General features: G+C 47.6%; 4 protein-coding genes across 4 annotated transcripts; 2 read left to right on the forward strand and 2 right to left on the reverse strand.

Moving 5' to 3' along the window:
* Positions 1 to 1,172: 1,172 nt before the first annotated feature.
* LOC130493416 (zinc finger protein 501-like) lies at positions 1,173 to 32,847 on the forward strand. The gene is made up of 4 exons (XM_056867151.1): positions 1,173 to 1,276; positions 27,989 to 28,115; positions 31,217 to 31,306; positions 31,721 to 32,847. The coding sequence occupies exons 1-4, from the start codon at positions 1,178 to 1,180 to the stop codon at positions 32,845 to 32,847; spliced, it is 1,443 nt and encodes a 480-aa protein (XP_056723129.1). The 5' UTR covers positions 1,173 to 1,177.
* LOC130481170 (zinc finger protein 845-like) lies at positions 16,185 to 18,056 on the forward strand. The gene has a single exon (XM_056853883.1). The coding sequence runs from the start codon at positions 16,185 to 16,187 to the stop codon at positions 18,054 to 18,056; it is 1,872 nt and encodes a 623-aa protein (XP_056709861.1).
* A 10,906-nt stretch (positions 32,848 to 43,753) lies between the features above and the next one.
* On the reverse strand, positions 43,754 to 51,540 carry LOC130493417 (zinc finger protein 420-like). Its single transcript, XM_056867153.1, has 3 exons — positions 51,526 to 51,540; positions 50,958 to 51,080; positions 43,754 to 45,298 (listed from the first exon to the last, which is right to left on the reverse strand). The coding sequence occupies exons 1-3, from the start codon at positions 51,538 to 51,540 to the stop codon at positions 43,754 to 43,756; spliced, it is 1,683 nt and encodes a 560-aa protein (XP_056723131.1).
* A 471-nt stretch (positions 51,541 to 52,011) lies between these two features.
* Positions 52,012 to 59,958, reverse strand: LOC130493418 (zinc finger protein 501-like). The gene is made up of 3 exons (XM_056867154.1): positions 59,238 to 59,958; positions 57,984 to 58,310; positions 52,012 to 52,094 (listed from the first exon to the last, which is right to left on the reverse strand). The coding sequence occupies exons 1-3, from the start codon at positions 59,956 to 59,958 to the stop codon at positions 52,012 to 52,014; spliced, it is 1,131 nt and encodes a 376-aa protein (XP_056723132.1).
* Positions 59,959 to 66,532: the final 6,574 nt, after the last annotated feature.

Genomic DNA, 66,532 nt, shown 5'->3' on the forward strand with positions numbered 1-66,532 from the left:
CACAGTTAATGAGTCCATGGGTGGGGAAAATTTATTTTGCAGCGGCACATTACAATCACACCCCTGTTTTTTTCCCTTTTAAATGATTTATGCAATAGAACACTATGGCAATATTGCGATGCTGCGCTTCTTAAAGTAATACGCTTGCTTTGCCTGTAGTTTTTTGCCACTTCAAGGCGCAGAGTTGTGTTAATTTGCCACAGGCACCCCGCCATTTTGGGTGTTGGCACGGGGTGGCGCATGGATCTGTGTAATGGTCTGCTGACAGGCTGGAACTGGGGGGGTTCACGGACTCGGAAATTGAGAATGGCATCCCTTTGTCCTCCACCAAAGGGTAGGAAGACTGGGGAAGAGATGCCAGGGGATTAGGAAGAGCGAGAGACAGGCCACCTTAAAAGTATCGCAGCCAACAATGAACTTTTGTTTTCGTGAGGAAGTGGGAGTGGGGAGGTTGAGCGACACACACATGTCCTGAGGTCAGAGTTAGGGGCAGGGCTTTGCAGGTCTCGCCAAAGTGGACTAATGCTCGGGGCTACTATGGAGAATATATGAATGATTAAAATGACACTTCAGTCAGTGAACAAGCAGATTAGAAAATATTATAACATCAGGCAATCAGTGGATTACAAAATAGGGTAACAGTATTTCAGTTGATAGGGTCGCCATGAGTTGGAAGCAACTTGATGGCACTTAACACGCACATATTTCCATTGAACAACAAAGATTTCTAGTAAAACAAAATTGGGCTGGGATTTCAGAATAGGGGGGAAATCTAGAAGAAAGCATGCAAATCTAATAAAGTTAATATGTCAGTGTCATGTCTCAACATGTCACCTAATTAGGATGTCAAAAGGGTAACTGTTGGTACTTCCCCATTAGCAAGGCTGCCTTTTTCCATTTGTTCAGGTCTTGCTCACCTGCAAAGAGATTCTGGGATTTGGTTCGGGCAAAGGGTTTTGGACTGCCTGTTCCTTGCATTTCAGAGTTCTTCATTTGTATCTTTGTGAGTACTGCACAATCGGAAAGCCAGGCCATAGTTTTGTATCCAATAACCATGCCAATATTGGATTTGTCAAATATGTGGAAGCAAAAAATTTATCTGAAATAAGGATGCAAAGATAGTGGAGAACATGAGCCAATAATCTTATTTTCCCCTCCATGGAACTGAAAGTATGGAATGCCTTCCATCTACCTTTTCATCCTTCCAGGTGGCGTCATACATTCTTTGCCATCTCTTGGGGGCAGAGAGAAAGCAGCTTCCGTGCAGCCTGATCGGGTAAGTGTGGGGCTCTGGATCATGCCCCTGGGTGCGTCTTCCCACCTCCCTAGGCCGGGGAGAATCTTTCTGTCTTTCCCTTGGCTGCTAGCTGTGCTGCTCACTGGATAGAAAATGAAAACATCTAATTGAGGTCTGAATGCTGAATGTCTTATAGTCATTTTGGATTGTCCTTAGAAGGGGGATATTTCTTCCATTTGTCTGTGAAAACAGAGGAGTATTTGTTTGTTTCTCTTTTCAGGTTCTGGTGACCTTTGAGGAGGTGTCCGTTCATTTCACTGAGGAGGAGTGGGCTCTACTGGATCTGGACCAAAGAAGGCTTCACAAGGAAGTCATGGAGGACAATTGTCAGAATGTGGCCTCTCTGGGTAAGCCTCTCCTTTCCCTTGATTCACAGATGCTGAAGGCAGAAATCATTCCTTCTAAGAAGTACCACAGTTCTGATCTGGTTGGCCCAGGCTAGCCCGATCTTGTCAGCTCTCGGAAGCTAAACAGGATTAGTCCAGGTTGGTATTTGAATGAGAGACCACCAAGAAAGTCCTCCAAAGAAGACACTATGTAGAGGAAGGCAATGGGAAACCATCCCTGTCCATATCTTGGCTTGAAAACCCTACGGGGTCGCCATAAGTTGGCTGAGACTTGACAGCACTTCCCACCACCACGAGTAAGCACCCTGGTAGGGCTCTTCCAATGGAGACTGTCAGTAGGAGAATGTAGAAGGTCCAAACGCAGGCAAGGGAGAGAATTCTGCATACTTACTGGACTCAGTACTAGTGTGTAAATGAAAATATTTGTTTGTAACTGAAAAGGAACACGCCAGTGGAGGAAGGCTCACCCTCCCACTGCCTGTGGCAGATTGAGCAAGCAAAGTGGAGCAAAATCTTGATTATAAGTGAAGATCCTTTGAAAGGAGGGCGATTAGCCTCTGAAACAGTTTATGGAATGTAAATGAGGCCTCCTCTTTGGCCTTTCAAAGCTGCGGTGGAAACAAGCATTTTAAACCAGGACAGTAATAATTGTGTTTGTATAGAGGTCTCGATATGTATTTTACGAAGTTCAAAAACACATTTGCTTGCCCCAAGGACATTACAGCCTCCCATGAGACTTGAGGTAGATCAGTGTGGGTCAGAGAGGGCAGAAGGGATGAATTAGGGTCCTTCTGCTGTGTTCATTCTACTTAAGCCAATGTAGGCTTAGGCATGGCTCACAGATTCAGTAAAACTTGAGGGCAAAGGCCTAAAGAACAAATGAAGAAAAACAGGATTTTAAGCAGGGAAAATTTGGCTCTATTTCATTTTTTATTTTATTTATTTCTTGCATTTCTATCCCGCCCTAATTCCTGGCAAGCCGGGCTCGGAACGGATCACAAACATAGATAAAACAAAGATTAAAACATATATGAAAACATACTTTAAAATCATTCTTCATTATATATTAAAACTAGAACAAGATGGCATTCCCTTTCATTCACCGCCAGTTAACACTAAACAGGTCTGATGAACAGTGGACCCCCAGATCTAGTTTTGGGGGGGTGGGATGGGTCAGCAAAATGATGAAAGTGGAGAAACACTTGCGGCTGCCCTCAGATGTAGGCCTGGCAGAACAGTTCTGTTTTGCAGGCCCTGCGGAACTCCTTCAGATCCCGCAGGGCCCTGATGTTACTTGGAAGACTGTTCCACCAGGCCGGGGACTGTCATGATGAGCTTCACTAGCTGAATTCCTGCCTGTCAGGAGTTTCTTGAATTCAGTTGGTCAGGTGCTTTTTTCCTGTCCTGTCCTGGAGAGAAAGGGAAAACAATGTAGGCCGTTCTGAACTCTTTTGAGTTTGAGTTGTATAAAAAATGTTGCCCAATACAGAAGACAGATTTATAAGTCATAAAAATAATTTCCAGATTGTTAGTATGAGTTTTTGGGATCCAGCACCACCGTTTCCCATCTCATGATCACTTAAACAGTGACGAGCACTTAGACAGTGGTCCTTTGTCAGAGCCACAGTAGACTGGGATCCTGATTGCCTTGGGAGGGGACTTACTGAATGCTGGTGTGAGGGTCTCTGTCTATGTGTCTCTGCTTCCCATCACCTGCTTTGTTATCAGTGAACTCGTAAAAGCAGTTCACACCTTCTGGTCTCAGGCGCCAGGCCTGATTGCCCCAAGTATCTTCCCCCCCCCCGCTGCTCTTCCTGTCAGTACTCCCTCAGGCCGATGCGGCCTTGGAAGTGTGATAGCTTCACCAGACTTCCTGGGACTCGTCTGATGTTTTGTATTATGCCAAGCTTGTAACTTCCCATAACAATAAGTGTGAACCCCAGTGCCCCAGTGCCCTGGAGTCAATATATTCTGTAAACCCGAATAGCCCCTCACTTGCAACTTTCTACCTGTGCCTGTCTCATCTCCTGATGTCTTCAATAAATCCTTTGTTTCTTTACCAACGTCTGAACATTTGATTTGGAGAAGCAAACTCAGAGAGAGGGGATCTCTCATATTAAGTTGCAAGTCATTGCCTCTCGGACTGCTGCTGTACCTTTTGGGACAGAATGCAAGGCGACGAGGAAAACACCCCTACTACCCCTGAGGCACCGAAGGAACCGGTGGTGCCGGAGAAACCGGACCCCAAGGAGGAGGGTGCCAAGCCAAAGAAACCTAGGGATCCCATCCCCGACCAAGGCCGGGACGGACGTCCCCGAGGACTTTTCAACAATTGGCTGGACTCCCCCAAGGGTTGGTCTCTCTCCCGAACCGCGGCGAAGGATCGCCGATTAGCCTTCCCCAGCACGGGACTCGAAGGGGACCCGGCACGCAAGGAGGCCCTGATGGAGGAAGAACGCAAGCAGTGGCAGGAGGATCGCCAAGCTATGCAGGAGCAGATGGAGACCATGCAGCGTGTGATGGGTGAGATGGCAGCGGCCCTTGACGCACTGAAAGTGCAACCGCCCGCCGACAACCTCCCGGACGGGGCACCGGCAGCCCCTCCCGCGCCTCCTAGCCTCCCGTCCCGTCGGGACCTGAAAGTCACGTATGACGGTTCAGGGGACCAGTTGACCTTTTTCATGGTCCAAGTGGACATTTTTATGCGAGAACAAGGCCGAACCTTCACTTCCGAGGAGTCCCGGGTGCAGTACGTGGCTTCCTTACTGCAAGGGGAGGCGGCCGCCTGGATGGTGTTGCAGTATGAACTCCGCTCGCCGGTGCTGCGAACCCTGGACGAGTTTATGGTAGCACTCCGAAACCGCTTTGAGGACCCGACTCTGGGTGAGCGGGCTAAAGCCTCCCTGATGCAACTGCGCCAAGGGACCAAGTCGGTGGCGCAGTATGCAAGTGAGTTCCAGTCACTGGCCAGCCGAATCCTGGACTGGAGTGAGGCCACTTTGGTACAGTGTTTCAGGGAGGGCCTCAACCCAGACCTCCAACATTGGGCCTTTATGCAAGGGAACCCCCTGGACGTGGAAGGTTGGGTTCGCCACGCTGCCGACATCGAGAATCGCAAACAACTTCTGACCTTGTCCAAACAACGCGTCGGACGAGACCCGAGACCCCGGAGCGACCGGGGCCGAGACTTCCGACTGGGGGGCAGCGGGGGTCCCTCGGCCGCTGAACGCCGCAAGCGTTTTGAGACCGGTGTCTGCCTGACCTGCGGAGGTAAGGGACACTTTGCATCGCAATGCCCCTCTCGTTCGGGCCGTCCCAACCCCCCACGCCAAGCCCCGACCGAACCACAGAAGGCGGCTGCCGAGGACCAGCCCCGCCGCAGGAGCGGACCACCGGGCCGACGTTCCGGCGCACCCTCCGCTCTCCATGCGTGCCCCCAGGACGGGGTCTCCACTTCTACTGGCCCAACGGGGTCCCGGATTACAAGTACTACGTTTGATTCGGACGGGTCCCCGACCGCCACCACTCCTTCCCCCTCTTCCAGCGAGGAGGAGGAGTGGGAACAGCCGGCAAAAAACGCCGTCGGTCTGCTGTAGAAGGGGCTCCGCAGCAGACCGCCCCTGTCGTTGTGCAAGGAGCTCCACCGATGGTAAGCGCCCAAGAGGACAATGTATATGTGCGTGTTCACCTATCCCTACCAAAAGGGGGTCCCTGTTTAGAATATCCCGCTTTGGTTGACTCGGGGTGTGCCCGCACCATGATTAGTGAGGACACTGCCAAGAAACTGGGAGTCCGGCGCAAGCGGCTTCCGGGACCCCTCCGCTTTTCCCAAATGGACGGGAGTGATTTTAAACGGGGCCCGGTGACCCACAGAACTGCAGCCGTGATCATGTCCGTGGGGGAACATTGGGAACGCTTGTATTTTACCATCGCCCCTATTGTAACCCCTGTGGTGTTAGGGATGGACTGGCTACGGGGACACAACCCATCCATCGACTGGGTTGAACGGGTGCTCTCATTTCCCGAAAACCCCTGTAGGTTACATGACAAGGAACGGGTTGTCCGGTCTCCGGCCGCCGCAGTGGTAGGGTTCCCCCCCCCAGCCACCGTTCCTCCTCAACTGCCCACTGAATACTCGCAGTTTGCGGACGTTTTTGATGTTAGGGAATGTGACGAACTACCCCCCCACAGAGAGACGGACTGCGCCATCGAAATTGTGGGGGAAGGCAAACTGTCTAAGGGGAAGATCTACCCCATGAGCCCTAGTGAAAAGGCGGTGTTACGGGACTATCTGGATGCCAACTTGGCGAGGGGTTTCATACGCCCTTCCAAGGCTCCTTATTCGGCCCCAGCCTTCTTTGTGAAGAAAAAGACGGGAGATTTAAGACTGTGCATTGACTTTCGTAGGCTAAACGCCGTCACCCAGTCTAACGCTTACCCTCTCCCTCTTATTCCCGACCTTCTAGCACAATTAAAGGAGGGCCGAATCTTCACCAAACTGGACTTAGTGGAAGCATACCACCGCATTCGCATTAAAGAAGGAGACGAGTCCAAAACAGCCTTTTCCAGCTGTTTTGGAATGTTTGAGTACCTAGTCATGCCTTTCGGACTTTCGGGGGCTCCCAGTGTGTTTATGCAATTAATTAATGAGGTGTTACATGATTTGCTGTTTCGGGGGGTGGTGGTATTTCTCGATGACATCCTTATCTACTCTGAAACCATGGAAGAACATGTGCGCCTAGTGCGAGAAGTGCTCCAGCGGCTGCGGGAGCACAAACTGTATGCTAAGGTGTCCAAATGTGAGTTCCACCAACCTTCCATTACGTTTCTTGGGTACGTGATTTCCCACCAAGGGTTAGAAATGGACCCCGCAAAGGTCCAGGCGGTGCGGGATTGGGAACCCCCCACTACCCGCCGCCAGCTTCAGCAGTTTTTGGGATTCGCCAACTTTTACCGAAACTTCATTCCTAACTTTGCCCAAGTTGCGCTTCCCCTCACTGCCCTGTTGCGTACCAAGGACAAGGGGGCCAGCGCCGCGCTTCCCTCAGCCCGTTTGCAATGGTCCCCCCAGTGCCAGCAAGCTTTTGAACGTTTAAAGCTGCTTTTTTCATCCGAACCCGTTTTGGCTCACCCGGATTGCACCAAGCCTTTTGTGGTGCAAGTGGATGCCTCGGATGTGGCCATGGGCGGGGCCCTATTGCAGAGGGATGAAGGGGGGCGGTTGAGGCCATGCGCCTACTTCTCCAAGAAGTTTTCCCAGTCCGAAATCAACTGGGCTATTTGGGAGAAGGAGGCGGCGGCAGTCAAACATGCCCTCACCATATGGAGGCACTTTTTAGAAGGTGCCGAACTGCCGTTCGAAGTGTGTACCGATCACAAGAATCTCGAGGCTCTCAAGGGAGCTAGAAAGCTCAACGCCAAACAAATTCGGTGGGCCCAATTCTTCGCAAAATTCCGGTTCACCCTCAAGCATGTCCCTGGCAAAGAAAATGCCCTAGCCGACGCTTTGTCACGACTTCCCCAGTATCGCAACGATTTCGATCGCCCAATCGACTCCCTGTTCACTCCCGAGCAGCGAGGGGAGGTTCCAAGCTTAGCCGTCACTACCCGGTCCCAAGCCCAACAACCAGAGAACCCCCCTACGCTCAAAGGTATCCCGGAAGCCTTCCAACAGCGGCTCCGGGACGCCTCCTTACAGGAGGAGGAGCACCATCTCCTCCCCACTGGCTTGGAACGAACCAACACCTGGTGGGTGCAAGGGGGAAAACTATATGTCCCATCCTCCCTTCGTAAAGAGGTATTGGGACTTGTACATGGTGCCAGGTTGGCGGGTCATTTTGGTTTCATAAAAACTCTTCACCTGGTACGGAGGCAGTTCTGGTGGCCCGGTATGAGATCCGATGTAGAGCTGTATGTGCGCAGCTGCCCCACTTGCGCCACAGCTAAAAGACGGATGGGAAAACCCCCAGGGCTTCTCAAACCGCTTGAGAACCCCTCCCGTCCCTGGGAAGTCATCGCCATGGATTTTATCACCGACCTACCTCCAAGTCGGGGAAAGACGGTTCTCTGGGTAATCACGGACCTCTTTTCCAAACAGGTCCATTTCGTTCCATGTGCAGGTCTTCCTTCAGCCCAGGGCTTGGCTAAACTGTTCGTCACACACGTCCTCAGGCTACACTCGATCCCGAGGAAGGTCCTCTCCGACCGGGGGGTCCAGTTTGTTGCCAAATTTTGGCGAGCCTTCCTAAAGCTAATGGGGGTGGAGGAACAGGGTCTTTCTTCCGCCTATCACCCCCAGACGGATGGTCAAACTGAACGAGTAAACGCGGTGGTAGAATGTTATTTGCGTTGCTATGTAAACTTCCACCAGGACGACTGGGTCGACCTGCTGCCATTTGCCGAATATGCGTACAACAATGCGCCTCATTCCTCTACCGGCTTTAGTCCCTTCCAAGTAATATACGGGACGGAATTCGGTCCTTTCGGTTCCGCCCCCGTCACGCCAGATCTCCAGTCCACCCCTGATCTTCAGGAGTGGATTCAGGTAGTCAAATCTACCTGGCCATGGCTGCTCAAAAATCTTGAGAGGGCAAAAAGCAAGTACAAGGAACAGGCAGACAAACACCGGTCTCCGGGATGGGAACTTAAGGTGGGGGAGCAAGTTTATCTGTCCACTAAAAACCTCCGCTCTCTTCGTCCCTGCAAAAAACTGAGCGACCGTTATGTGGGACCTTTCCCCATTACTAGAGTAATCAACGAGGTTACCGTGGAACTGGAACTCCCAAAGACCCTCAAGGGGGTCCATCCAGTCTTTCATATAAGCCTCCTCAAACCTTATGTGGCAGCTCCCCAGTTCCACCCCCCTCCCGCACATGAGATTCCTACCGTGGTAGGGGGGGATACCCATTTGGAAATATCCAAGGTTTTAGATTCCAAATGGAAGAAAGGGAAACTGTTTTACTTTGTTCGTTGGAAAAACCTTGGGTCCGCTCACGACGAGTGGGTGGCCGCACCCCACATGGCGGCCCCTCGCTTGATCCGAGAATTCCACCTCGCTTATCCCGATAAGCCTCGCCCTCTCGAGGACCCTGGAGGGGGCCTTAAGGGGGGCAGAATGTGAGGATCTCTGTCTATGTGTCTCTGCTTCCCATCACCTGCTTTGTTATCAGTGAACTCGTAAAAGCAGTTCACACCTTCTGGTCTCAGGCGCCAGGCCTGATTGCCCCAAGTATCTTCCCCCCCGCTGCTCTTCCTGTCAGTACTCCCTCAGGCCGATGCGGCCTTGGAAGTGTGATAGCTTCACCAGACTTCCTGGGACTCGTCTGATGTTTTGTATTATGCCAAGCTTGTAACTTCCCATAACAATAAGTGTGAACCCCAGTGCCCCAGTGCCCTGGAGTCAATATATTCTGTAAACCCGAATAGCCCCTCACTTGCAACTTTCTACCTGTGCCTGTCTCATCTCCTGATGTCTTCAATAAATCCTTTGTTTCTTTACCAACGTCTGAACATTTGATTTGGAGAAGCAAACTCAGAGAGAGGGGATCTCTCATATTAAGTTGCAAGTCATTGCCTCTCGGACTGCTGCTGTACCTTTTGGGACAGAATGCAAGGCGACGAGGAAAACACCCCTACTACCCCTGAGGCACCGAAGGAACCGGTGGTGCCGGAGAAACCGGACCCCAAGGAGGAGGGTGCCAAGCCAAAGAAACCTAGGGATCCCATCCCCGACCAAGGCCGGGACGGACGTCCCCGAGGACTTTTCAACAATTGGCTGGACTCCCCCAAGGGTTGGTCTCTCTCCCGAACCGCGGCGAAGGATCGCCGATTAGCCTTCCCCAGCACGGGACTCGAAGGGGACCCGGCACGCAAGGAGGCCCTGATGGAGGAAGAACGCAAGCAGTGGCAGGAGGATCGCCAAGCTATGCAGGAGCAGATGGAGACCATGCAGCGTGTGATGGGTGAGATGGCAGCGGCCCTTGACGCACTGAAAGTGCAACCGCCCGCCGACAACCTCCCGGACGGGGCACCGGCAGCCCCTCCCGCGCCTCCTAGCCTCCCGTCCCGTCGGGACCTGAAAGTCACGTATGACGGTTCAGGGGACCAGTTGACCTTTTTCATGGTCCAAGTGGACATTTTTATGCGAGAACAAGGCCGAACCTTCACTTCCGAGGAGTCCCGGGTGCAGTACGTGGCTTCCTTACTGCAAGGGGAGGCGGCCGCCTGGATGGTGTTGCAGTATGAACTCCGCTCGCCGGTGCTGCGAACCCTGGACGAGTTTATGGTAGCACTCCGAAACCGCTTTGAGGACCCGACTCTGGGTGAGCGGGCTAAAGCCTCCCTGATGCAACTGCGCCAAGGGACCAAGTCGGTGGCGCAGTATGCAAGTGAGTTCCAGTCACTGGCCAGCCGAATCCTGGACTGGAGTGAGGCCACTTTGGTACAGTGTTTCAGGGAGGGCCTCAACCCAGACCTCCAACATTGGGCCTTTATGCAAGGGAACCCCCTGGACGTGGAAGGTTGGGTTCGCCACGCTGCCGACATCGAGAATCGCAAACAACTTCTGACCTTGTCCAAACAACGCGTCGGACGAGACCCGAGACCCCGGAGCGACCGGGGCCGAGACTTCCGACTGGGGGGCAGCGGGGGTCCCTCGGCCGCTGAACGCCGCAAGCGTTTTGAGACCGGTGTCTGCCTGACCTGCGGAGGTAAGGGACACTTTGCATCGCAATGCCCCTCTCGTTCGGGCCGTCCCAACCCCCCACGCCAAGCCCCGACCGAACCACAGAAGGCGGCTGCCGAGGACCAGCCCCGCCGCAGGAGCGGACCACCGGGCCGACGTTCCGGCGCACCCTCCGCTCTCCATGCGTGCCCCCAGGACGGGGTCTCCACTTCTACTGGCCCAACGGGGTCCCGGATTACAAGTACTACGTTTGATTCGGACGGGTCCCCGACCGCCACCACTCCTTCCCCCTCTTCCAGCGAGGAGGAGGAGTGGGAACAGCCGGCAAAAAACGCCGTCGGTCTGCTGTAGAAGGGGCTCCGCAGCAGACCGCCCCTGTCGTTGTGCAAGGAGCTCCACCGATGGTAAGCGCCCAAGAGGACAATGTATATGTGCGTGTTCACCTATCCCTACCAAAAGGGGGTCCCTGTTTAGAATATCCCGCTTTGGTTGACTCGGGGTGTGCCCGCACCATGATTAGTGAGGACACTGCCAAGAAACTGGGAGTCCGGCGCAAGCGGCTTCCGGGACCCCTCCGCTTTTCCCAAATGGACGGGAGTGATTTTAAACGGGGCCCGGTGACCCACAGAACTGCAGCCGTGATCATGTCCGTGGGGGAACATTGGGAACGCTTGTATTTTACCATCGCCCCTATTGTAACCCCTGTGGTGTTAGGGATGGACTGGCTACGGGGACACAACCCATCCATCGACTGGGTTGAACGGGTGCTCTCATTTCCCGAAAACCCCTGTAGGTTACATGACAAGGAACGGGTTGTCCGGTCTCCGGCCGCCGCAGTGGTAGGGTTCCCCCCCCCAGCCACCGTTCCTCCTCAACTGCCCACTGAATACTCGCAGTTTGCGGACGTTTTTGATGTTAGGGAATGTGACGAACTACCCCCCCACAGAGAGACGGACTGCGCCATCGAAATTGTGGGGGAAGGCAAACTGTCTAAGGGGAAGATCTACCCCATGAGCCCTAGTGAAAAGGCGGTGTTACGGGACTATCTGGATGCCAACTTGGCGAGGGGTTTCATACGCCCTTCCAAGGCTCCTTATTCGGCCCCAGCCTTCTTTGTGAAGAAAAAGACGGGAGATTTAAGACTGTGCATTGACTTTCGTAGGCTAAACGCCGTCACCCAGTCTAACGCTTACCCTCTCCCTCTTATTCCCGACCTTCTAGCACAATTAAAGGAGGGCCGAATCTTCACCAAACTGGACTTAGTGGAAGCATACCACCGCATTCGCATTAAAGAAGGAGACGAGTCCAAAACAGCCTTTTCCAGCTGTTTTGGAATGTTTGAGTACCTAGTCATGCCTTTCGGACTTTCGGGGGCTCCCAGTGTGTTTATGCAATTAATTAATGAGGTGTTACATGATTTGCTGTTTCGGGGGGTGGTGGTATTTCTCGATGACATCCTTATCTACTCTGAAACCATGGAAGAACATGTGCGCCTAGTGCGAGAAGTGCTCCAGCGGCTGCGGGAGCACAAACTGTATGCTAAGGTGTCCAAATGTGAGTTCCACCAACCTTCCATTACGTTTCTTGGGTACGTGATTTCCCACCAAGGGTTAGAAATGGACCCCGCAAAGGTCCAGGCGGTGCGGGATTGGGAACCCCCCACTACCCGCCGCCAGCTTCAGCAGTTTTTGGGATTCGCCAACTTTTACCGAAACTTCATTCCTAACTTTGCCCAAGTTGCGCTTCCCCTCACTGCCCTGTTGCGTACCAAGGACAAGGGGGCCAGCGCCGCGCTTCCCTCAGCCCGTTTGCAATGGTCCCCCCAGTGCCAGCAAGCTTTTGAACGTTTAAAGCTGCTTTTTTCATCCGAACCCGTTTTGGCTCACCCGGATTGCACCAAGCCTTTTGTGGTGCAAGTGGATGCCTCGGATGTGGCCATGGGCGGGGCCCTATTGCAGAGGGATGAAGGGGGGCGGTTGAGGCCATGCGCCTACTTCTCCAAGAAGTTTTCCCAGTCCGAAATCAACTGGGCTATTTGGGAGAAGGAGGCGGCGGCAGTCAAACATGCCCTCACCATATGGAGGCACTTTTTAGAAGGTGCCGAACTGCCGTTCGAAGTGTGTACCGATCACAAGAATCTCGAGGCTCTCAAGGGAGCTAGAAAGCTCAACGCCAAACAAATTCGGTGGGCCCAATTCTTCGCAAAATTCCGGTTCACCCTCAAGCATGTCCCTGGCAAAGAAAATGCCCTAGCCGACGCTTTGTCACGACTTCCCCAGTATCGCAACGATTTCGATCGCCCAATCGACTCCCTGTTCACTCCCGAGCAGCGAGGGGAGGTTCCAAGCTTAGCCGTCACTACCCGGTCCCAAGCCCAACAACCAGAGAACCCCCCTACGCTCAAAGGTATCCCGGAAGCCTTCCAACAGCGGCTCCGGGACGCCTCCTTACAGGAGGAGGAGCACCATCTCCTCCCCACTGGCTTGGAACGAACCAACACCTGGTGGGTGCAAGGGGGAAAACTATATGTCCCATCCTCCCTTCGTAAAGAGGTATTGGGACTTGTACATGGTGCCAGGTTGGCGGGTCATTTTGGTTTCATAAAAACTCTTCACCTGGTACGGAGGCAGTTCTGGTGGCCCGGTATGAGATCCGATGTAGAGCTGTATGTGCGCAGCTGCCCCACTTGCGCCACAGCTAAAAGACGGATGGGAAAACCCCCAGGGCTTCTCAAACCGCTTGAGAACCCCTCCCGTCCCTGGGAAGTCATCGCCATGGATTTTATCACCGACCTACCTCCAAGTCGGGGAAAGACGGTTCTCTGGGTAATCACGGACCTCTTTTCCAAACAGGTCCATTTCGTTCCATGTGCAGGTCTTCCTTCAGCCCAGGGCTTGGCTAAACTGTTCGTCACACACGTCCTCAGGCTACACTCGATCCCGAGGAAGGTCCTCTCCGACCGGGGGGTCCAGTTTGTTGCCAAATTTTGGCGAGCCTTCCTAAAGCTAATGGGGGTGGAGGAACAGGGTCTTTCTTCCGCCTATCACCCCCAGACGGATGGTCAAACTGAACGAGTAAACGCGGTGGTAGAATGTTATTTGCGTTGCTATGTAAACTTCCACCAGGACGACTGGGTCGACCTGCTGCCATTTGCCGAATATGCGTACAACAATGCGCCTCATTCCTCTACCGGCTTTAGTCCCTTCCAAGTAATATACGGGACGGAATTCGGTCCTTTCGGTTCCGCCCCCGTCACGCCAGATCTCCAGTCCACCCCTGATCTTCAGGAGTGGATTCAGGTAGTCAAATCTACCTGGCCATGGCTGCTCAAAAATCTTGAGAGGGCAAAAAGCAAGTACAAGGAACAGGCAGACAAACACCGGTCTCCGGGATGGGAACTTAAGGTGGGGGAGCAAGTTTATCTGTCCACTAAAAACCTCCGCTCTCTTCGTCCCTGCAAAAAACTGAGCGACCGTTATGTGGGACCTTTCCCCATTACTAGAGTAATCAACGAGGTTACCGTGGAACTGGAACTCCCAAAGACCCTCAAGGGGGTCCATCCAGTCTTTCATATAAGCCTCCTCAAACCTTATGTGGCAGCTCCCCAGTTCCACCCCCCTCCCGCACATGAGATTCCTACCGTGGTAGGGGGGGATACCCATTTGGAAATATCCAAGGTTTTAGATTCCAAATGGAAGAAAGGGAAACTGTTTTACTTTGTTCGTTGGAAAAACCTTGGGTCCGCTCACGACGAGTGGGTGGCCGCACCCCACATGGCGGCCCCTCGCTTGATCCGAGAATTCCACCTCGCTTATCCCGATAAGCCTCGCCCTCTCGAGGACCCTGGAGGGGGCCTTAAGGGGGGCAGAATGTGAGGATCTCTGTCTATGTGTCTCTGCTTCCCATCACCTGCTTTGTTATCAGTGAACTCGTAAAAGCAGTTCACACCTTCTGGTCTCAGGCGCCAGGCCTGATTGCCCCAAGTATCTTCCCCCCCGCTGCTCTTCCTGTCAGTACTCCCTCAGGCCGATGCGGCCTTGGAAGTGTGATAGCTTCACCAGACTTCCTGGGACTCGTCTGATGTTTTGTATTATGCCAAGCTTGTAACTTCCCATAACAATAAGTGTGAACCCCAGTGCCCCAGTGCCCTGGAGTCAATATATTCTGTAAACCCGAATAGCCCCTCACTTGCAACTTTCTACCTGTGCCTGTCTCATCTCCTGATGTCTTCAATAAATCCTTTGTTTCTTTACCAACGTCTGAACATTTGATTTGGAGAAGCAAACTCAGAGAGAGGGGATCTCTCATAGCTGGTGACTCTGTCTTGGCTCAGGCTTGGTTTAAAAATCTGAGTATTTCTTGGAGTTGGAATGTCTGGGAGACACTGGCCTGTTTCTTTCCCCAACAGAAGGACTTCTAGCTCCCAAACCTGATTGCATATCCTCAGTGGAAGAATTAGGAGATCTGCTTGTCCAAGACCAAGAAGAAACAGAGAGATCAGCAGGTATGTGTTTAGTTGTGTGATGGAAGCGGGTAGGATTCCTTTTGGGCTAAATTTCACCAGCTGGAGAACAGAGGGGTTTCTCAAGAGGCAACAGCCGAGAATGGCCAGGAAAGCTTTCTCAAGTGTGAAAGAGAAGTTAAAACAGTGATCAAAATGCTGGCTTATTTGTAACTAAGCTAGGCAGGAAAATTTTTTATTTATTTATCAAATTTATAACCCACCCTCCCTGGCTGAAGCCAGGTTTATAGAATGCTCTTCTTTAATACACATTAATTTATTTTTATTCTGCCTCTCCACAGGCCTCCTGAGGTTTGCTCAAAAAACCAAGGCATTAGCATAAAATCCTAAATACTGCCTAAATGGCCAATTTAAAAAGCCATGGGCGCAGGAAGAACATAAGACAGCCACTGAGTTACCTCAAAAATCTCCCAAGAACAATCCTCAGGTTAGAAAAAGCTCATAAAACAGCTAAAAACATAAACCCCAAAGGTAAAGCCAGGTTGGAAAGAAATGTTTTGGCCTGGCTCTGAAAAGATTAGGAAGGGAAGCTCTAGATGAGCTTTGGGGGGGGGGACATTCCCCAGATAAGGGGCCACCACTGAAAATGCTCAGTTTTTAACTTCTACCTGCTTCATCTTAAAAGCCAGGTCGACAGAACACAGGGCTTGGGAGGCTGAACAAATCTGGGGGCGGAAATTAAAGTGAGCTTTATATGTTTGGAGCTCAGATTGGGTCTCTGTAATTCAGGATAAAAGCTCAGCTCCAAACTCCAAAGTGAGCTTTATATGTTTGGAGCTCAGATTGGGTCTCTGTAATTCAGGATAAAAGCTCAGCTCCAAACTCAGTGTCCAGTGAATGTAGTCAGTCCTTCATTCACATAGAAGAAGAGTTTTGCCAGAGGTCCCTGTAGTCCAGCCTCCTGTTTCACACTGTTGTCAACTAGAGACTCTAGAAGGTTCACAAGAAGATCCAAAGCATCCCTCTTCAGAGAGATATTGCCTCAAAACATGGAGGTTCCACTGGGCCACCTTGTTTATGATGGAACTCTCCTCCAAGGAAACATCAACCGTTGATAAATGCAGGGCAGGAGGTATCTCCTAACGATTCCTGTTCTATCCTCAAGAGCATTTAATCACCTTCTTTACTTGATTCCACTTTCCATGAAGGTCTTACCAGTCTTTTCACTTTATTCCAGAAGCTGATGGTCACCAGAGCAAGTTTGAAGGCGAACCACAACACCTCATATTTGATGAAAAAGAGCAGAAAACAAACACTGGAAAAGAATGGAAGAGGGGGAATGAATGCTCTGCTTCTTGGGGTGCAGAATCCCAGGTGTTTGATACACAGCGAGGAATGAACACAGGGGAGAAATCTGATAAATGCTTGGAGCATGGAACAAGCTTCGGTTTGAAAGGAGACCTTCCTGGCCATCAACGATCCCACACTGGGGAGAAACCATACAAATGCTTGCAGTGTGCAAAGAGTTTTACTCGGCGTTCACAGGTTGCTATCCATCAACGTATCCACACTGGGGAGAAACCATACAAATGCTTGCAGTGTGCAAAGACCTTTACTTGGAGGCCAAACCTTATTATCCATCAACGTATCCACACTGGAGAGAAACCATACAAATGTTTGCAGTGTGGAAAGAGCTTTGTTGAGAATTCACAGCGTACCAGACATCTACGTATCCACAGTGGGGAGAAACCATATAAATGCTTAGAGTGTGGAAAGAACTTTGCTGTGGGTTCACAGCTTACTAACCATCAACGTATCCATACTGAGGAGAAACCACATAAATGCTTGCAGTGTGGAAAGAGCTTTGCTCATAGTTCAAAGCTTTCTAGACATCAACGTACCCATAGTGGTGAGAAGCCATATAAATGCTTAGATTGCGGAAAGAACTTTGGTGAGTCTTCACATCTTTCTAGACATCAACGTATCCACAGTGGAGAGAAACCATATACATGCTTAGAGTGTGGAAAGAACTTTGCTCAGTATTCACAGCTTTCTATACATCAACGTATCCACACAGGGGAGAAACCATATAAATGCTTGGTATGTGAAAAGAGCTTTGCTCAGTTTTCAACCCTTACAGCCCATCAACATATCCATACTGGGGAGAAACCATATAAATGTGTTGATTGTGAAAAATGCTTTGCTCAGTGTTCAAAGCTCAGGGCCCATCAACGTATCCATGCTGGGCAGAAACCATATAAATGCATGGAGTGCGGGAAGGGCTTTTCCTGGAGAACAGAGCTTAGGCTCCATCAACGTATCCACACTGGGGAGAAGCCATATAAATGTTTGGATTGTGAAAAGAGCTTTACTTGGAATGCAAGTCTTAAGGCCCATCAACGTATCCACACTGGGGAGAAACCATATAAATGTGTTGATTGTGAAAAGAGCTTTGCTCAGAATTCACAGCTTACTGCCCATCGACGTATTCACACTGGGGAGAAACCATACAAATGCTTGCAGTGTGCAAAGAGCTTTGCTCATAGTTCAGCCCTTAGGGCCCATCATATGATCCACACTGGTGAGAAACCATTTGAATGCCTGGAATGTGGAAAGAGCTTTGCTCGATGTGACAGCCTAACTGCTCATCAACGAATCCACACTGGAGAGAAACCATATAAATGCTTGGAGTGTGGAAAGAGCTTTTCTTCAAGAACAGAGCTTAGGAAACATCATCGTATCCACACTGGGGAAAAACCATATAAATGCTCAGATTGTGAAAAGAGCTTTGCTCGGAGTGATGATTTTAGGGCCCATCAACGTATCCACACTGGGGAGAAACCATGCAAATGCTTGCAGTGTGGAAAGAGCTTTGCTAAGTTTTCAACACTTAGGGTCCATCAACGTATCCACACTGGTGAGAAATCATATAAATGCTTACAGTGTGGCAAGACCTTTGCTCGGAGTGACAACCTAGCTTCACATCAACGAATCCACACTGGGGAGAAACCATATAAATGCTTGGAGTGTGGAAAGATCTTTGCTCGGAGGAACAGCTTATCTGCTCATCAACGAATCCACACTGGGGAGAAACCATATAAATGCTCTACTTGTGAAAAGAGCTTTACTCAGAGGTCAACGCTTATGGCCCATCAACGTATCCACACTGGAGAGAAACCACATAAATGCTCAGATTGTGGAAAGAGCTTTGCTCAGAGTTCACACCTTATTGCTCATAGACGAATACACACAGTGGAGAAACCATAGAAATATTTGGAGTGTGGAAAGTGCTTTGCCAGAGTAAAGCTCTTTGGGCCCATTAATTTATCCACACTAGAGAGAAACCACATAAATGCTTAGATTGTGGAACAATCTTTGCTTGGAGGGCAATGTAGCTGCTCATCAACAAATCCACACTGGGGAGAACTTATATAAATGCTTGGAATGTGGCAAGAGCTTTTCTTTGAAAACAGAGTTTAGGAAGTATCACCGTATCCACACTGGGGAGAAACCATATAAATGCTCAGATTGTGAAAAGAGCTTTGCTCAGATTTCAACATAGCCATACAAGTGAAACCACATAAATGCTTGGTTTGCAGAAAGATCTTTGCTTGGAGTGACAACCTAGCCAGGGTTCTTATAAGTAGTTCTTCGAGCTCTCAGACTGATTGTTGTTGTTTATCCAGTTCCTATCATTATTTAGTTCAACACCTTGTATCTTTGAGTCACAGTTCTCATGCTGAAGATTGAGATTATAGGCTTCCTCACAATGAGCTCCCAATTGTTCCATATTAGGCATCACTACTGAATTATGTTTTAATATCCCTGGAAGAAGTAAATTGAGAGATTCAGTCCTGGCACATAAATTATGTAGAGATTCCTGGATGCTATTTAAGACAGAATCAATTGTTTCTTTGGAAGTAAAGAGGAAACTTTCATTGAAATATAAGGTGAGGGCTGCTCTGAAATCCAGATTAGTCTCTTTCCTTTGCTTACTGAGTCAGAAGCAAATCATATTGTTGGTCTCTTAGCAGCTTCAGAAGTTATCATTGAAGATTTAGTGAGGCTCCTATTAAGGGCAGTTACTGAAGATCATGAACAGCTGTTGTTTTATCATAGAATCATAGAGTTGGAAGGTACCATCAGGGTCATCTAGTCCAACCCCATACACAATTCAGGAAATGCACAACTACCTCCCCATCAGGTCTGTATCTCAGTTAGTTTCGTTTTCCCACCAACTCGCCTTCAAGGATTGTTTTGCATACTTGGACTCTTTGAAGCCGACAGTAATCCGTGAGAACTACAGCGCCTTTGTGCTGTTTGTAAATCGTAATCTTTTGAAGCTGTACTGTGCTGTTGAGTGCTTTTTTCAATGCTTTTATATTATCAAGTGCAAGCCAGTTTGCCCCATTGCTGTCTTAGTTTCCCTGTGCGCTGCTAACCTTTGTGACCAGTAAAACCAGCTTCTTTGGACAACTTCGTCTCCTGTTGTGGTTTGTGGTTCTCGTTAGGCCAAGTGCTCACATTAAGACAGCAATCAGACTTTTCCTTCATCTGTCAGGCTGGAGCCCCGGAGGGTTCGCCTGCCACTCGGATGGGAGCAAAGGCAGTGCTCTCCGAGTGATCTAACCGTGGCTGGAGCTCCGTGTGGTTCGCCCTGGGCCCGGTGGATCTGATCCCCGGGTAGCGGGTTCCTGCTGGGAGCCCTGGAAGGCTTCCATCCGTGGTCCCTTCCTTTGGGAACGCCGACTGACGACCCCGAACTCGTATGGGACATTATAGCTGAGCTAAATCGAACTGACGCAGAGGTCAACCGCTTGACGGGACTTGTTCGAACTCAGTGGCATTCCCTTTCTGCGACGGTCCCCTGGACGTCTGACATTGCGGATACCCGCACACGGAACCAAATGTACCTGTTTGGATAATAAATCAGTAACAACCCACAGTACAGTCTTCCCCCCACTAAGTGGGAGATCTGTCATGAAATCCATGGCAATCACTTCCCAAGGTCTGCTGGGAATTTCCAGTGGTTGTAGCAGTTTGCCCCATTGCTGTCTTAGTTTCCCTGTGCGCTGCTAACCTTTGTGACCAGTAAAACCAGCTTCTTTGGACAACTTCGTCTCCTGTTGTGGTTTGTGGTTCTCGTTAGGCCAAGTGCTCACACACACACACCCCCAGTGACCCACACTGCATGCCAAGAAGATGGCTAAGATGCCCTCCCTCTCATGATCTGCCCTAAGGTCATAGAATCAGCATTGCTGACAGATGGCCATCTACCCTCTGCTTAAAAACCTCCAGGGAAGGCGAGCTCACCACCTCCTGAGGAAGCCTGTTCCACTACCCATTTCCCTTAAAACCAGACATAACTTTTCATAATTCATTCAGTCAAAAGCTTTGCTGTAATCTATGAAACACAAGCTGATTTTCTTCTGAGATTCTTTTGTATGCTCCAGTAACAAACATAAATGTAAAGGTAACAAACATAAAAGGTAAAGGTCCCCTGTTCAAGCACCGGGTCATTACTGATCCATGGGGTGACATCACATCTCGACGTTTACTAGGCAGACTATGTTTATAGGGTGGTTTGCCATTGCCTTCCCCAGTCACCTACACTTTCCCCCCAGCCAGATGGGTACTCATTTTACTAACCTCAGAAGGATGGAAGGCTGAGTCAACCTTGAGCCAGCTACCTGAAACTGACTTCCGTTGGGATCGAACTCAGGTCGTGTGCAGAGCTTTTGACTGCAGTAGTGCAGCTTACCACTCTGCGCCACAGGTTCTCATGATCTCTAATTCCTCTTCCTTTTGTCAATCCAGCTTGAACATCAGGCATTTCTTATCCCATGTATGGTAACAGTCTTTGTTGTTAAATTTTGAGCATAACTTTACTCACATGAGAAATTAATACAATGGTCCAATGTTTCCTGCAGTCTTTGATGTCGCCTTTTTTGGAACTGGAATGTAAATTGACTGTGGTTTACCTGGATTTCAGTAAGGCTTTTGACAGGGTTCCCCATGATGTCCTGATGGGTAAACTAGAGGACTGTGGACTGGACCCTAGGATAGTCAGGTAGATAGGGAACTTGTTGGAGAACCGCATTCAAAGAGTACCAGTCAATGGCATTTCATCTGAATGGAGAGAGGTGTCCAGTGGGATGCTACAGGGTTTGGTTCTGGGCTCGGTACTTTTCAATATTTTATGATCTGGATGAGGGTGTGGAGGGACTACTCATTAAATTTGCAGATGACACCAAATTGGGAGGAGCAGCGAACACACCAGAAGATAGATAGAGAATCCAATGAGATCTGAACACACTGGAAAAGTGGGTGGATGTGAACAGGATGCAATTCAACAAGGATAAGTGCTGAGTTCTACATCTGGGTAACAAAAATGAGGGACACGCATATTGGATGGGGGATACACTTCTGGGTAGCAGTGTGAGTGAACAAGATATTGGGGTACGGGTGGACTATAAGTTAAATATGAGCAGCCAGTGTGATGCAGCAACAACAAAAAAGCTAATGCGATCTTGGGGTGCATCAACAGAGGCATAACATCCAAATCGCAAGATGTCATGGTTCCGCTGTACACTGCATTTGTTAGCATACGGGCCTGCCCCCCCCTCCCGGACGGGATCTGGCAACCCGCTGTGCTGACACTTGACTACTCCGCTGGCTGCGCGCCCGCCCCAAACGCTACGGGATGGCCGCTGCGCGCTCCGTCGTCACGGACTCGGCCGCTCCTGCGAGCGCCGTGCAGCTAGCAGCTAGGAAGCAGATGCAGGAGCAGCCTCCGGTGAACCAGAGGGAAGCCATGTTCCTGTATAGGCTCTATTCCAGCTGCAGCTATGTCAGAAGAAGCAGAATGTCAGGAAGTCAGTGTCAAGCACCCCCACCCTTGCAACATCCACCGCTTAATGGGCCATCAGCAGCAATCCAGACATCATGATGAGTCATTCCTCCAACCCAGCCGCAGCGACCCCAGGACGTTTGCACAGATCGCTCCCATTGTTCCTGAATGCTAATCTCATCAGCAGAGAAGTTCCAGTTGCAAAAGCCATTGGAATCAGAATAGATTTCCAAATTCTCACTGCTCCACCCCAAACCACAGATTAAGTCTGTTGTCACCTTTTTGCCACCTGGGAACCTAGGAGGGGTGAAACCCTTCTCCCCGCCCCCAGAAAAACAGTATAACTGGAGTGCTCCCTGCCCATTCGCTCTCTCTCTCTCTCTCCCTTGGGCCTTCCCCTCCATACTGCCTGGCACTCTGCCAGAGGGGGTGTTCATGCTTGGACACCTAGCCCCCCCCCCCGTCCCCTTTTTATCCCCCCAAAACTGCATGGAATTCAGGACGGACAACTAATCTGCAAGAGAGGTGCAGTATATTTCCTCCTCTGCCTGCCACATGGCAAAAGTCTCTTTATTCCTCTCTTTGATTGCTAGACTCTGTATGTTGTGTGATGTGTATGTGTAGTTTTGTATGTGCGTGTGAACATATAATCTGACTAATTACTTTTAACCTAATTCCATTGCTTCTGCCTCTTTACTGGTCATGGTATGGACTCTGGTAGACAAAGGTTGCATCCCAGCTCAAGTTATGCCCATTGCCGGTTATTGATTCGCTAATTCCCCCATATAACAATTCATAACTGGGCATTTTGGCTAACACATTGGTCAGGCCACACCTGGAGTATTGTGTGCAGTTCTGGAGGCCTCACTTAAGGATGTGGACAGAATGAAACGGGTGCAGAGGAGAGCGAAGAGGGTGATCAGGGGCCTGGAGACCAAGCCCTATGAAGAAAGGCTGAGGGAGTTGGAAATGTTTAGTCTGGAGAAGAGGAGGTTGAGAGGGGACATGATTGCTCTCTTTAAGTATTTGAAGGGCTGTCACTTAGAGGAGGGCAGGGAGCTGTTCCTGTTGGCAGCAGAGGATAGGACTCGCAATAATGGGTTTAAATTGCAGGCGGAAAGATACCAGCTGGATATTAGGGGAAATTTTTTTTACAATAAGAGTTGTTTGACAGTGGAATCAGCTACCTAGGGAGGTGGTGAATTCCCCCTCACTGGCAGCCTTTAAGCAGAGGCTGGGCAAGCACTTGTCAGGGATGCTCTAGGCTGATCCTGCATGAAGCAGGGGGTTGGACTTGATGGCCTGTATGGTCCCTTCCAATTCAATTATTCTATGTGCAGTGAAGAAAAAGTACAAACTAATGCATGACATTGGAAAGGTCAGGGGCGGCCACTGTGATGGGGGCGGGGGGCTGGGCCACAACCCACTTGCAGAAACTGCCTTAGAACAACATGGCAAGAAACAGTTGAGGGCAGGGAACCAAAGGATCCCCAAATGGAGAGGTCCAACTCCTTCCCGTGCACATCTGGGGGGTAAGGATGCCAGCCTCCAGGTGAGACCTGGGGATCCCCCGGAATTACAGCTCATCTCCAGATTACAGAGATCAGTTCCCCTGAAGCAAATAGATTCTCAGGAGGATGAACTCTATGTCACTGTACCCCACAGAGGTCCCTGTCCTCCCCAGGCTCCATTCCCAAATCTCCAGGAGTTTCCCGACCTGGATCTTTCAAACCAACCCTCACATCACCTGCCAGCGGTCAAGCGGGGCCTGTCAACCCTATTGGGGCAGACACCCCTTCTCCCCTCAGCCCAAATCGAACCACAACCTGGAACAAAGTCGTCTCTTGGCAGGGAGCAGCACAGCTGATGAATACAAAATACTCTGCTTGCCTCAAGTCAGTGACGCTTCTCCTTATCCTCCATGCAATTCTTAAGGAACAGATCCCCCCCTCTCGTACATATATACAGGGATTATTTTGCATTCAGTGGCTCCATATTAGCTGCCTTCCTCCCTTCCTTTCTGAACCTCAGGAACCCTCCTCAGAGGCAAAAATGAGCTCAAGGTGGGAGGGGAAAGGGGTTCGAATCCTGCCTTCCCTTTTGCCACACCTTGCAGGGAAATCGGCTTGAGGCTGGCTGGGGAAACAGATGCACCCTCTGGCAGGGCTAAACGGAGAGGGGGTCCTTTTTTGCCCAATGCAGAGAGCCAATCTGAATTCGTAGAGGGGCATCAGCAAAAGACCGCTCGACTTGCCCCGGTCCCTACCTGCGCCATTGTGCCATGTGAGTAGAGAGTCGTGGGAGAGGGAGGAGAAGGCAGCGCCGGAGAACTTTTTTCGGAACCGGTAAGCGATAAAAGGAGATTAACTTTGCAAAGCATCCCCCTGGTTTTGAGAGTGGAATAGTACGGGGGCGGCGGCGTTTGGGGTATTGCAAAGAGCCCTGCAGAATTCAATCCCCCCCCCCAAAAAAAAAACTCCGCAGTGAAGCAAGAATATTCCCTCCGTTTTCCAAAGCTTTCCCCCCTCTTGCTGTCTCCTCTTCTCCGGAGGCCGAGCGGAGCTCTCCCTGCAATCTGGTCTCTGCACACGCGGCTTTTTGTTTCGGTGCATTCCGCTGCGCTCTGCAAACTCTGCAAATCGCCTCTCTTTTGGCGTTTGGCTGTAATTCTTCCCATCAGCCTGGCTTTCATGTGGGGCAGCCGTGGTCCCAAAAGGTCTGCAGGTTTTTCCCCTGCTGTTTTGGAAGAGCAAACTTGGGATTTTGGAGGGTTCCCTTCTCCACTCTGCTGTGGCTTACTGAAGGCAAATCTTCTCTAGGTGAGCTTTCGTGAATCAGAGCTTTCTTCAGATGCAGATGTCACATATATGCGTGATTGTGTGTCTATGAATTCTCAGTCCAAAAAACTGGCTTGGCTTCGCAGGAGATCACAGATCTGGCACTTGCCTGTACAGAAGGATCTGGCAGAGGCAGAAGGTGATCTGCTAGTCCAGGTGGAGGCTGTTCAGAGGGGAAGGGAAGATGAGGGGAGAGCCGGACTCAGCTGTCCCCGAATCAAGAGAAGGCCTCGATGCCGCCAAGGCTGGGAGCAGAAGGATAATGTGGGAAGGAATCATGAAGAAGGGCCTGGGAGACACCAATGTCCTCCCTCCAGATGTGCAGTGCCAGCATTTTAGGCACTTCCCCTACCAGGAGACGGAGGGCCCCCGAGAGGTTTGTAGCCGACTCCACCATCTTTGCCACCAGTGGCTGAAGCCAGAACGGCACAGCAAGAAGGAGATGCTGGACCTGGTGATCCTGGAGCAGTTCCTGGCCGTCCTGCCCCCAGAGATGGGGAGATGGGTCAGGGAATGCGGGCCGGAGACCAGTTCCCAGGCGGTGGCCCTGGCAGAAGGTTTCCTCTTAAGCCAAGCAGAGGACAAGAATCAGGACCAGCAGGTGAGAGGATTTCATCGAGGTAGTGGGGCAGGGCATAGAATATGATCCAAGATACCCTTAAAATCTTCATGGATTACTCTAAGTTTCTAGAACACAACCTAGCCTGTTCCCTCTTCTTTTTTTCATTGGCCTCCCCTTTCTTGGATCCCCACTTCTGTTTCAGGTGCAGGAAAAGACAACACAGGAGTGTTACCACGGAGCAACTTTTCCAGGTAAGATCGAAATGGGTGTCATTCACACTTTGGGTCCTCTTTGAGTAGGAGAGCTGCTTCGATTCTCCCCACCCCCATCCTGTGAGAGATACTCCACCCCAGCATCTCAGTTTAGAAATTGCAAAAAGAAGAGTTGGTTTTTAAATGCTGACTTTCTCTACCACTTAAGGCAGAATCAAACTAGCTCAAAGTCACCCAGCTGGCTTCATGTGTAGAAGTGGGGAAATCAACCCACTTCACCAGATTAGCCTCCGCCGCTCATGTGGAGGAGTAGGGAATCAAATCCAGTTCTCCAGATCAGAGTCCACCGCTCCAAACCACTGCTCTTAACCACTACACTATGGTGGTTCCCTGGAAAATAGTGCATTGGGCCAATAGAAAAAGTTTCAGACCTTTCAGAAGTTCTTATGGCACAGTACCCAAATCAGTCTTCCGATACTTGTAAGTCATGAGCTTTTGGTACCCAGTTTTCTACAGGAAAAGGAGCTTCTAGAGTTGACAAACCTCAAATGGATGGTGATGGAAGGCAGCAATCGGGTGCTTTTAAAACTATGTTCTATCTTACTAGGTGTTAAGTGTCGGGGTATGAAAAGTTTTGTCCGAAAATGGTTTTGGATTGTCCTGTGACTACCCTTGTTTGGTAGTATGACATCACTGAGCTAATCTTTCTCTAGGAATGAGATATTCTGTGATTATCATTATTAATAATAAGTACTATATATTTTGGATTATGACTTATCGTTTTAATTGGATTTTTTTTCTTTAATTGTATGGATTAATTTCTGAAATGCTGTTTTAATTATGTGAACTGCCCTGAGCCCGGTTTAGGCTGGGGGAGACCATGATATAAATTCTATCTAACTGGCACTTAAGGCAGAATACACAAATGATTAAAAAGTCACTTCAGTCAATCAGCAGATTAGAAGGCAATGAGCTGATTACAAGATATGGTAATAGTAGTAGATAGGATAAGAATATTTGAATTTAACAACAAAGATTCCTAGTAAGTCTCAATAATGCAGTTGGGCAGGGATTGTAGAACAGGGGAAATCCAGAAGAAGGCATGCAAATCTAATAAAGACAATATGTCAGTGGAATGTCTCACCATGTTGCCTAGCTAGCATGTCAAGAGGGTAACTATCGGTACTTCCCCAATAGCAAGGCTGCCTTTTCCCATATGTTCTTGTGGCCGCATGCCACAAGATTGTGGGATTTGGTAGCTGCTTTTGTGTTCTTGGTTTATGACTGCCTGTTCCTTGCACTTCAGAGTTATTCCTTCTGAATTCTGTGAGCTCTGTACCATTGGCCAACAGACCACACTTTTGTATATGAACCATATAAAGATTGGATTGGACAAAAGTGTGGACGCTAGAAATTTTCTGCAATCAGGATGCAAAGAGTGATCATGAAAAAAGAGAGGAACTGAAATGCATGAAACTGTAAAGCAAAGCACTTGGAAAGTAGAGAATGCTTTCCATTTACCTTTTTATCCTTCCAGGTGTTGCCATAAAACCAATGATACCTTCTTTGCCATCTCTTTGGGACAGAGAGAAAGCAGCTTCCGTGCATCCTGATCGGGTAAGTGTAGAACTCTGGATCTTGCCCCGGATGCCTCTCCCCACCTCCCTAGGCCAGGGAGAAGCTCTCTCTGTCTCTTTCCTGTGGCTGTTAACTGTGAACATAAGAACATAAGAAAGGCCCTGCTGGATCAGACCAAGGCCCATGAAGTCCAGCAGTCTGTTCACACAGTGGCCAACCAGGTGCCTCTAGGAAGCCACTAACAAGACGAGTGCAGCAGCACCATCCTGCCTGTGTTCCACCGCACCCAAAATAATAGGCATGCTCCTCTGATACTAGAGATAATAGGTATGCTGCATGACTAGTATCCATTCTAACTAACAGCCATGAATACCCCTCTCTTCCATGAATATGCCCACTCCCCTCTTAGCCCTCCAAGCTGGCAGCCATCACCACATCCTGGGGCAGGGAGTTCCACAATTTAACTATGCGTTGTGTTAAAAAATACTTCCTTTTATCTGTTTTGAATCTCTCCCTCCAGCTTTAGCAGATGACCCCGTGTTCTAGTATTATGGGAGAGGGAGAAAAACATCTCCCTGTCCACTCTCTCCAAACCATGCATAATTTTATAGACCTCTAGCATGTCTCCCCTCAGACGCCTTCTTTCCAAGCTAAACAGCCCTAAGCGTCTTAACCGCTCCCCATAGGACAGTTGCTCTAGTTCCCTAATCATTTTGGTTGCTCTTTTCTGCACCTTCTCAAGCTCTGTAATATCCTTTTTAGGTGTGGTGACCAGAACTGTACACAGTATTCCAAGTGTGGTCTCACCATAGATTTGTACAAGGGCAATATGATATCAGCAGTTTTATTCTCTATTCCTCGTCTAATTATGGCCAGCATGGAATTTGCCTTTTTTACAGCAGCCGCACTCTGGGTTGACATCTTCATTGAGCTATCCACTACCACCCCAAGATCCCTTTCTTGGTCTGTTGCTGCCAGCACAGATCACTGGATATATATATATCTCGATGTTCACTGGATATATAATGAAAATGTCTGATAGAGGTGTGAATCCTAAATGTCATCATCTTATTGTAGTCCTTTTGGATTGCCCTTAGAAGGGGAGGAATTCTTACATTATCTGTGACAATAGAGGAGTATTGGTTTGTTTCTCTTTTCAGGGTCTGGTGACCTTTGAAGAGGTGTTTGTTCATTTCACCGAGGAGGAGTGGGCTCTGCTGGATCTGGACCAAAGAAGGCTTCACAAGGAAGTCATGGAGGACAATTGTCAGAATGTGGCCTCTCTGGGTAAGGCTATCCTTTCCCTTAATTCACAGATGCTGAAGGCAGAAGTCATTCCTTCTATGAAGGACCACCTAGCTCGATTTCATCAGCTCTCGGAAGCTAAGCAGGGTTGGTCCAGGTTGGTAGAAGAAGAGTTGGCTTTTATTTGCCGACTTTATCACTTAAGAGAGAATCAGACCGGCTTACAATCACCTTCCCTGCCCCACAAAAGACACCCTGTGAGGTAGGTGGGGCTGAGAGAGCTCTTATTAGAGCTGTGACTGGTCCAAGGTCATTCATCTGGCTTTGTATGTAGGAGTGGGGAAACAAATCCAGTTAACCAAATTAGCCTCCACCACTCATGTGGAGGAGTGGGGAATCAAACCCGGTTCTCCAGGTCAGAGTCCACTGCTCCAAACCACCGCTCTTAACCACTACACCATGCTGGTACTTGGATGCCAGTCCCTTGGGGAATGAGCGAGCTCATTGTTCTTCAGGGGGGACAAAATCTTGATTGCAGGTGAAAATCCATGGAAAGCAAGGGAGGAGGGTGATTGGCCTCCGTAACAGTTTATGGGATGTCAACAAGGCCTCCTCTTGGGCCTTTCAGAGAAGCCATGGAAATGAGCATTTCAGCTGAAGGGTGAAATATTAAAAACAGATAAAAGGAAGTATTTTGTCACGCAATGCTTAGTTAAATTGTGAAACTCCCTGCCCCAAGATGTGATGATGGCTGCCATTGCCAACTTGGCAGGCTATAAGAGGGGAGGGAACATGTTCATGGACGGTAGAGCTCATGTACCACTAAGTTCACAACGTGAAAATCAATGAACATATAGTGCTCTTGGCTCCTCGGCCTTTACCAGAGCCTGTACTCCACTAAGATGTCCAGCAACATTGGCCACGGCATCTGTCAAGAGAAAGATCAAAGCGACAGAGTACATCTTTCAAAATAGAAAAGAGAGTTTTAGCAGTGGTGGATTTAGTTTTATAAAATAAAATAAAATTCCACAAACAAATCCTCTGTAGCAATGGGGAAGCAAAATGAAACCTTCTTGTGTGGTAATATCTGTGATCACATAAAAAAAAAAAAAATTGTGTGTAAAGTGCCATCAAGTCACACCCGACTCATGGCGATCCCTTACGGGGTTTTCAAGGCAAGAGACTAACAGAGGTAGTTTGCCAGTGCCTTCCTCTGCACAGCAACCCTGGTATTCCTTGGTGGTCTCCCATCCAAATACAAACCAGGGCTGACCCTGCTTAGCTTCTGAGATCTGACGAGATCAGGCTAGCCTGGGCCATCCAGGTCAGGGCCATCAACAATTACATTGTAATAAACAGCTGCTTTAATCTCTCTCACTAGTGTACGTAGAACATTGTGAGCCATGATCTCAACCATTTCATTCACCGGTAGGTGAAATCCATTTGTAGGTTGTACAATTCAACAATGATTTCAGCTGTGGAACATCCGTAGCACATAGCAACAAGAGCTGTTTCAGGTTTGACTCTTCTTCGTCATGGCTACATATTGCAATGCCCTGACAGGCAAGGTACCTTACTGATGCTAAAATTGTCAGCAGTGCCTCTCTAGCATCTCGCATTTGCTTCTGTCCAAGAAGTATATTTCTTGTTCAGAGAAATTCATAGTTAGATTGAAGGTGGGGTGGAAGTTGTTGAAAGCCTGGTGAAGTCTTTTGAGGGCTTCTTTGCCATGAGTCCAGAGAAAGAAAATGTCATCAATGAATCTCAAGTAAAGGAGAGTGTCAATGGGTAGGAGTTCAGAAAACGGTGTTCTAGATCCTCCAAGAAAATGTTGGCACACTGTGGAACCATGTGGGTGCCGACGGCTGTGCCACTTATTTGAAGGTATGACTCCTCAGCAAACCTGAGTAATTGTGGGTGAGAACAAACCTGCAAAGTTCAGTGGCAAGATCCTTTGCTTGGGCCATAGGAACAGGGCTTTTAAGGCAGTGTATAAATTCTTAATAAACACACAAATACATACTAGCAAACAGGAACAAAGCCCAAAGAATAATGGAAATTGTAATGTGATACAACAGGAAGGTAGAACAGGACTGGGCTTCAGCTGCCATTGTAATTGAGCCCCTCATGTGGGCACTGGTTGCCTGGGGGGGCTTAGCCCCCCGACCAAGTTCGGGGGGGCTCGAGCCCCTCAGCCCCCCATAGTTTATGCCTATGTCAGCTGATATCTGCTTACTTGTGTGGTGAAAGCAGGTAGGGCACATCTTGGGCTCCAGCTGAACTTTAAGGGAGGGACATTCCCCAGACCAGGGGCCACTAATGGAAATACCCAGTCTTCAGTCACCAACTGCCTCAGCTGTACAGGTGGGGTCACATAACATGTGGCTTGGGAGGCCAACATACCTGGGGGTGGAGAAGACATTTGGAGCTCAGGTTGGGTCTCCGTAGTTGAGATGTATAGCTCTGCTCCCAACTCTCTCTCCAGTGAACGCAGTCAGTTCTGTGTTTGAATAAGGAAGAGATTGGCCAGATGTCCAGCGTGGTGTAGTGGTTAAGAGCGGTGGTTTGGATTGGTGGGCTCTAATCTGGAGAATCGGGTTTGACTCCCCACTCCTCTACATGAGTGGCAGACTCTAATCTAGTGAACTGGGTTAGTTTCCCAACTCCTACACATGAAGTGACCTTGGGTTAGTCACAGCTCTCTTAAGAGCTCTCTCAGCCCCAATTACTTCACAGGGCGTCTGTTGTGGTGAGGGGGAAAGAAGGGGATTGTAAATTGGTTGATTCTTCCTTAAGTGGCAGAGAAAGTTGACATATAAAAACTAACTCTTCCTCTTCCCTCTAGTCCAGCCTCCCGTTTCACATAGTGGCCAACTAGAGTTCCTGGAATGTTCACAAGAAGAGGAGCAGATCCAAAGCATTCCTCTTCAGATACAGCCTCTGAACGTGGAGGTTGCATTGGCCTATCTTGTCTCTGATGGAACTTCCCTCCAAGGAAGCATCAACAGCTGGTTAATACAGGGCAGGATTTCTCTCCCCTTCTAGTGATTCATGATCTGTCATTATTAAGAGCACTTTATGGCCTTCTTTACTTGATTCTGCTTTTGCTTGAAGGTCTTACTAGCCTTTTCTCCTTATTCCAGAAGCTGATGGTCTCCAGAACAAGTGCAAGGTAGAACCACAACACCTCCTATATGATGAAAAGCAGCAGAGAAGAAACACTGGAACACAACGTAAGAGGGGGAACAAATACTCTGCTTCTCAGGGAGCTGAATCCCAAGTGTTTGATACACACCGAAGAAGTAACACAGAGGAGGATCTTGATAAATGCTTCAAGCGTGGTATGAGCTTTGGTTGGAAGGGAGATGTTCCTGGCCATCACCAACTCCACACAGGGGAAAAACATAAATGCCAGGTGTGTGGAAAGAGCTTTACTCAGAATTGCACCCTTGCTACTCATCAACTTATCCACGCTGGGGGGAAACCACATAAATGCTTAGAGTGTGCAAAGAGCTTTGTTTGGAGGACAAATCTTAGGGTCCATCAGCAAATCCATACTGGGGAGAAACCATATAAATACTTCCATTGTAAAAGGAGTTTTGCTCTGAGTGGCACACTAACTGCTCATCAACAAAGCCACACTGGAGAGAAACCACATACATTCTTGGAGTATGGAAAGAGTTTTGCTCGGACTGACAATCTAAAAGCCCATCAGCAAATCCACACTGGAGAGAAGCCACATCGATGCTTGGAGTGTGGAAAGAGTTTTGCTCAGTGTTCTCAGCTTACTAAGCATCAATGTATCCATACTGGGGAGAAACCATATAAAAGCTTCCATTGTAAAAAGAGTTTTGCTCAGACTGACAAGTTAAAAGCCCATCAACGAATCCACACTGGAGAGAAACCACATAAATGCTTGGAGTGTGGAAAGCGTTTTGCTCGGACTGACAATCTAAAAGCCCATCAGCAAATCCACACTGGAGAGAAACCAAACAAATGCTTGGAGTGTGGAAAGAGTTTTGCTCAGCGTTCACAGCTTACTAAACATCAATGTATCCATCCTGGGGAGAAACCATATAAATGCTTCGATTGTAAAAAGAGTTTTGCTCGGACTGACATGCTAAAAGCCCATCAACAACTCCATTCTGGAGAGAAGCCACATCGATGCTTGGAGTGTGGAAAGAGTTTTGCTCAGCGTTCTCAGCTTACTAAGCATCAATGTATCCATACTGGGGAGAAACCATATAAAAGCTTCCATTGTAAAAAGAGTTTTGCTCAGACTGACAAGTTAAAAGCCCATCAACGAATCCACACTGGAGAGAAACCACATAAATGCTTGGAGTGTGGAAAGCGTTTTGCTCGGACTGACAATCTAAAAGCCCATCAGCGAATCCACACTGGAGAGAAACCACATAAATGCTTGGAGTGTGGAAAGAATTTTGCTCGGACTGACAAGCTAAAAGCCCATCAACGAATCCACACTGGAGAGAAACCACATAAATGCTTGGAGTGTGGAAAGAATTTTGCTCGGACTGACAAGCTAAAAGCCCATCAGCAAATCCACACTGGAGAGAAACCACATAAATGCTTGGAGTGTGGAAAGAATTTTGCTCGGACTGACAAGCTAAAAGCCCATCAACGAATCCACACTGGAGAGAAACCACATAAATGCTTGGAGTATGGAAAGCATTTTGCTCGGACTGACAAGCTAAAAGCCCATCAGCCCATCCACATTGGGGGAGGGGGGAACCACATAAATGCTTGGAGTGTGTAAAAGCTGTGAGTAGCTATTAGGGAGACCTTTTATTTTCATCACCCTGTCACTTTTTACAGCCCGGAAGTCCCTCCCCTGGTGTGTGTGGTGTGACTAGGAGTAGCCGGAACCCCGTGTTCCAACTGCTGGCATGCCGTGTGTGTGTGTGTGTGTGTGTGTGTGTGTGTGTTTAGGTGTGACCCGTGAGGCAGCAGTGGGAGATGGGCAAGCCTCTGTGCCCTGGGATGGTGTTTATCAGGGCTATGGAGAGAGCCTGTTTTTTTTCTACAGAGTGGTTGACAGGCAGGGGTGTGTGTGGGAGCCCTTATCTCTCTGTACAGGGGAGGGGGAAGACGGGCTGAGCGTTTTTCCCAAGTCATTGGGTGTGTCAAGCCCCTCCGAGTGGTTTTTTCAGTCCTTGCCACCTCCGGCCAGGAGATTCCCAAACAAGTGGTTTTTTGGACTAGGAGGGGTTGAGACACATTAGCAGCTTGCAACCCCCTACAGTACAGGCAGCCTAAAAATCTAGTTTTTAAAATTAAGCCTTTTTTTTTTCTACACCAAGCCTGCTAGCCCCTATATTCTTAAGCCCCCAAGACAGAAAGAGAGACGTGTTTTATAGAGCGCGGCACATCCTCCAACCTGCGGGTGGGTTCCAGAGTATGAGTCAGGTCGCCAGAATCCAGGCTGGAGTTACCCCTCCCCAAACAACTGATTTTCTGACTAGGAGAGAGGAGTTGTGGTTGTTGGAAGCATGCTTTTTATAGCCTGCAGACTACCTCTCTCCTCTAAAAGCAAACCCCTTCGGTTTTTTCCGTACTATCCTGTTATGTGGGGAGGGAGAGAGAGAGAGAGAGAGAGAGAGAGAGAATATTTCCCCCATCAGAATATGCAGCTGAGTCTCCGGCAGATCCTCAAGCATAGATGTAGAATAGGGGGAACTGATAGAGAAGCCCCTGACCCACTTTAGTCATACAAGAAGGTTATAGGCCGCGCAGCCCTTCACCCAGCCCCCAAGACAGAGAAAGGGGTCTTGAGAGAGGCAGGCAGGCAGGCAGGCTAAGCCTGATAGATTTTAAAACAGCCCCACGGTTCCCCAGCAAAAGAATGGCTGTGAATCCTCCCAACCTCCCCACAGCCAAAAAAGACCTGCTTATCCCTGCCCAGGCTAGAGAGGAGAGAAGGACAGGTCTTATCTGTTCAGTACACACAAAACACCACGGGGTTTTTTCCTACCGTCAGGCTCTGCTCTGCCAGGGTCTATACAACTTTTACAGGCACACAGAGAGAAAGAGAGTGAGTGAGTGAGTAAGTGAGTGAGAGAGAGAGAGAGAGATTTAATCCCCAAAGCTCGTGTTGAAGGACTCATCGAGTCCTGTGAATAAGTTTTTCTGTTAAGGAACTGTCGTTTTACCTCTGCCGCATCTTTCTATGCCATTGCTGCATCACAAAAAAATGGTGTTGAATGCTACAACTTTTGGAATCTGTCGCTGTTGCCACCACAGGAGCATCTGCATTTACTACTGCAGCACAAATGAGTGGGGTATTTGTGCGTCTGAGCCTGATGGTGTCTTAAAAATCTAACGTGACAGGATTTTTGTCCGCCAGCTCCGTTCACGCCTGGGTTCTGTTGTATTTGCCCCAGAAGATGCCAGTCTCTGCCCCCACTACTAACTGCAACACCTGCATTACACTAGTCAGTGTTTTGGGGAGATACCTGCACTGTTTTGGCTACTGGTCAGGGTTGACCAGAAGGAAATTTCACCCTCTGTTGTTTACATTGTATAGCAAACATCTACCTGGTATCAGTGCTATGTAGAACATTGGTAGAACTACACGTATTTTTAAAAAATCTGTAGAGAGCAAGGCGACCGGAAATTCTTGTTTAGTCTCCTGTAAGCCAGCATCATTGCCTCAACTGAAGGGCCCGATGTAATTCAATTTTTAGTAGAGATGTTTAAGAACCTGTAATTTTGAACTGCTTCATGACATTCACCCTACCGATACTGCTATGAAATTCAGTGTACCGAATAAAATCGCAGTTCGGTGCAACCGTGCCGCCCTGCAGGGCTGTCATGCTTTTTTTAAAAAGAAAACCACCCGTGCGGTCAAAAAAAACAGCAGGCCCCGTTTGGTCGCTCTCGGGGGTGGGTCGGGGTGTCTGTGTGAGTGTTTTGCTGGCGCGGCTTCGCTCCGCTAGCCTTTTTCCCCATGAGGGGCACTTTTTGCACCCTCCTTCCTCCCTGCCACCCTGCAGGCCTGCAGGGATCACGCTCCCTTCATCCCCTCGCCCGGACGCACGCGGCGAGAGGTCACTTGCTACCGTCCCGCTGACACAAGCATGGCTCATGTTACAACAGCCTACTCATTGGGGCCAGCATTGTTTTTTTAAAAAACTAGCTCGGAATTCCTTGAAAATCGGCCGGGGCTCGCCGCCCCTGACCTCAGTGCCCAAGCTCAACGTTCTGCCCCGCTCTCCCCGCAAGTTGGGTCAGAAAGGTCCGCCCTGCTGGGCTGTCGTTGTGGTTTTTTTTTTTAAAAAAAAAACCACCCATGGGGGCAGAGACAGAGGGGGTATTTGTGTGCTTTGTTCACATGAATGAGCCCTCCTGCCTACGGCTAAAAAAAAAAGTTTAAGAAAGTTTACTTTCACAGCCCTGCCCCTGGATGGGGTGATGCTGCCCGCTCGGAGGGCTTGAAGAGGGGAGCAGAGAGGGGCATTTGTGGCTCTGAGTTAGAATAGAGACGAGTCCTGCGGTCTACCTATTCTCTCTAGGATGGAACACGGGCGGTGGAACACGGGCAGGAGGGTGCTGCTGCTTTCTGGGAGCCTCTGCTGGGTCAGTGTGTGAACAGGCTGCCGGACTGGGGGGGCCAGGGTCTGTCGCACCCTGCTCCGCCCTAGCAAGCTTCAGAGGCCTCCTCTCCCCGCGAGTTGGGTCAGAAAGGTCCGCCCTGCAGGGTCGGTGTGAGCTGCTTTAAAAAACAAAACACCCGTGGGGGCAGAAATAGAGGGGGTATTTGTGTGCTTTGTTCACGTGTAGGAGCCCTCCTGCCTATGGGTAAAGAAAAAAAAAAGCTGGAGGGGCCAGCTCAGCCAGCAGGAGTCTGAGCCCCCTCTCCCACCTGCTGCTGCTGCCATGCTCTAGTCTAGGGTGTCATTTCAGCCACTTAGAAAAAAATAGAAGGCTCCCTCCACCCCTCTTGTGCTTTTTTCTCCACCCCTGTCATGCTTATAACACTGGGCGTGTTGATCTAGAACAGTGGTTCCCAACCTTTTTTTGACCAGGGACCACTAGGACTTTTTTGTTCGGCGCAGGGACCCCAAGGTTCAAAATAAAAATTCTGAGAATTTGAAAATAAACTTTAATCATAACTGTGAGTTAAACATTACACTTAGAATAATATTTGAATATATATTTTTATAATAGAGAACTTTTAATTGAAAATATTAATTTATTATGGGTTTCTAACTTTGTTTCGCGGGCCTTAATTTAGTTCTCGCGGACCCCTGGGGGTCCATGGACCCCTGGTTGGGAACCAGTGATCTAGAAAGTCAACCCTTGCAAACGGGAGTCATTCAGCCCCTCATAGAAAAAAAAATAGAAAGGTTTCACCCCGCTATCTCCACTAAGGTTTCACTCCCCTCTTTCCCCTGCCCCTCTGCTGTCTCAGAGCTGTCGACCGACCGCTCCCCCTTGTAGCGTGCCTGTTATCTCGGGGCTACTGGTGAAAAGGAGACTGGTGGCACGCTGGCACACACACACACACACACACACACACACACACACCTCCCTTGCACTCTGGCTAGAGAAGGTCCAAAGCCGCTGTTCCTCTATTGCCCCGTCCCTGCTGCCTTTTGGGGAGGGTGGGGGGGGTTGTCAAGAACTCCGTTTCTATGGTCTACCCCCTCTTTCCCTAGAAAAAACAAGCCGTGAAATGGCTGTTTTTTGGCACAGAGGCGCTTAGGAGAGAAAAAAAAGATAAGACTGTCTCCCTAAAAAAAATTCAACTCTGCACGGTTAGAACTGAAAGGAATGGGTCAGATACTGACTGCAAGCCTGAAAGAAAGTTTCTGCACATGGACGGCTGCAGGGTCTAGATAAGAGGCCCATTAGACTGACACCCATACATAGGAATGCCTCGGCAGAAAACTGGGGGGAAAAAACCAGAGCCTCGTGGGTCGTCATTCGCCTTCTTAACTGTGACACGCTGGATAGGGTTGAAAGATCCTAGGCTTTTCCAAAACACCCCCCCTCCCTCCTGCTGGCTCCTGCCACCCTCTCTCTCTGACTCTTTTACCGCGGGTGTTTGAATGAAAAAGCAGCAGCTCTGGTCTGCTAAACGTAAAAATACCTCTAGAGCACCGCTTTAAACGTTTGCTACGCTTCTCTGCTGTGGGGTAAGATGTTGTTGAAACATGACCACACCTTAAAAACGCAAAACCCTAGACTCTGACTGCTCTCTCTCTCTCTCTTTCTCTCTGTGTGCCTGTAAAAGTTGTACAGACCCTGGCAGAGCCTGACGGTAGGAAAAAACCCCGTGGTGTTTTGTGTGTACTGAACAGATAAGACCTGTCCTTCTCTCCTCTCTAGCCTGGGCAGAGATAAGCAGGTCTTTTTGGGCTGTGGGGAGGTTGGGAGGATTCACAGCCATTCTTTTGCTGGGGAACCGTGGGGCTGTTTTAAAATCTATCAGGCTTTGCCTGCCTGCCTGCCTGCTTGCTGCCTCTCTCAAGACCCCTTTCTCTGTCTTGGGGGCTGGGTGAAGGGCTGCGCAGCCTATAACCTTCTTGTACGATAGTGTCTTACTTTGTTCTCCTGTGCTCCCGTTTATAGTCACAGCAACACTGTGAGGCGGTCTGACCAAGAGTGTGATGGACCCCAAGGTAAGCAAGCAACCTATGACAGAATTGGGGTTCAAACATGGATGTTTAAACCTAGTCTGCCATTCTGATGGCTACAGCACACTGTTATGGGCTTTCATTTATAAGCCACAGAAAGCATATAGAACAGATGAACTTGTAGAATTTTCCTGTTTGAAATCAATTCAAGGTACACTTCTCCCTAGTAAAGGCTAGGACCACTCTGTATGAAAGGACTGGCAAGATGTATCTTTTCCTATGGAAAGGCAAAAGTCTCTTATTCCATTCAAAATACAGGTCTGGGTCGGTTTTTTGCCTTCAAAGAAGCATTTCTGCCTGTCTGTATAGTTAACACTGATGATCATGAGGATGTGCCAAGTCTGTGGTCAGAAGGAATGCCTTTCTATCAACTTCAAAGCATTTACACTTTAGTGCAGGGGTGGGGGACATCAGGCCCAGGGGCTGTTTAAGGCCCACGAAATCATTTGGTCTGGGCCTTCGTGGGTCCTGGCAGATCTCTACCTCAGAAGGATCTTAGACTGGTGATCCGCCCCCTCCTGTGGCAGGCGGATGTGAGTTTGTTTTACTGAGAAAAGGAACCTTCTTTCCCCCTTGCAAAAGAGTCATTAGCTATGGAGCTGCTAGGATCACCCAAGAAACTGAGTTAACCCTTTCCCACCCGGGCCATGGAGAAACGTGTTCCCTCTGTACTACATGAGGGCTGGGGGCAGAAGTGGCGACAACGAAGGGGTTAAAGGGGGCAGGGCCTGAATGCAGGGGGGGGGAGTTCTTAGCCAGTGTGTCCTCATTTCATCCCTGCAGGCAGAGGTAGCAGGAGCCCGCTGTAGAATCTGGCCTCGACCATGTGGAGCAGGAGCAACTCTGGCATGCGGCTGGATGTCTACGCCTGGCTGGTGCAACAGACCATCCTGTGCCACCCGATGGGCGAGTGCGCCACTGGTTGGATGCCTGCCTGCTAGCCCGCCTTGGGGGGGGGTGTCATCTGGGGCGCAGTAGAGGGCAACCAAGATTATTGGAAGTTTGGAGCATCTTCCCTATGAGGAAAGGCTGAGGCTGATAAGACAGTTGATGCAGGGTTGACAAAAGGAGATACTTGGTTACGCAGCAAGTGTGCAGTTCACTGTTGGGGGATGTAGTGATGGCCACAGGCATAGACAGCTTTAAAAAGGGGGTTAGACAGATTCATGGAGGATAGGTCTGTCAGTGGCTACTAGCCATGGTGACTGAAGAAAACCTCCACATTCAGAGGCAGTCAGCCTTTGAATCCCAGCGCCAGGAGGCAACATAGTGGGAAGGCCTCGGCCACTGTATCCAGTTTTTGGTCCTCCAGGGGAATTGGTTGCCACTGTGTGAGACAGGATGCTGGACTGAATGGACCACTGGTCTGGTACAGCAGAACTCTTCTTATGTTCTTGTGTAATCTCTGCATGCTTTCTGGAAACTTCAGTGTTCCAGCTTTTACTTCCACAGTTGATCATCTCCAGGCTTATATTCGTTACCTGGAGTCATGCTCTGATTTCTCCATTTGTTAGGTAACTTTTTGTGTATTTATTTAGACAATTTATATGCTACTTTATTCCTGGTCATAGCAGGATAGTGACTGTAAATGATGAGACAGAGGGGTTTGCATGCATGTACGTAGAGGGAGGTTGCTTCCACCTTCTTCTCCCCCCACACCCTACATGTCCCTCAGTCTGCCACCACCCAAACTACACATGTGCCCTTCTGTTTACCTACAGTTTTGGCCACAGGTAGGGTCTCTGTCTGCACGAGAGGGTGGATGCTGTCAGCTCCCACTCCCCTTCCTTTGTGCATACCTGAATGAGCAACTGGATGCTTGAGCGAAGAGCTTTCAACACATTCCGACTTCTTAAAAGTAACAAGATCTTTATTTACTGCTACATAGAGGTGGAATCTAGAGCATCAGCACACAAGGCAAGAATATCACCACCTAAAGGACTACAGCAGATCTAAGGAAATGAAACACATGAGGCTAGTCTAAACTTCCCGGTCATGTTACCTTCACATCCCATCTGTGGATGGGCATCTTACCACGCCATCTTTCCCTTTACTAGTAGCAGGGGATACGGTTCCCTAGGACAGGGGTCGGCAAACTCATTAGTCAAAAGAGCCAAATATCAACAGTACAACGATTGAGATTTCTTTTGAGAGCCAAATTTCTTAAACTTAAACTATATAGGTAGGTACACTGTTTATTAACTTAATAAACTTTAATTTAAGTTTTAAGTCTTAATTAAACTATAGGTACACTGAATAAAACTTGATATCATACTTAATCGTGATCTTATTTATTGATAAAAATTAAATTGTAAGTCCCTGCCATTTCCCCCTCCCCGTCTGGAGGCCTGGCCTACCGCCATAAAAGCCTATAGGTAGACCTGGCCTCCGGCTGAGTCCCATTGGGAGGCCAGGTCTACCCATTGGCTTTCTTGGCAGTAGACCTGGCCTCCGGAGGCCTATAGAAGCCAATTGGTAGACCTGGCCTCTGAAGGGGGACTTTTTCCCCTCCTCGGAGTCCAGGTCTACTGCCAAGAAAGCCAGTGGGTAGACATGGCCTCCCAATGGGACTCAGCCAGAGGCCAGGTCTACCAAAGGAAGCCCATCCCGCCCAAAAGCTGATAGGCGGGGGGGCCAGGAACTGCTGAGCTGCCCGCCCAGCAATCGCACGGCTAGAGGGGAGGGGAGGCTTTAGCCTCCCAACCATTGAGGGCAAGGGGGACCCGGCCATTCTCCATGGTGGGGGGGAAGACAGCGCGCCCGCGCTCTCTCTCTCTCTCAGGCACGCAGGCTCCGCAGCCCGGCTGCCGGCGCGAGCAGGCGCAAGAGCAGGGGCTCCAGCCAAGTTCGGAGAGCCGCACTCAACGGGCCAAAGAGCCGCATGTGGCTCTGGAGCCGCAGTTTTGAGACCCCTGCCCTAGGAAAAAGCATAGTTCCCAAAGTTTGGGGAACTCCAGGGGGAATTTCAGAGCATCTTAAGCTCCTTTGCCTCTCGGTGCCTTCTGACTCAGTGGTAGATCACCTGCTTTGACCACACAACAGGGGCCACTGTAACTTCTGGACCGCCCGTGTTTACATCTGGCCAGTCCAGCTGTGCTGGAGCTGCTGTGTTTCAGGGGGCAGAACTCCAGTGTCCCCCTGGATTGATTTCCAGACACACAGGATGAAAATGCTCAGGTATGAAATATCACTGGTATAAATAACATAGACTGGTGGAAGACAATGATAGAGGGAGGGAGATGACTCTCCCTACGGAGGAAGTTCCACAGTTTTGGTGCCTAATTTGGTGGGATTCCCTTCCCAATCCTGAGTTTGGGAAATGAGACCCTCATGATATCCTGGCACCCATTTCCTCAATCACCTTAAAGTGCGCCTCTTACTACGTTATTGCCTAGCTCAGGTCATCCAAATAACAATCCATCTTTCCCTTAATAAAAGAACATGAAAGATACTGCAGACTTGGCCAACCTGAGAAATCAGCAGTGGCTGAACATGGACTGACACAAACAGGACACAGGGTCTTATTCCAAGACACTGAAAGACTAGACAATTCTACCAACTATTTTGTCAGATTGCACAGAGAAGCCATTGAAATTCATAAACATCAGCACAACTTTAACAGAAAAGAAGAGAGTTTAAGAATGAATAAGGCTTGGCTTCCTGTCCTGAAAACCTCCAGACTAACAAAGACTACAGTCCACAATAGCCATGCAGACTAGCTTTGGATTTCACACATTAACAGATCACTTCAGGATACAATGGTTCCATATTAACATACCACACCCTAATTAGCACATTATCTTGATACTTACAGGGCAATGATTAGCACATTACCTTTGATACTTTTTGCAGGACAATGATTCAGCTCAAACCCAACCCCTTTCTGACTATATATTACTCTTCCTACACCCTTGACACTGAGAGACACTGTCCTTCAGTGTTACTCCTCTGAAGATGCCTGCCACAGCTGCTGGCGAAAAGTCAGGAAAGAAAATACCAAGACCACGGTTACACAGCCCAGATAACCTACAAGAACCATCTAATATCACTTTGTAAACACTACTTTGCTACTGTAGACATTAAGCTTCATGCTATATGACAAATGAAATAATCTTTTCCAAAAATGTCAATTAAATCAGTTCCAATGATCCTAGTCCTTCGCATCCAGCACTACATAATCAGTCATAGTTCTCTTAGAACGCTCTCAGCCCCCCTTACCTCACAAGGTGCCTGTTGTGGGGAGAAGGGATTGTGGCTGAAAGCCGCTTTGAGAAAAGCGGGGTATAAAAACCAACTCTTATTCCAATTCCACGAATGTATTCATGTACAGAAGTTACAAAATTGGACACGTGTTTGGATCATGGGGGGCAGTGGGGCTTCTCGGCAGCCCTGCCTCACTCCTGGGGTGGCAAAAGAAAAGCAGGAGCTCTGTTAAGCTGACATGGCAGGCACATATGTAAGCAGTTGCAGACAGATCTCCGCGAGGGGCTGGATTTTCTCCAAGTGTTCATTTCCCTAACCAGCGCTGAATTCATTGTGAAGAATTATTTAATTTGCACCCGATCAGGAGATGTGCTCTAAACTCAGCTCTTGGAGAGTTGAAGCCTCATAAGCTGAACTCTGCTGCAGAATCAATCCCCCATTAGAACAAGGAAATATTATTTGTCAGAAATTAGATATTTGGCCAAATATCACAGCTCAGACATCAGATCTTTGGCCAGCAGAACAAACAGAGAATTTTTTGGAGTTCATGGTTTTATTTAAACTAAAGTGTAACTTTTTTATTAGGCAAGAACTTGAGAAATATAAACAGGTGCAAATTAATCCTACAAGTACAGAAAAATGCATGCAATAAAAATAGGTCTTGTAACATTTCTCAAACTTAGCTAAATATAGAAGCATTAGAGTTCTCTAAGATTAAGACAAATGACATTTTCCTCTGATTGGCAGAATGCTATGAAAAATAGGAAGCTTGGCACACAAGACATTCACCCAATGTAAAATCTTCACTAACTGAAAGCCACCAGCCTGATTAGACCTAAACGGCACTTTTTATACAAGGCCTGAGAAAGTATTCTTCATGAGATGGCTATGGCCTTCTACCTTGCTCAGAATGAGCTCATAAGTATGTGTTGAGTGATCATTTGTATCTGTGCTGTTATCACTTATTATGATAGCCAATCAGATACTTAGAAGTAGTCACATTATTGTGAGAATCAACTTTAGAGAATGATCAGATAGATAAATTTTAACTACAAATATACATGGTTGTGAAAAGCAAATCAGATTTCTTTGAATTGAATCTCAGGATGCAGAGGTTGAATAGTCATTGATTGTCCAGGTCACAAGCCCTTGCCTATTTGCCTTCTGCCAGGCAGGGTGTGACCTGGACACTCAGCCAGGGTTGCTGTCTTAGGAAAGTCCAGAGATTTGAGGGCAGTTCTTAGAGAAGGCCGTGTTTAGGGAGGGAAAGGAACTCACATGGGATGAGATACCTTAGGGTCTGCCATTTGTTGTCTGGACATCAGGCGTAATGCCGTAAGAACTCCAGGCCCCACCTTGAGGTTGGCAACCATATGGAACTCATATGTGTGGTGCAATGGAGTGCCACAGACATCATAGGCCTCCCACTCACTAAGTATTTCCTCTCTGTCCTCAAGCACTGAAAAGGAGGGGGGTCAAAAGGTTGCAGTTGAGTAGGTGTCGGCTACACCCCTTTCTACAACTCTGAGGGATGTCAGCAGGAGCCCCTCTCTGGTTGGTGAGCATTGGTATGGATTCCGGCACATTCACTGGGCAATCTGGGGCTCACAGAGAGGCACTTGTCCTTCCTCCACAGAACGTCCAAGGGGGTGAACCATTGAGGCTGATGGTGTAACTGTGCTGTGGCTTCCGGGTTCTCAAAATTTGGCTGTTAACCACTAAAACCTTTTATATAATTATGGAACATATTACACTGCTTTACTGCACTGCTTTGTAATTTTATAAGCCAGTTTATACATCCTTCTAAACTTCCAAGTATTTCTATGGTTTCTCCCCTGTGTGAATTCTTTGATGGGAATACAAGCTTTTTCTGTGACCGAAGCTTTTCCCACATTCCATGCATTTATATGGTTTCTCTCCCGTATGAATTCTTTGATGGACAGTAAGATTTGAACTCTGATTGAAGCTTTTCCCACAAGCCAGGCATATATATGATTTCACCCCTGTGTGAATTCTTTCATGGACAGTAAGTTGTCCACTGATACTGAAGCTGCTTCCACACTTCAGGCATTTATATGGCTTCTCTCCTGTGTGAATTCTTTGATGGATAGTTAGACTGTCTCTCCGACTGAAGCATTTCCCACACTCCAGGCATTTATGTGGTTTCTCTCCTGTGTGAATTCTTTGATGGGAAGTCGCGCTTTTCCTGTGACCGAAGCTTTTCCCGCACTCCAGGCATTTATATGGTTTCTCTCCTGTGTGAATTCTTTGATGGGAAGTAAGGTGTCCACTATCACTGAAGCTCATCCCACACTCCAAACATTCATATGGTTTCTCCCCTGTGTGGATTCTTTTATGGACAGTAAGGTTTGAACTCCGACTGAAGCTCTTTCCACACTCCAGGCATTCATATGGTTTCTTCCCTGTGTGAATTCTTTGATGGGAAGACAAGGTTGTACTCTGACTGAAGCATTTCCCACACTCCAAACATTCATATGGTTTCTCCCTGGTGTGAATTCTCTGATGGGAAGACAAGCTTGTAGTGTGACTGAAGCTTTTCCCACACTCCAGGCATTCATATGGTTTCTCCCCTGTGTGAATTCTTTGATGGATAGTTAGGCTGTCTGTCCGACTGAAGCATTTCCCACACTCCAGGCATTTATGTGGTTTCTCCCCTGTGTGAATTCTTTGATGGGAATACAAGCTTTTCCTGTGGCGGAAGCTTTTTCCACACTTCAGGCATTTATATGGTTTCTCCCCTGTGTGAATTCTTTGATGGACAGTAAGGCTTCCATTGTGACTGAAGCTCTTCCCACACTCGAGGCATTCATATGGTTTCTTCCCTGTGTGAATTCTTTGATGGGAAGACAAGCTTTTAGTGTGACTGAAGCTTTCCCCACACACCAAACATTCATATGTTTTCTTCCTTTTGTGAATTCTTTGATGGACAGTAACACTTCCCTTGTGCCTAAAGCTTTTTCCACACTCCAGGCATTCATATGGTTTCTCTCCTGTGTGAATTCTTTGATGGGGAATTAGACTGTCTCTCCGGCTGAAGCTTTTCCCACATTCTAGACATTTGTATGGTTTCTCACCTGTATGAATTCTTTTATGAGAAGTAAGGCGTCCACTCTCACTGAAACATTTCCCACACTCCAGGCATTTATATGGTTTCTCACCTGTATGAATTCTTTGATGGACAGTAAGGTGGCCACTTTTACTGACGCTGATTCCACATTCCAGGCATTTACATGGTTTCTCCTTATGAAATCTTTGATGGGAAGCAAGATTGTCATCTTTGATGGGAAGTAAGATTTTTCCACACACTAGCCACTTACATGGGTTCTCCTCCTCATGAATTCTTTGCTGGGCAATAAGGTGTGCACTCCAATAGAAACTTTTTCCACATTCCAAGTATTGATTTGGTTTCTCACCTGTGTGAATCCTTTGATGGGAAGTTTGTATATCTTTTCGCCTAAAGCTTTTTCCATACTCCAGGTATTTACATATTTTCTTTTTGTCATAGGTGTTCCACTGAATATTAACAATGTCCCTACTTGCAGGGTGCTTATTCTTATTCTGTCCTTTGTAGATTTTTGGCATCAGAGAGTCATCCCCCTGAAAAAGACCAGAGGTATTTCTCCCTTGATATAGATGCCTTCCCTGTTCATCTGCTGACTCCCACACGTCTCCTGCTGAAAGAGAGAGAAACCTGATGTGATGATGACCACTCAGATGAGTAAGGTATCTGGGGTGATTTTTATTGGTACAACAAACCTAGAACCTAACAAAACCTAACCTTCCCTTTCCTCTAATAAAAGCTCTAAGATAGATCTTGTGCAGTAAATAGTTATTAATTGTTTGTTACCCAATGGACAAAAAAATGGATTTAACTTAAATATTTCATTTGGGATAAAACCTACTCTAGGGGCTGTCCTAAAATGGAAGCAGCAGATCAAACCTTCAACGTGAGAGGGGGTCACGTGAGGCCCAGCTGAGAGAGGACTGACAAATCCAGCTATCTCAAGAGTAGATAATTACCTAGAAATAGAAAATACATTCTTAAAAAATGATTCCCAGACTTCTGATTGAATACAAAAAGAAATGCTATCATGGGCTCCAATGCCCCTATTAATAATAGCCCAGAATGTCGAATTATTATAGGATTTCATGGGCAGGTTTAGGTGCCCACATTTCCAACGTAAGTTCTCTTTTGTCTTACAGTTTATTAAATTTCTGTAGTATAGTATAGGTTGCTATGGTTTATGCAGCAACTTGCTTGGCCAGTTGTAATATCCCCGGTATACTTTGTGCTGATGATACTGTCCTGTTATCTGGGAAGGGAGTTGGTCTTCAGAGATCCTTAAAACATTGGTTCTTGTAGGTTATCCGGGCTGTGTAACCGTGGTCTTGGAATTTTCTTTCCTGACGTTTCGCCAGCAACTGTGGCAGGCATCTTCAGAGTAGTAACACTGAAGGACAGTGTCCTTCAGTGTTACTACTCTGAAGATGCCTGCCACAGTTGCTGGCGAAACGTCAGGAAAGAAAATTCCAAGACCACGGTTACACAGCCCGGATAACCTACAAGAACCAATGAACTCTGACCGTGAAAGCCTTCGACAATATCCTTAAAACACTTTATGGAATATTGTATTAGGGAAGGCCTGAGAATACATTGCCAGAAATATAAATTAGTTGCCTTCTTTACAAAAAAGAAATGCTGGACACTAAATGGTGAAGAAACACATAGAGAGCTATGACCATTTCACCTCTCAAGTCCTCTCTTCCTCACACACAGACATCAGCAAATAGAGTAGCCCCAGCACCTGTTAATCATTTCACCCATGAATTATTGAGGTTGGGGACTCACAGCTCCATTCATCCTGCCACCATTTATTCATACCCTCAAAATATGTATACAGATCAAGATATTAGCCTGTGGGTATGGTTTGAAGGTCAGACTGAAGGAAGTAGATATTATAAAGTTTTTCCCCATTGTGTTTTCAAACTGTTTCCCCATTCCAGCATTTGGGATTTTTGGTTACCAACAAGCTTTTCTTTCCAATGAGCTTTTAACTGCTCTTCAGCACACCTTCACTCAACCAGACAACTTACATCTCTCCAACTGCTCTCTAACTGCCCTCTTAACTGCCCTTTTACAATACTCTCTTCCTAACAATCGGTCAGAGGCAGAACATAACTTGTTCATCACATAAGTGAACTACTTTCGGAGATGGAGCAACTTGAGACCAATGCCAGCAGCGTAAATCTCTCATTCCCAGGAACAAAAAGGGCCTATAGGGGGTCATTTTACCAGAGTTCCCCCCACCAAGGCCAAAATAACCCATCCTCAGAAGGGCACCACACCATTTGGAAATATAACCCACATCCTCTGTCCTCTCTTCCAGTATGATAAAGGAATAGGGGTCCCCCACAAAGGTTTTATTTATTTATTTATTTAACTAATTTGTTAGCTGCCTTTTTCTCTTGGGAACTCAAGGTGGCTTACAAGATACAAAAGTATAAAAACACAATAAACAATGACAAAACCTATAAAAATCTTAGATTAACAACTCTGCTTAGATTAGAAATGATAAAACCTATAAAAACCTTAGATTACAACCCCACAATAAAAACTAAATCAATCGAAATGCAGTCCTAAATTAAACGGTCTCTGGAAGATAGACAATGAGATGGGCAGGCACAGTTCGCTGGGGAGGTTGTTCCTTAATTGTGGGGCTGGCACAGAAAAGGCCCTCTCTCATGTATCCACCAAATGAGCATCTTTAATTGGTGGGACAGTTAGGAGGGCACCTCCCCACAAACTTAATTCCTGAGGAGGAACATATGGGAAAACATGGTCCTTCAGATACCCCAGTCTCAAACAATATAGGGGTTTAAAGGACAAAGCAAACACCTTGAATTGTGATTGGGAACAGATTGCTGTAGTATTGGGAACATATGCTCCTGCTAGTTGTCCCTGACTAGCTGTCAAGCTGCAGCATTCTGCACAAGCTGCAACTTCCAAACACTCTTCAAGGGTAGCTCCAGGTAGCATGCATTGTGACAGTCTAGTCTAGATGTAACTAGGTCATGGATCACTGTGGCTAGGTCTAAGAACATAAGAAAAACCCTGCTGGATCAGACCAAGGCCCATCAGGTCCAGCAATCTGTTCACATAGTGGCCAACCAGGTGCTTCTAGGAAGCCCACAAACAAGACGACTGCAGCAGCACCATCCTGCCTGTGTTCCACAGCACCTAATATAATAAGCATGTTCCTCTGATCCTGGAGAGAATAGGTATGTGTCATGACTAGTATCCATTTTAACTAGTAGCCATGAATACCCCTCTCCTCCATGAACATGTCCACTCCCCTCTTAAAGCCTTCCAAGTTGGCAGCCATCACCACATTTTGGGGCAGGGAGTTCCACAATTTAACTATGTGTTGTGTGAAAAATACTTCCTTGTATCTGTTTTGAATCTCTCACCCTCCAGCTTCAGCAGATGACCCCGTGTTCTAGTATTATGGGAGAGGGAGAAAAACATCTCCCTGTCCACTCTCTCCAAACCATGCATAATTTTATAGATCTCTATCATGTCTCCCCTCAGCTGCCTTCTTTCCAAGCTAAACAGCCCTAAGTGTTTTAACCGCTCCTCATAGGACAGTTGCTCCAGTCCCCTAATCATTTTGGTTGCTCTTTTCTGCACCTTCTCAAGCTCTGTAATATCCTTTTTTAGGTGTGGGGACCAGAACTGTACACAGTATTCCAAGTGTGGTCTCACCATAGATTTGTACAAGGGCAGTATGATATCAGCAGTCTTAGTCTCTGTTCCTCGCCTAAGTATGGCCAGCATAAAATTTGCCTTTTTTAGAGCAGCCGCACTCTGGGTTGACATCTTTATCGAGCTATCCACTACCACCCCAAGATCCCTTTCTTGGTCTGTTGCTGCCAGCACAGATCTCATCAGTGTATATGTGAAGTTGGGATTTTTTGCCCCAATATGCATCACTTTATACTTGCTCACACTGAATGTCATTTGCCATTTTAATGCCCATTCTTCCAGAGATCCTTCTGGAGTTCTTCACAGTCTGATTTTGTTTTAACCACCCTAAATAATTTGGTGTCATCTGCAAACCTGGCTACTTCGCTGTTCAACCCCAACTCCAGGTCATTGATGAACAGGTTGAAAAGCACCAGTCCTAACCCAGATCCCTGAGGGACCCCACTGCTCACACCCCTCCACTGTGAGAACTGACCATTGATTCCTACTCTCTGCTTCCTATTTTTCAGCCAGCTCTCAATCCATAAGAGGACTTGTCCTTTAATCCCATGATTATGAATTTTGCTTAGCAGTCTTTAGTGGGGGACTTTGTCAAAAGCCTTTTGGAAATCCAAATACACAATGTCCACAGGCTCATTCCTGTCCACATGCTTATTGACACTTTCAAAAAACTGCCTAAGGTCATAGAATCAGCATTGCTGACAGGTGGCCATCTAACCTCTTCTTAAAAACCTCCAGGGAAGGAGAGCTGACCACCTCCCAAGGAGGCCTGTTCGACTGAGGAACCGATCTAACTGTTAGAAAATTCTTCCTAATGTCTAGATGGAAACTCTTTTGATTTAATTTCAACCCATTGGTTCTGGTCTGACCTTCTGGGACAACAGAAAACAACTCGGCACCATCCTCTATATGACAGCCCTTCAAGAACTTGAAGGTGGTTATCCTATCACCTCTCAGTCATCTCCTCTTCAGGCTAAACATACCCAGCTCCTTCAACCTTTCCTCATAGGACTTGGTTTCCAGACCCCTCACCATCTTTGTTGCCCTCCTCCGGACACGTTCCAGCTTGTCTACATTCTTCTTAAACTGTGGTATCCAAAACTGAACACAATACTCTAGGTGAGGTCTAACCAGACAAAAGCGATACCATCACTTTGTGTGATCATAACTCATCCAAGCCTGGTTTGTCCACTGTGTAAACAGGTTGATGGGCTTGATGGGTCTTAGTCTGACCCAGCATGGCTTTTCTTAGGTGCTTATGAGGACAAACTCAACATGTGAGGATAAAAAAGGCTGCAGAAATCCACCAACCCTCGGAAGGAAGACCAGGCCCAAGATAAATACCTAAGCAGCTACCTGCCAATCCATCTTCTTTATCAAAGGTAAGGAGAAACTGGTCTTCCTCCTCTTCCAGCCAGGATATGAGGTCAGGTTTGGCAATCTTGGGTCCTTTTATCAAAGAAAAAAACACAACTGTAAGTATTCTTTGTGCACATAAATTCAGCAATTTCATGTTGGATGAAGAAGAAAAAGAGGAAGAGTTGGTTTTTATATACCGTTTTTCTCTATCTTGAAGGAGTCTCAAAACGGCTTACAATCGCCTTTCCTTCCCTTTCTCACAAGAGACATCTTTTGGGGTAGGTGCAGCTGAGAGAGTTCAGAGAGAACCTTGACTAGCCCAAGGTCACCCAGCAGGCTTCATGTGTTGGAGTGGGGAAACAAACCCGGTTCTCCAGATTAGAATCCGCCGCTCTTAACAACAACAACACGCTGGCTTTGCCTCTCCAGAACTCTGTCCCTCCACATACAAAACAGGCAACTAATGGGGTGGGGTGGAATACAGTATGTGGCCAAGGACCGTCCATCTGCCACTGGTAGGTCTCTGCTTACTCCTTCCTCAGGTCTGATTGAAATGCAAGCGGAGAACAAAAAAGGGTCGCAGAGAAGTCACCAGAGGTCCCTCCACACCCACATCTCAGCCCAGGACCGGCAAGGCCCAGACTGGAGGGAAGCCCCTCCTTCTACTGCCCCACTTTCTCCTGACCAGACACAGGACTGCCAGGCAAGGGTTTCCCTCCTTGAAAAGGGAGTCCGGGACCCCTGCTACGTCACAGGAAGGCTCATAGAGGACAGCAGATATCAGCCTTTGGGCCCAGGAGGACTGCTTGACCACGTCCTTCCTCTTAAGGAATTTCCTCCCTGCATGAGGGAGACCGCCCAGAGAAAAGGATCCTCACCCACAGAGGTCACGTTCCCAAAATTCTCCAGCATGACTTCCTTGTAGAGAGCTCTCTGGGAGGGGCGCAGGAAGGCCCACTCCTCCAGGGTGAAGTATATAGCCACCGCCTCAAAGGACACCCTGCCCTGCAAGAAGAAGAAGAGAGAAGCATTTATTTACATGTCTAGAAAGCTGGTCTGGGGTGGGGGGGAGAACAACATACATTCAATAAATACTGGAAAAGCAGCACAAAGAGGACAGCAGACCCGCCAAGAACATTTGGTTCCCCCCTCCCAGTCTTCCTTGCATGTTTCTTGTGGCCAGAGATGTCCATATGGACATCTGACCATATGACCAAACTGTTTCTGTGGGATATTCTTGGGCCATTTCTCTTTCACAGTCCCTGCTTGGGCCTCTCTGCGGAGGCCATTCTGGACAGGCCGGTGGCCACTTTCCTGCCTCCTCAGTGGGCACGCTCAACTTCTTGCAGCACCAGAGCCAAGGGCAAGAAGCTCCCTCCTCTAAGCCTCCCCAGAGAGAAAGAAGCATTCCTGCCCTCCGCTACACCTCTCCCCAGGGACACCCCCTTACCTGAGCCGGCTGCATGGTGGCTCTTCTCCTTTCACCACCCAGAGGAGATTATGGAAAAAGCATCCAGGAAGCTTTTCTACTGCTGCCTGTAAGGAAGAGGAAAAAAGGATAGGATTGACTGAGTGGCTCAGGGCTGCAAAGGAGAGAGCCCAGCTAGGAATGAAAGTCTCACCACACTGAGAAAACTAGCCCCCAAGGAGATGGTTTCTGCCTTCTTTGCCTATGCTGGCTGTTAAGGTTTTCTGATGCAAGGAGATTTTCACCCGCACTCTCAAGTGAATCCTCCCCCAGGCTCCCAGCAGTGCCCGGCCCCCTCCCAACATGCAACTGGGGCTTTTTTCGCTGGTTTATAAAATCAGCAATCCAGTATCTTTGTATCAGTATAACCTGATTCAGTTTGCACTTGAGCAAGGCTGCTAATGATAAGAGGTTTTAGAGGTCATTAATTCATAGGGTCACCAGAAGTCAGAAGCGACTTGGCGTCACTTATTCACACATAGTCTGATAGGCCGGGGTCCCCAGTGTGGTTCCCGTGGGTGCCATCATGCCCACTAACTCCTTTTCTGGCACTAGAAAGGGGGGGGGGCAAGGTAAGGCTTTTGTCCGGCAAGGATTCTGATTGACTACTGGAGATTTGATTGGCGGCGCAGATTTTTTAAAATGTTGCTCTGGCAGCAGCTGCCACCACAGCACAAGGATCTGCACTGTGTTCCCGAAGTCAAGCTGTGGCAATCGTTTTCTGGTTGGCTCCGACTCCTGTCATTTTGTGGATGCTGCCACCATGCCGGGTCAGAATTCCTGGAGGCTCAAGAAGGTTGGGGACCCCTGCGATGGACGCCTGGTGGGACGGATACAACAATATTCAACTGCTGGTTAGAACACACAAAAGATTACCTCTACCACACCTTTCCATGGCAGGGGAAAGGAAACTGACTGCCACCTGGGGGGGTGGGCAGTGGGATTGGAAAAGGCAGCAGCCATGTGGCTTGGGTGCGAAAATCAGCACCACAGCAAAGGATGTTTGGGAAAGATTGGAGAAAAACTGGGAGGGAAGGAAAACTCCTGGAGGAGCCTGAGTACTCCATAAAAGTGTGTTTGTGTGTGTGGGGTGGGGGTGGGGGAAGCAGGAACCAAAATACACTTCCCTGAAACCTCAAGCCCAGAGCAAACTGTAAAAAGTCTCGGACTCACCCTGCTCCTGCCTAAAAGTGCCTCTGGAACCTCAGGCCACTTGAGCCCGTCCTACTTCCCAAGGCGCTGGGTTCGGATCCTGCTCTCCAGCCCATGCAGGGACTTTGTGGCTCTGCACAAAGGTGGGGGGGCTCCCTGGTGCAGAAGGAAGGAGACAGTGGGGATGGGGGGGGGCAGAGGCTTTTTCTCTCCCCCTTCTTCTCCCCCCCTTTCTCTCTGGTTTAGGTCTTGCATTGAAGCCCCCAACCCATCCTCCCCCCCCCCCAAGCCCTTCCTTTTTGTGCTCACCAGACCCCTCCGAGCCATTCAAGCAGCAGCCCTGGAAAGACAAAGGTGGCTCCTGCGAGGGGGAGGGGAGAGGAAATGGGTTTCCCCTCCCCTCCTCCCCATGTGCCCCTTTAGGATTGACCCAGCCCCCCCCTTTAACCTTTCGAGAGCCTTTCAGCTGGGCAAGAGACCCTTCCCCTGCATCCAATACAGAGATGAGAGATCCCACAGCCGAGGGCCAAGTTCGATACGGTGCCTCTCTTAATGGGACGTAGAAGTAGAAAAATCACCTAAAAGTCTAAAATAATAATGGGGGGAGGGATGCCTCCATGTAAATAGACATTTCTGTCTTGATTTTAGGAGCCTGTGAGCTGCCAGGACTCGGCTCTATTTTCTTCTTCTTCTTTTTAACCATTGCTTTTCTCCATTTGGGCTTTGCCTTCCCACTCAAAAGGCCTTCTTGGCCTCAAAAAGAAAGGCACGTGTACTTCTGTCTGGGCAGTTTCAGACGTCTCTGCTAGTAGCCTTGGTCAGTTCCAAGAATAAATAAATGCCACGTAATCTATTAGCTCAAGAATTCCTCACGTTTGGCAGGAAACTATCCAGAGGATTGCTTAAAAAACAAACTACCTTTTATTAGCACATTACCTTTGATACTTTTTGCAGGACAATGATCCAGCTCAAATCCAACCCCCTTCTGAATATATATTACTCTTCCTACACACTTGACATGGAGAGACACTGTCCTTCAGCGTGACTCCTCTGAAGATGCCGGCCACAGCTGCTGGCGAAACGACAGGAAAGAAAATACCAAGACCACGGTCACACAGCCCGGATAACCTACAAGAACCAATCTTCCTGTTGTGTTTCAAGAACTGTCTTTGGCAAGAAACCTGTCCAGCGGATTGCTTTGTTTTAAAACAACAACAACGCAATTGTACCTTTTAACGTCTGCGCTGTAAAAAAGTAAAAAAAATTACATTAAAATCATAATTCTTCCTGTCATTTTTCTAGAATAGTCTTTGGTGGCATTTTCAAGAAAAGGTGGGTTGCTTTGTAACAAATGTTTGAGAGGTACAGATGGCTGCATGGATTGGGGAGGGGTTGACAAAGTCAAAGAAGACAAGTAGGAGAAGACAAGAGTCTTCTTTCTGGACTCCTGTTTTACACAGTTAAGTTTTTCTATCCCACCAGCATCATGTTTAAATTGGACCTGATTCTCAAAAAGCAAGTTGGGATAAGGCCTGGTAGCTTCACCAACCTGCAAGCTGATTTAACATCTGGGAGCGGATGGAAGTTGGCAGATCCCGCAGCTGTTTTCTTCTTTGTAGCGATGGGCATGCCTGCTTGTCTGCTAGCAAATCTTTGGCTGTGAGATTTTCTACACGAAGGACAAGCCAAAGCAATGTGGATTGCTTCTTATTTTTTTCATCTCATTCTGGATAGTGGACATCTGGGCTAAGCTTTTAGAAGGTGGTCAAGTCGGCCCTCCTGAGTAATTGAATGGGCGACCCCCAAGGAAGCCCATTGTCGCTACGCAGAAGCAGGCATTGGGAAAGTATCTCCATTAGTCTCTTGCCTTGACAAACCCCATGAGGGATCGCTAGGGATGCCAACCTCCAGGTGGGACCTGGGATTCCCCTGGAATTACAGCTTATCTCCAGACTACAGAGATCAGTTCCCCTGGAGAAAATGGATGTTTTGGAGGGTAGAGTCTATGGCACTGGACTCCACTGTGGTCCCTGCCTTCCCCAGGTTCCCGCCCCAAATCTCAAGGTTTTCCAACCTTGTTTTGGCAAACCTATCCCCGCCATCGCCCTCTAGTGGCCAGGCAGAATGGGAGAAGTAAGCAGATATATAGCCATCTCACTCTCACTCATTTTGGGACTCTGAAAACCTGCTGAGAAATTAACCCTGTGGTAGCTGCTCCCTGCAGTTGAGGAAAAAGGACAGCAGCAGCTATATTGGCAGAAACAGTTGGTGACAAGGAAAGCAGTTGGAGACAAATCCCTATAAGGGGTCTGAGTTTTCCCCAAGACATGTTCATTTCTCTATCCAACTCTGAAGTCATTCTGATGTATTTTGCAATTAGTACCCAGTCTTGGGATAGGAAGAAAACAAACTTTTTTGATGTTCTCTTAGTTCTGCTTAAGACAAACTCTGTCCCAGATGTATCTCTTCCAGCACAGTAGAGCTCAGATATCAGATCTTAGAAGCACAGGATGGAAGGTACCACCAGGGTCATCTAGTCCAACCCCCTGTATCTGAAGAAGTGAGCTGTGGCTCACGAAAGCTCATACCCTACCAGAAAATATTTTTGTTAGTCTTTAAGGTGCTACTGGACTCTTGCCCTTTTTGACCCCTGCACAATGCACAATTACTTCCCCCCACACGCCCCCAGTGACCAGTACTCCATGCCCAAAAGATAGCCAAGATGCCCTCCCTCTCTTGAGCTGCCTAAGGTTATAGAATCAGCATAGCTGACAGTTGGCCATCTAGCCTCTGCTTAAAAACCTCCAGGGAAGGAGAACTCACCACCTCCCCAGGAAGCCTGTTCCACTGAGGAACTGCTCTGTTAGAAAATTCTTCCTAATGTCTAGATGGAAATTCTTTTGATTTAATTTCAACCCATTGGTTCTGGTCTGACCTTCTGGGACAACAGAAAACAACTCGGCACTCTCTTCTATATGACATCAGGCTAAACATACCCAGCTCTTTCAACCTTTCCTCGTAGGACTTGGTCTTCAGACCCTTTACCATCTGTGTTGCCATCCTCTACATCCTTCTTAAATTGTGGTTCCCAAAACTAAACACAGTACTCTAGGTGAGGTCTAACCAGAGCAGAGTAAAGCAATACCATCATTTCGCGTGATCTGGACACTATATGTCTGTTGATGCAGCCCAAGATCACATTTGCCTTTTTAACTACCACATCACACTACTGACTCATGTTCAATGTTTCATCTACTAAGACCCCAAGATCATTTTTGCAGAACAGATCCTTTTGGCCAGAACAACAGACAGATCTCCTTTATACTGATTTTATTTAAAATATAATTCTTGATATAAAAACTTGATCAATATAAACAGGGACAAATTAATCCTACAGGTTCAGAAAAAAATGCATGCAATAAAAATCAGGTCTCCTAACATTTATCAAACATAGCTAAATGCATAAGCATGACCAGCAGAAAGCCAGATTAGATGTTCACAGGATGCTTCTTATAGAGAAAGTGAGTTTGGAATGGAAATAAATATTTGTCTCTTTAACACATGTTTGTCTTCTAAGCAAAATAATTGATTATGCCAACGAGTAATTTGTGGGCTATAATACATCTTGCTAAATGTTATTCAATATTCACAGCAAGGTTATAATGCTAAAAATAGAACTTATTTGCAATTAAAGTACACTAAATCGGCTATTTCTTCAGCTATACTAATGAATTGTCAGATTGAGAGGTGGTCCTGAACTTCTGGTACTTTTCCTAACCAGCGGCTCAACTTTACAAAGGTTATAAAAGTACATGACAACACATAGATCAATATAGGTAAAGATAATCAAAGATAATTAAATTAATGAATATGCAACATAAACTTTCTAGCTCCCTCAGCCACTGCTGCACAGAAGATGCGAAAGGGAGAGAGGGCACTGAGCTATAGGCCATTGCTGTCTTTGCAAGGTCCCTGGCAGGCCCCATCTGGTGGGGGGTGATGCCAGGGCTGCCTAAGATCTGATGGCATCCCTCCTTTGCACGTGCTTGATTGGCCACGTGGTAAGGGCACCCGTCTTACACATGGTGAGCAGGGATTCAAGCTGAGACTCTGCCTTGTGTTTTGCTTCCACTCAGGCCACTCTCCATCACAGACATAACAGACTTCTGTTGTGGTTGCCCAGCCATTGAGTTTTTCCAGTGTGTTGGTGCAGGACTAGATGCTGTTGCCACATAGGCAGGTGGGGGTTGGCTGCAGCTTGTTCTGCCACTCAAAGGGACATTATAGGGCACTGCTGTGTGATTGGCTGGTGTTGTTGGACTTGCTATGGAGCCAACTACACTCACTGTGAAATCCAAGCACTGCAGAGTGGCTCCTGTTGTTCTCCCTCCACCAAACCATGTATGTGGGGAGCATAGCAGAGCAACTCAGTTTTCAGAATCTGGCTGTTAATCTGTGAAACATTTTATGTAATTACAGTAATTTTTAAAATCTGTTATTACACTGTACTATTAAATAGTTTTGAAATGCTATCAGCGAATTTAAATTCCTTCCACACTTCCAAGTTTATATGGTTTCTCTCCAGTGTGAATTCTTGGATGGGAAGACAAGCTTTTAAAGGGACTGAAGCTTTTCTCTCACTACAGGTATTTATAAGGTTTCTCCACTGTGTGAATTTGTTAATGGGAAGAGAAGCTTATACTGGGACTGACGTTTCTTTCACACTCTTGTTATTTATATGGCTTCCTTCATTAATTTTTTGATGGACAGTAAGGTGTCCACTGTTATTGAAACTGCTTCCACACTCAAGACATTTATATGGTTTCTTTCCTGTGTGAATGCTTTGATGGGAAGATAGACCATCCCTCTGACTGAAGCTTTTCCCACATTCCAGGCATTCATGTTGTCTCCCCTCTATGAATTCTTTGATGGGAAGGCAAGCTTTTACTGTGACTGAAGTTTTTCCCACACTCCAGGCATTTATATGGTATCTCTCATGTGAATTCTTTGATGGACAGTAAGGTTTGAACTCTGTCTGAAGCTTTTTCCACATGTCAGGCATTTATATGGTTTCTCCCCTGCGTGAATTCGTTGATGGATAGTTAGACTGTCTCTCCTATGGAAGCTTGAGACACACAGCAGGCATTTATATGGTTTCTCCCCTGTGTGAATTCGTTGATGGATAGTATGGTGTGAGCTTTGACTGAAGCTTTTCCCACACTCCAGACATTTAAATGGTTTCTCCCCTGTGTGAATTCTTCGATGGGCAGTAAGGTATCCTCTGTCACGGAAGCTTCTTCCACACTCTAGGCATTTATATGGTTTCTCCCCTGTGTGAATTCTTTGATGGGAAGTAAGCTTTCCACTTTCTCCAAAGCTTTTCCCACACTCCAAGCATTTATATGGTTTCTCCCCTGTGTGAATTCTTTGATGGACAGTAAGGTGTGATCTCTGACTGAAGCTTTTTCCACACTCGAGGCATTTATATGGTTTCTCCCCTGTGTGACTTCTTTGATGAGAAGTTAGACTGCCCCTCTGACTGAAGCTTCTTCCACACTCCAGGAATTTATATGGTTTTCCCCCTGCGTGAATTCTTTGATGGGAAGTAAGGTGTCCTTTTTTTCTGAAGCTGCTTCCACATTCCAGGCATTTATATGGTTTCTCCCCTGTGTGAATTCTTTGATGGTAAGATGAGCTGTTTCTGTTACTGAAGCTTTTCTCACACTCCAGGCATTTATATGGTTTCTCCCCTGTGTGAATTCGTTGATGGGAAGTAAGGTATCCTTTATCATGGAAGCTTCTTCCACACTCTAAGCATTTATATGGTTTCTCCCCTGTGTGAATTCTTTGATGGGAAGTAAGCTTTCCACTTTCTCCAAAGCTTTTCCCACACTCCAAGCATTTATATGGTTTCTCCCCTGTGTGAATTCTTTGATGGGAAGTAAGCTTTCCACTTTCTCCAAAGCTTTTCCCACACTCCAAGCATTTATATGGTTTCTCCCCTGTGTGAATTCTTTGATGAGAAGTTAGACTGCCCCTCTGACTGAAGCTTCTTCCACACTCCAAGCATTTATATGGTTTCTCTCCTGTGTGAATTCTTTGATGGGAAGTAAGCTTTCCACTTTCTCCAAAGCTTTTCCCGCACTCTAAGCATTTATATGGTTTCTCCCCTGTGTGAATTCTTTGATGGGAAGTAAGCTTTCCACTTTCTCCAAAGCTTTTCCCACACTCCAAGCATTTATATGGTTTCTCCCCTGTGTGAATTCTTTGATGAGAAGTTAGACTGCCCCTCTGACTGCAGCTTCTTCCACACTCCAAGCATTTATATGGTTTCTCTCCTGTGTGAATTCTTTGATGGACAGTAAGGTATCCTCTGTCACGGAAGCTTCTTCCACACTTTATGCATTTATATGGTTTCTTCCCTGTGTGAATTCTTTGATGGACAGTAAGGTTTCCTCTGTCACGGAAGCTTCTTCCACACTGTAGGCATTTATATGGTTTCTCCCCTGTGTGAATTCTTTGATGGGAAGTAAGCTTTCCACTTTCTCCAAAGCTTTTCCCACACTCCAAGCATTTATATGGTTTCTCTCCTTTGTGAATTCTTTGATGGACAGTAAGGTGTGAACTCTGACTGAAGCTTTTTCCACACTCCAGGCATTTATATGGTTTCTCCCCTGTGTGAATTCTTTGATGAGAAGTTAGACTGCCCCTCTGCCTGAAGCTTCTTCCACACTCTAGGCATTTATATGGTTTCTCCCCTGTGTGAATTCTTTGATGGGAAGTAAGCTTCCCACTTTCTCCAAAGCTTTTCCCACACTCCAAGCATTTATATGGTTTCTCTCCTGTGTGAATTCTTTGATGGACAGTAAGGTGTCCACTGTTATTGAAACTTTTCCCACACTCTAGGCATTTATATGGTTTCTCCCCCGTGTGAATTCTTTGATGAGAAGTTAGACTGCCCCTCTGACTGAAGCTTCTTCCACACTCCAGGCATTTATATGGTTTATCTCCTGTGTCAATTCTTTTATGAGAAGTAAGGCTTCCAATATCACTGAAGCTTTTCCCATACTGCAAGCATTGATATGGTTTTCTCCTTGTGTGAGTTCTCTGTAAAACACTAAAAGTATTTTTCCCTTGAGATGTGTGTTTCCTCCCCTCCTTTCTCAATACATCACAATATTCAGCTTTCTCATTCACATCTGAATAGATATATTCTTTCTCCATGACTGGATGCTCAGATGTTTCCTTTGCTGACTCCCACATGCTACCTGTTGAAAAAAAGAGAAACCTGCTGTGAGGACAGGACATTTCCCCTAAGTATCTGTGTCAGAATTTTCTGGGTATGTGGTTGTGTTTGTACTCTGTTAAGCTCAAACATTCCGTAGACAGTTCTCCACTTCGCTTTCTTAATTCCTTCTAAATTTCAAGTGAAGTAAGTCAACAGAATAGGCAATAAGTAATGAACACAGCAAGAGGACCAAAGAGAGAGAATATACAACAGAGACCTTCTACCTCATAGTGATGCAAAGCAAAACAAAGCATTGAAATTACATTCAAAAACACATTCGAACCTGGGAAATGATTTAACTCTCCATTCACCTGGAGCCCTACAAAGAGTAGCAGCTGTCAATCATCGATTCTGGCTGAAGGGAGAAGCGCTCCTGACTCCCACGTAAAGGCAGCTGTTGACTCAGCGTCCGGGGTGCATCACCCTCAGCTCTAGCCCAGCCTGACTGCCTCTCCAACTAGAGCCACGATTGCCCTGCTCCTATCCCCAGCCCACTTAGACTCCTCCTGCACATTTCTAGTGGTACAAAATCAGCTTCCTGAGTGGTTGATCTAGACTGCACGCAATTGGCTGTTAATCAGAACAGTTGAATCCTGGCTAGGGTTTCAGAAATGTGGGGAAAACAAGGATTTCCTCTGCAACAGGCTGGATTCTACATTTAAAAAAAGAGGGCGGAGAAACCTCTAATAAGAGACAGAAAAAGAAATGTGGAAAGCACTAGGTGTTACCAGGCGTTTATCTAATCACTTGTAGCTACTGCAAAGTTTTACAAAATAGTAATAACAACAAAGGTTCAATAATTGCAAAACATGTATTACAATATACAAATAATGGGCAAATGCAAAAAAGCAATAGTGTTGATAATGTAACATAAAACCACAATTACAATTGCCTCCTTACAACCCTGCTCTGGCCTGGGAGGGGTGGAAAATATGTTAACCTTCGAGCTGTCTGGGGCGGTGTGGAGTCACGCCTCTCCAGTAAGACACCTTGTTGTGAATGAGAGGGGAGGAGGGTGGGAGGGAGATAGAGCTGACTATTGCCCCTCCACCACCATAAATAAAAAAAGAAAACCTATGCTGAATAGTATATACACTAAGAAAAAAGCAGCTCTACGATATACAACAATCACTATATTCAATACTATTATACATAAACATAAACACACAATACTCACGAGTAGCAACAATTGTTTCTGTGGAATATTTGTTCACTTGTGATTACATATATTGTGTGTTTAGGTTTACATATATAGTATTGAATATAGTGATTGTTGTATATCGTAGAGGCATCATGCTGCCCCTCCACCACTGGCATTTAAAGAGATTGCGTAGGGCCAACTAGTGGATCGGCTGATTCTTCTACCAAGACTCTGGGTGCCAGCTGACAGACTGCAAATATACTTCTAGCAGGTTGGGGCCAGCAGAGAGTTCTTCATTGTGGTCTAGAAACTTAAGTCCAGGATGGGCAGAGGAAATCAAAGAATAATAAATAAAAACAAAGCACTGAAATTAAATAAAAAAACACAACGGAACCTGGGAAATGATTTCATTCTCTATTCACTTGGGAGTCCCACATAGAGTGGCAGTTGTCAATCATTAAATCTGGTTGAAGGGAGAAATGCTCCTGCTTCCCACAATAGGCAGCTGTTCACCCAGAGGCTCTAGTCAGCTCTAACCCAGCCTGACTACCCTTCAGAAGAGCTGAATGCTGGCTAGTGTTTCAGATATGTGGGGAAAACCAGGATTTCCTCTGCAAGAGGCTGGATTCTACATTGGCACACTATATCTGGAGGAGAGTGTTACGGATACCGTGGACTGCTAAAACAAACAAACAAACAAAAAACACAGTGGGTTATAAATCAAACCAAACCTGAACTGATCCTAGAAGCTAAAATGACTAAACTGAGGCTATCGTACTTTACGAGCTTTCGTGAGCCACAGCTCACTTCTTCAGATACAGCTAGAATGTGAATCCATCTGTCTTTAAGTAGAGGAGAGTGAATTCAGACAAGCATTAGTATGTAAATGTTAATAGTATGTACATGTGAATAGTAGGCGTGATGGGATTAGGTGTGGTATGCAGAAATGTTCTCCCACTGGTTTTTGAATATTGTGGTTTCTGATGTCAAACTTATGTCCATTTAATCTTTGTCTAAGAGATTGACAGCCGGCTAACCTAAAATAACTTCTCACCCATGATGATAAACTACTTAACAGAACATGGACTCTGGCACCAAGGCCTGCAACAAACCAAGGTGCCAACTTTGCCCTCATATAGATTCTAGGAACATCATCTCTGGACCCACCAATGTCAGCCATACTATTTCAGGTTCATACTCCTGCTCATCTTCTAATGTGATTTATGCCAGCAATGCCCTTCCACAATCTACACTGGACAAACAGGTCAGTCTCTTAGACAAAGATTAAATGGACATAAGTCTGATATCAGAAACCACAATATTCAAAACCAGTGGGAGAACATTTCAACCTTCCAGGACATTCTGTTGCAGATTTAAGGGTAGCAGTTCTCTTACAAAGGAATTTCAAAGGGAGATTGGAAAGAGAAACTGCTGAATTACAGTTGATATTCAAACTAAAGACAATGCATTTACCTGGGCTGAATAAAGACCTTGCATTCATGGCTCATTACCAATGTTGATTTCTCCACACCCATCTCTCCCCTAGACATCACAGACTCTTCTGCATACCACACCTAATCCCATCATGCCTGCTATTCACATGTACATACTGTTAACATTTACATACTAATGCTTGTCTGAATTCACTCTCCTCTACGTAAAGACAGATGGATTCACATTCTAGCTATATCTGAAGAAGTGAGCTGTGGCTCACGAAAGCTCATACCCTGCCAGAAAAAATTTTTGTGAGTCTTTAAGGTGCTACTGGACTCTTGCTCTTTTCTATAAGGGAAGCCACAGCCCTGAATTTTCCAGACCTGAACAAGGCTGTTGATGATAGGACGTTTTAGGAGGACATTAATTCATAGGGTGGCCATGAGTCGAAAGCAACTTGATGGCACTTAACACACACATCTGCCAGAAGCTTCAGAATCACTTACAACCCTGCTCTGTGCTGGGTAAAAGGTAAAGGTAGTTCCCTGTGCAAGCACTGGATCATTCCTGACCCATGGAGTTGTGTCAGATCCTGACGTTTACTAGGCAGACTATGTTTATGGGGTGGTTTGCCAGTGCCTTCCCCAGTCATCTACACTTTACCCCCAGCAAGCTGGGTACTCATTTTACCTACCTCAGAAGGATGGAAGGCTGAGTCAACCTTGATCCGGCTACCTGAAACCAACTTCGGTTAGGAAAATACGTTAACCTGAGAGCTGTCTGGAGTGGTTTGGAGTCACGTCTCTCCTGTAAGATACCTTGTTGTGAACAAGAGGGGCAAGAGATGCCATGGTAATTATGGAAAGGTGCTCTTCTCTGAATAGAGTACCCTTTTCAACCAAAAGCAAAACCATGCAAGCGCTTGGATGTGTTAACACCTCTTGATTGGCAGCTCCACATTCTGGTGGGCTATAGCCTGGCACCAAGATAGGTGAAGTCCCCGGGAGTCCATCTGGGGAGGGGCCTGAAAAGGTCAACTGCTCTTTAGTTTGGGGGTCAGCTGCTGGTTGGTCTATTGGGGCTGACTCTTCTGCATGCATTTTGCAATGAAGGATGATGGAGGGGAAGGACGCAAAAGACGTTGGCAGATGCGCCTAGGGAGGGGGGCGTCATGCAACCAACAAAGGCCAAATGTGCCCTGACTGGAAGTATCTAGTTAGTAACTCTTATTTTGTTTATTTTGCTGAGTGTCCCTAGACTGTCCTGCAGTACCCTACGTTTGTGCCTTGTAGAAATAAAGTTGTTTAAGAGAGTCTGCACATTTCCTTACCCACCCACCTTGGGTACTCAAACACTCTAGCCTGAAAGACTCTGCCCCTCAGAATGGACAAGTCTTGGCAGAAGTGACGTGACCAGGCAGAAAGAAGTTGCCCATTTTCATGCGTTGTGGATTTATAGGCACCATTTCAGAATCCATGACTAATCAATGTTTTAGGGAGGAGAAACGTGTGAGGATAAACAAGGCCACAGAGATCCACTAGACCTTGGAAGGAACTGTAGGCCCAAGACTGAAATCTCAGACGCTACCTGCCAGTCTCTCCTCTTCATCAGAGGTCAGGAGAAACAGGTCTTCCTCCTCTTCCAGCCGGGATATGAGGTCAGGTTTGGCAATCTGAGGTCCTGTTTAATAGAGAAAACAAACAAAACTAGGGTCCCTCCGCATACCCATAAATGTAAAAATTCAAAGCCAGCTCAAACCCATCCCTGTTCTTTTCCCAGGTCAAATGGAAATGCCAACTGATCACCATGTCAAGCGGCAAAGAAGAGTTCTCCCTACTGCCACCTCTCAATGCCGGTAAGGGCAGGCCCAGACTGTGAGGGAAGCCCTCGCTTAGGCCGCCCCCCACCTTCTCCAGAGCAGGCATCCCTTGGTACTTCTTCTGATGTCCTCTTGCGAAAGTCCAAGCACAGGGCTGCCGGGTTGGGGCTCTCTCTCAGCAAGAAGAGCCCAGGACCCCTCCCACGTCAGATAAATGGGTACAGAGAGTGGCAGAGATCAGCCATTGGGCTCCAGGCAGCCTGACCCCGTCCTGCCTCATTTGGGACCTCATTACAGTCAGCTGGTGGGCCCCTGAGCGCCTTCCTCACAGTCACTCCCCACAGCAACAAGGAGACAGCCCAGGAGAAAAAGCTCCTCACCCAGAGAGGCCATGTTCCCAAAATTCTCCAGCATGACTTCCTTGTAGAGAGCTCTCTGGGCGGGGCGCAGCAGGGCCCACTCCCCCTGGGTGAAGTGCAGTGCCACCTCCTCAAAGGACACCACGCCCTGCAAGAAGAAAAAGAGGGAAGCATTTCTTTACATGACTAGAAAGGGAAGGGGGGGGGACAACATACAGTCAATAAATACTGGAAAAGCAGCACAAAAAGGAGAGAAGACCCCCCACCCGAGGACATTTGTTTCCCCCCTCCCAGTCTTCCTTGGGTGCTTCTTGTAGCCAGAGATGTCTATATAGGAAAAGAGGACCAAATGGTGTACTGTGGGATATTCTTGGGCCAGTATTGTCTCACAGCCCCTCCTTTGGCTTCTCTGCGGATGCCATTCTGGACAGTCCGGTGCCCAGTTTCCTGCCTCCTCAGTGGGCAGACTCAAATTTGAGCTGCACCAGAGCCAAGGGCCAGGAGCCCCCTCCTCCGAACCTTCCCACAGGGAAGGAAGCATCCCTGCATGTCTCCTCAGGGACACCCCCTTACCTGAGCTGGCTGCATGGCGGCTTTTCTCCCTTCACTACACACAGAGGAGATGGTGGAGAAAGCATCCAGGGTGTTTTTCCGCTGCTGCCTGGGAGGGAGAGGAAGGAAGAGGGTGGGAAACCTGTTTTTCTAGACCCCTTTTCTGTGCCAGTCCCTGGAGAGAACATCTATCCAGGCTGGCTTGGGGACCCAATATAAGAAACTGGACTTGATCAATGAAGGATAAATGAATATTGGCCCCAAACCTCTCTCTGCTCAGACGACCACTCTCTAGGCAGGAAGAGGTCCTTCCTCCCCAAGTCTGCAATCTATTCAGGGGGATGAATTCCTGGCCCTGCCTGTGGCCACACTTTCCCCTTCTCTTATGAGGGAAGCCAAGACCCACAACACCTCCTACATATGCTGAGAATGAAGCAGCACAGCTCTGAGAGGACTGGATAAACTGCATGACTCAGGGCTGCAGATAGGAGAGGCCAGCTAGGACTGAATGTCCCCCCGCACTGGGAAAGGTAGCCCTCCAAGGAAACGGTTCCTACCTTCTTTGCCTGTGCTGGCCGTTATGTTTTTCCAATGCAGGCAGATTTTCACAGAGGGAAAACATGTTCCTGCACCCACAGTCTCAAGAGAAGCTGCCTTGAATCAGGGCATGGAAAAGCAGGAGAAAAATGCCAAAATTCATGCCCTTCACTCCATTCCAACCCCTCAGGCCTCTGCCAGCTCTTCTGCCGGGATATGTGGACCAGCTGAGACTCAGTCATATACACCTACCAGACAAGGACTGTGTCTTTTCTCTGCTGACCCTGAAGAAGGAACTGTGGTTCATAAGCTATAGGGGCTTGGAGGGAAAACTCCCCTTCACGCATTCCCAGCAAAGAAGTGGGAAAACCATCCAAGGCCTTTTCCCTGCCTTCTACCTCCCCTAGACCCCACCCCCCCAGCCGTGGCCATCCCCCTCCCAACATGCTACTGGGGCTTTTTTCACTGGCTTATATAATCAGCAATTGTATACCTTTGTATCAGTATCACCTGGTTCACTTTGCAAGACCTGAGCAAGGCTGCTAATGATAAGAGGTTTTGGAGGTCATTAATCCATATGATCGTCAGAAACAACTTGGCAGCACTTGCACACACACACAACCCAATAGACTAGCGGTCCCCAGCGTGGTGCCCGTGGGTGCCATCATACCCACTAACACCTTTTCTGGCACCCACAAAATGTTTTT

This window comes from Euleptes europaea, chromosome 1, assembly GCF_029931775.1.
Source record: "Euleptes europaea isolate rEulEur1 chromosome 1, rEulEur1.hap1, whole genome shotgun sequence".
NCBI lineage: Eukaryota > Metazoa > Chordata > Lepidosauria > Squamata > Sphaerodactylidae > Euleptes > Euleptes europaea.

What these genes read in the sequence shown, in the direction of transcription:
- LOC130493416 (XM_056867151.1), top strand. Translation starts at nt 1,178, where the DNA reads ATGCCTTCCATCTACCTTTTCATCCTTCCAGGTGGCGTCATACATTCT. An exon ending in CTTCCGTGCAGCCTGATCGG is followed by an intron (nt 1,277 to 27,988) that starts GTAAGTGTGGGG and finishes TTCTCTTTTCAG; the next exon opens with GGTCTGGTGACCTTTGAAGA. An exon ending in TCAGAATGTGGCCTCTCTGG is followed by an intron (nt 28,116 to 31,216) that starts GTAAGGCTATCC and finishes TCCTTATTCCAG; the next exon opens with AAGCTGATGGTCTCCAGAAC.
- LOC130481170 (XM_056853883.1), top strand. Translation starts at nt 16,185, where the DNA reads ATGAACACAGGGGAGAAATCTGATAAATGCTTGGAGCATGGAACAAGC.
- LOC130493417 (XM_056867153.1), bottom strand. An exon ending in ATTTTGGGAACGTGACCTCT is followed by an intron (nt 45,299 to 50,957) that starts GTGGGTGAGGAT and finishes CTTATTGCCCAG; the next exon opens with CAAAGAATTCATGAGGAGGA.
- LOC130493418 (XM_056867154.1), bottom strand. Translation starts at nt 59,958, where the DNA reads ATGTGGGAGTCAGCAAAGGAAACATCTGAGCATCCAGTCATGGAGAAA. An exon ending in TGGGAAAAGCTTTGGAGAAA is followed by an intron (nt 58,311 to 59,237) that starts GTGGAAAGCTTA and finishes TCAGAAAAAAAG; the next exon opens with GACACCTTACTTCCCATCAA. An exon ending in AGAGTGTGGAAGAAGCTTCC is followed by an intron (nt 52,095 to 57,983) that starts GTGACAGAGGAT and finishes CCCCCTTTCTAG; the next exon opens with TGCCAGAAAAGGAGTTAGTG.